The sequence below is a fragment of the Lotus japonicus genome, chromosome 2 (genome assembly GCF_012489685.1).
Source record: "Lotus japonicus ecotype B-129 chromosome 2, LjGifu_v1.2".
NCBI classification, from domain to species: domain Eukaryota; kingdom Viridiplantae; phylum Streptophyta; class Magnoliopsida; order Fabales; family Fabaceae; genus Lotus; species Lotus japonicus.
In genome coordinates this window covers 47,770,036-47,842,124 of record NC_080042.1, presented here as the reverse complement: position 1 = coordinate 47,842,124, position 72,089 = coordinate 47,770,036, and the positions used below count along the sequence as shown (strand labels likewise).

General features: G+C 38.4%; 2 protein-coding genes and 2 long non-coding RNA genes across 6 annotated transcripts; all 4 read left to right on the top strand.

Moving 5' to 3' along the window:
- The first annotated feature begins 12,903 nt into the window (after window positions 1–12,903).
- LOC130735430 (uncharacterized) lies at window positions 12,904–15,202 on the top strand. Its single transcript, XR_009018446.1, has 2 exons — window positions 12,904–13,024; window positions 14,567–15,202. It is a non-coding gene; the product is annotated as an uncharacterized LOC130735430 (long non-coding RNA).
- A 698-nt stretch (window positions 15,203–15,900) lies between these two features.
- Window positions 15,901–21,613, top strand: LOC130738170 (uncharacterized). Of its 3 annotated transcripts, none has more exons than XR_009019244.1 (7): window positions 15,901–16,401; window positions 16,496–16,711; window positions 16,865–17,807; window positions 17,924–18,150; window positions 18,816–18,864; window positions 19,111–19,143; window positions 19,814–21,613. It is a non-coding gene; the product is annotated as an uncharacterized LOC130738170 (long non-coding RNA). The 3 variants fall into 3 exon arrangements; XR_009019245.1 differs by having other exon boundaries at window positions 15,910–16,401; window positions 16,865–16,999; window positions 17,701–18,150; XR_009019243.1 differs by having other exon boundaries at window positions 15,905–16,401; window positions 16,865–18,150.
- Window positions 21,614–28,456: 6,843 nt separating this feature from the next.
- LOC130736536 (uncharacterized) lies at window positions 28,457–33,936 on the top strand. The gene is made up of 2 exons (XM_057588357.1): window positions 28,457–29,130; window positions 33,177–33,936. The coding sequence occupies exons 1-2, from the start codon at window positions 28,457–28,459 to the stop codon at window positions 33,934–33,936; spliced, it is 1,434 nt and encodes a 477-aa protein (XP_057444340.1).
- Window positions 33,937–44,666: 10,730 nt separating this feature from the next.
- Window positions 44,667–45,575, top strand: LOC130736535 (uncharacterized). Its single transcript, XM_057588356.1, has one exon. It carries the CDS (start codon window positions 44,667–44,669, stop codon window positions 45,573–45,575), a length of 909 nt encoding a protein of 302 aa, XP_057444339.1.
- The last annotated feature ends 26,514 nt before the right edge of the window (window positions 45,576–72,089 follow it).

Here is a 72,089-nt window from a genome sequence, read left to right as displayed (position 1 = left end):
ACAGAGGGATGATTGGTTCACTTCTTTATTTAACGTCCAACAGACCAGACATAATGTTTAGTGTTTGTCTATGTGCAAGGTTTCAGGTAAACCCACAGCAATCTCATCTTAGTGCTGTTAAGCGAATCTTTAGATATTTAATTGGTACTGCTAATCTTGGTCTATTATATGAGAAAGGTGAAGATTTCAGGTTGAAAGGATTTTGTGATGCGGATTATGCTGGTGATCGAGTTAAACGGAAAAGCACTAGTGGAGGATGTCACTTTCTGGGAAACTGTTTAGTATCCTGGACAAGTAAACGTCAAAGCACTATTTCCTTATCCACTGCTGAAGCTGAATATGTGGCAGCAAGTTCTTGTTGTACACAACTCCTATGGATAAAGCATCAACTTGAGGATTACAACATTCATGAAAACAATATACCTCTTTTATGTGATAACACAAGTGCCATCAATATCGCCAAGAATCCAGTTCAGCATTCAAGAACAAAGCACATTGAGATCAAACATCATTTCATTAGAGATCTTGTGGCAAAGGGAAACATTGATATATCTCATATACACACAGAAGATCAACTTGCTGACATACTCACGAAACCTCTTTTAGAAGGCAGATTCTCAGGTCTAAGAACAAGGATAAATATGCACTCTGCTCAATAAAAGGTATGGAAACAAAGGTTTCTATTTTGCAGGTTTCGCTCTTCAAAGAACATCCGCACTGTTCTGTCTCCTCACTGTTCAACCAGTAGATCAAATCGTTCAAAGGAAGATTCTCTCTGCTGAACCTGAGGAGCCCTTCTTTGATGAGGACATTGTTCTTCACACAAGGTTAGCAAACTCTCTCTTACCTTATCAAGAAATTCCTTCTGAAATGTCCAACAAAGAATTTCTGGATTCACTGTTTGTTGACAATACTCAAACACCACACTCCTCTCCAACACACTCACAACACCACACTGAACCATTGCCAAAACTCCCACCAAACACAAACCTCAATGAACCCTTGACTGAAACAACAAATGAACCATTTACATCTAAACCAAACTCTACCATGAACACTGTTTTCATCACTGACCAAACTGCCGTTGCACAAGAGAATGCCTCTGCATTCCAACTTGTTCAATCTTTGCCTAAGTCATTGATTGCCGATGAGCATATGACTTCTACTCTCAAACCGTTCACGAAAGAAAGCACTTTGAAGGCAAGCAGATCCGGTACTGTTCTCTATTTTTCTCAAGCAAGAAAGAGGCGCCTTCAGACGCTAGTGTCCTCTGCTATCCAACGCAGACGCACCTTGAGGACCACCAAGGGATCGTTCAAAAGCTACCTGAACCTTCTGGCAAGAAAGATTGACAAGTCTTCAAGCAATCAGCTCACCGCTAAATGGAAACGACAAGAGGGTGACAACTGTAACACCCCGATTTCCAGGTGTCACTTTAGTAACCAAAAATAATCTTTACGCGGAAAACAGGTAATTTTTTTCGTTTTCTTTCCTTTAAATCAAAACGATAAGGAAGTAAAGACAAAACCCAACTACTCAACTAACCGATGAACAACAAATATAAACATGTACAGCCTCAGCTGCACTTCCACGTCCCACACACTCACAGTGACTCCAAAGCAGTGTGCCCGTAGGCAAATATATACAGACCCAGAAGTGTAAGTGAGAAAATTATGATTACAAACCACTAGGAGAAAGTCGGCCTCAATATGGCCTAAGCAAAAACCCCTATGGTCCAACTGACTCACTGTGATCCCTCAGTAAGAGAACCACACGAAAAGTCATGCGTCGGAAACCTACCCGATCCCAAAAGCAAAACGAATCAGAGCTATTACAGTAACAACCAACTCCAAAAGACTCTAACCACCCATACCCCACACTACTATCATCGACCCTCCCTCGATCAGGCATGAAGTCCGGGTCCTCGTCGAAAGCTTCAGTAATAGTCGTTCCGCTCCGGGTCTTTCCCGCACAACGAATCATCACGAACCGGCTGACAGACGCCTGGCAGCAGGCCGACCGCCCAAACACAAACATACAAACAAAGCCAAGGCGCTAGGGTCAACTTACAGAATACAATAGATATACAATCAACTTGTGATAAAGGGGATATATACATATGTTGTATATTTATACATATAAGTTATGTATTGCCTACTCTAAGGTATATACATAACATGTTCTCGAATCTCCTACACAGTTCAATCATTAATACCTAACGATGTTCATCAACATCAAATCATCATAATCTCAACATATGAAGTTAGGTGATAAGGTTAGTCAAACAATGTATCGTCCTCCCAACACACACGTATCCAACTAAACCAATGTTCCCTGTCGTTGCCCTAGGGTAAACGACGATGAAATCTCACGCTTCCATGAAGTCTCACGCTTCAATGGGGTCTTACGCTTTCACGAAGTCTCACGCTTCAGTGAAATCTCACACATTCACGAAGTCTCACGCTTCAGTGAAGTTTCGCGCCTTCACGAAGTCTCACGCTTCAGTGAAGTTGCACGCCTCCGCAAAGTCTCCCGCTTCAGCGAAGGTTCCCGTCTCCACGAGGTCTCCCGCCTCAGTGAAGTTTCTGCTTTCACGAAGTCTCACGCCTCAGTGAAGCTTACTCACTTTCACGAAGTCTCACGCTTCAGTGAAGTTCCATGCTTTCACGAAGTCTCACGCCTCAGTGAAGCTTCCCGTTCTTCACTATGGATGGACCATTCCCGTTATCCATCCTGGATGAACCATTCCCGTTATTCATCCTTGGTGAACCATTCCCGTTATTCACCATATGATGAACCATTCCCGTTATTCATCATTTATGCAAGGTGAACCATTCCAGTTATTCACCCGATTGATGCAATATGATTAGCCAAACAACGAATCGTCCTTACCACGAAAGTGTGTAGCTCACAACCCAATCTCAACAAACCCATGAGTTAGTGTCGGTCAATACAACACAACTCGGAGTAAGTGTCGGTCAATACAACACAACTCCATCCACAGAATACGCAAGGGTCTAGTGTCGGTCAATACAACACCGCCCAAACAACAAGAGCACTAGGTGTCGGTCAATACAACACGGCTCCACAACACTCCCCAAGAGTACTAAAGTACTCGGTGACTTCAATCATCACCATAGCTCACCTTAGTGGCTTTCCCCAATTCCGATAACTCTCCAAACCCACAACAAAGGTCGACTTTTCCCCGTCTTTCGTAAATGTTTTCCCCTTTAGTTCTCCTATAACTATTCATTTAGTAAAAACGTTTCGAATTGAATTAGTCAGGTTATGAGTTTATTTCTCAAAGTCTAAGTCTCCCAAAGTCTCTAGTTTACAAAATTCTATTCATTCTAGGATTTCCGAAAACCAACCACCCAAAAGAAGTTTCCCGGGGAAAGTCTAAGTAAACCAACGAATCCCAACAAATGGCTAAGTCCCAAACCCCACATTCGGACTTGCCTAGGGTTGTTCATCCAACCCGAAATGTCAAAGATCACCGGATCAATGAACCTCCACTCCGAAGTTGCGTCAAAACGCTCAATTCAACACATCATCAATATCATAAGTTATGAAACAATCATAACAAGAAATCATCATCATATACAACATCAGATAAAGCATAGGTCGATTTTATCGACGCCTATCATGCAATCATAGCTAAATATAGCAAGTTGCCCTAACCTCGAGCTGTTCCAGCTTCGCAAACAAAGTTCTCCTCAAACAATTGCTCTGAGTCTTCCAAAGTTCCCTCAACTGAACCTCGGAGAAAAACAAAGCAGAATCCAAACAAAATCGATTAGTTCGATCGCAAAACAATACATAAACGATAGACAAAGCATTAAAGCTTCAGAATAGGACAATCAGGTACGAAAAGACAAGTTTTCGAAACCGAAAAACTCCCCCCTAAAGGAAATAGTCCACGGCCTCAAAGGAAAAGGGCTTCGGCTCTTTTTCTTTGATCAAATCAATTCACAAGGTAGTTTTAGGATAAAACTAAGGCAAAGAAACTGTCGGAACAATTTTCGGACAATCGGGCCGAAATACGACTATCCAGGGGCATTTTGGTCCAAAATAAAGGCTCAAAACTTCAAAGTTATCAGTTCTGAAAACAAATTTGACAGCAACGATCCTCATGACATCCGTGACAACAAATCCTAAAGGCACGAAGTCAAATTATGACTTTTCGACAATAAAGTTTCGAAATGTGAGACAAAAGAGTTTTGAGTCAATTTTTCAGATCCTGGACAACTGAATCGCAATCAGAGTTTACTGACAGAGGTTTTAGACTCAGGGGAACATAAGGAACATAACCCAAGCGAGAAATCAGAGAAATCGGACAATTTTAGAAAAAGCTCAAAACTTAGAGCACAGAAACGACTTCAGAAACTCAGCAGAAACAGAAATCAGAGACAGGATTCATGATAGTTACCTCGATACCTAGAAGTAGGGACGAACTGCACGAAGATTGGTCAAGTTTTCGCGGAAATCCCCTCCCCCCTTGCTCTCCACGAAATCAGCCACAAATGGAGGAAAATGGAAGATATTTTGCTTTTTCGCCTATTTATAGGCGGGCGAAATCGCGGGAAAATGAAAATTTCGCGATTCCGATTTTTGCAGCACGTTCACCGAGGAATTCTAAGAGAGATTCTAGCGTCAGAATTCCAGAACTCAAAACAAATATCTATGATATGGGAAAAACGATATCGAAAATCTCAAAAGCGGTGTAAGTTAAATCTGTCCCGAAAAACTACTTTTTGCTGTGATCGCCGGACGACAAAACTTCCAACAGAAGAAAGATTGGAAATGTCGAAACAAGTCTGGCTACACGGACGGAATCTTCGTTAGAAGTCCCGAATAGAAAAAGTCTTCATCCATTGCTCGAAAATAGGGTTTCGAAGCAAAGAAATTAGCGTCGGCGGACATCCGAAAAGTGAAACCTATCGTGCGTACAGTCCAGAGTTCCGAAATGAAACGCTGGTCGATGGAAAAATAAAGAGACTCTTTAAATTTTCCGAGAGTTCGAAATCTCACTCAAAACGTTGCTTTAAGAGCGAAATAGCCTATTCTGGACACGCTCGCCATAAGGCAGGTGTGCAGACAACTCGCACTAATTCCTACAGCGACTACGCAACATACCTCAAGCAATTCCTGAACTTTCTTCTTCATTGATCTTTCTCAAACAACAAACTCCTGTCACGTTTACACTGATTCTACGCGTGAGTCGGAACTTAACTGGTTCTGCAAATCCAGGTCTTACAACAACTACTTGTTCCAACTTCACGCTTGCAAAGTTCCTGATCCAGAGTTCTGGAAATTGAGTGTCTCTGAGGGATATGTTGGTACTTTGCCATATTCTCTCATGAATCGGACCTCAGCGCTCTCACTGAAATTTGGAACTTGGGTATTTGTACTCCTACCCACTCACATTCCTGAAGTTGTTTCTCATTCTGAGAAAGCCCACACTGAAAAAGGAAAGGAGAAGATGCTTGAAGAAGCAGATGATACAGAGTCACAAATGAACAGTTCTGCTGATGGAAAAGAAGAAGATGAATCTGAGGGACTTCAAGCTGATTTCAAGACTGAAGGTGGAAGCTCAAGTGCTCAAGTCTTGGCGACTCAATTTGTCACCAGAGAAGACTTTGAAGACCACCGTGACCACATCAACCAGCAGTTCATGACCCTTGCTCTGAAGATCGATCAGCTGCTGACACGCTTTGGCTAATGGCCAACTCTCTATCCTGAACAATTCGCATTTACTTTTATGTTTTCAGACAATTGTTCACTGATTACGCATATTTTATCGTTCTACCATGCTTATCGTTTTATAACTAACGTTTGCCATGTTTACAATGCATATTATACCATTCTACTAATTTCTTTTCCCTTTCTTTTTAATAATGCCAAAGGGGGAGAAAATAGGAATTATAGAAAAGTTTAAGATCAAGTTCAAGTTTGTTTCCTTAACCTAACACCAAAGTTTTATACAACTCAGGGGGAGTAATATGATTTGAATAAGTTTTTTTTTATCATACTCAATTCAGGGGGAGCATAAATTCTTTTTACTCTTGATCATTATCCTTTTCAATAAAAATTGTCATTATCAAAAAGGGGGAGATTTTGATCTTACAACGTGTTTCAATCTTATTTTGATCCTAACAATTTTTATAAATACTTTTCTCTACTAAAATCTAATTCCAGATGTTAATGACATTTTTCAGGAAATATATATTATAAGGTCACATGCTTCAACGAATATGTCTAAGCCTTATAAGGAAAAAGAAGTTTACGCAAGATATGACCGCATCGTCCAGTAAACGAGGAAGACACTTGTTCTGTATCGTTTCATGCCACGTCATACCTCAGAATTTCAGAAGAAGCCTTTGAGCGGGAAAGTCAAAATTGTATCTCAACTATTTGCCCCATGGCTTAGTCAGAAGGAAACTAATCCGGTCACGTGCAAACTGATTTACCTTTGAAGAGAGAAGTCTCGTTGACCAATGAAAAGGAAAAAGGACAACACGTCAACATCACATTTCCAAAATGTCTCTCTTCTGCAAAGTAGCCCAAAGCTATCACCACCTACTAGCTGACAAAGTACACCTTTTTGGCTAAAGGATAGCTTTGAACAGCAGCATGCATTTAATGAAGCTACCAACCGGAGATTTGAATCAACGGTTAGATGACACTCACAACGGCTACAAACAACGGCCAGATTTTGTGTCTCAACGGCTACACAACTAGCAAGATCATATATAAAGGACATATCTGAAGATTGAAGAAAGGAGAAGAGAAAAATTTATTGCAAGAAAAGAAAGAACTCAGAGCAATTACTCCAAACATTCTTCAAAGCATTAAAAGCTCACAGCAGATTTCCTAAGAGTCAAATTCGATCTCATACCTCTGCTAAATCAAGAGAGAATACCAAACCTTAAAAGAGTCAAATCTCTTCTCTTACTTCTCTCTTAGATTCTGAACTCTTGTGTGTTCCAACGTCCTTTCAGAACCCAAAACACTTGAGAGTTCCAGTGCCATAAATTGTCTACACTAACTCTTTTGAGAAGAGATTTCTTGTAGAGCCAAACAATCTTGTTGATTGTAGGAGGAGTCCTGTACAATACTTGGAGAAGTCCGTGATAATACTAGGAGGAGTCCTGTACAATACTTGGAGAAGTCCGTGATGATACTTGGAGAAGTCCTGTCTAATACTTGTATTGGAGAAGTCCTTGATACTTGCTAGTGAAAATCTTGGTGGTGGCCAAGTACTGGACGTAGCCCAATCGTTTAGGGTGAACCAGTATAAATTCCTGTGTGCTGATCGTTCTGCTTTATTTACTTACTTCCGCTGCACTAAACGGTTTTTGAAAAGTCACCAGAACAGTTTTCTTAAGAACTTATCTTCTTTTCATAAACTAAAGTATTGACAAGTAATTTTTTAAGAACACAATTCAAACCCCCCTTTCTTGTGTTAGTTATTTACATATCAACAAGATCTATCAAGATTGCGTTTTAAATTGCTGTTGCTGCAATCTGTTACTTTAGCCCATGCTAACCCTAGAGCCCATGTTACCGCTGCTGAAGTCTATAAAAGGATGAAGACCTAAAACATGAAGACCACCGAAGCTAATAGAGAGAGATCAAGTGTTTTAGGATTTGTGATTGTGCTTTGTCCTTTGTTAGTTGTGAATCCTCTTTGCTCATTGATTCTATAAAGTAAAGAAGGGTTCTGAGTGTTTGATTGCGTTCAAACTCTGATTGTTCATTGTGTTTTACCAATCACTGTGGCAGTGATTGAGAGAAAGTGAGAGGGGCTCTCAAACTTAGGTTGAGATACTAAGTAGAAATACACTGGGTAGATTAGGAAGTGAACTATGAACTGAGGTGTTCATGAGTGTCTGTAATTTCTGAATCTTGAGATAGTGGATTTCCTTTCTTTGGGTGCAAACCCTCCAGACGTAGGTGAGAGATTTTCACTGAACTGGGTTAACAATTACTGTGTTTTGTTGTTTCTGTTTTTAAGTTCTGTTTTACTGTTAAGCAATTGTCGAACCTATTGTCTCAGCATCGTGCAGGACAATCGTACTACAGGGAACCTGAATTACAAACACAATTCAAACCCCCCATTTCTTTTGTTATTTACTTACATCCCAAGAAGTGCCACATTGCCTCCACGCAGGCCAAATCCTGGCGTTGCTATTGCTGCTTCCATTGCTCGTAAGAGGAGTCTGGTTATGAAAGTGCAGCAATCCCTGAAGAAAAGAAGGACACAAGTATCCATAGTAACCACTACTCCAACATAGTCTTTTTCAGATCGTGGTGTTGCTATCTTCCCTTGTTCAAAGCCATCAACAACTGGAGCAGGCTGCTCATCTTCTCCACCTCAAGTTCCTGCACCTAGGCATTCCAGAACAATTGCTGAAGAAGTGGTTGAAGAAGATGAAGATGAAGAGAGAGAAGAGCTTATTGCTCCAATTGAAGAGGATGTTCTCGCGCCCGTGGACCCAAATGAAGCACCTCATGCTGCTGATACTGATACTGATGCTGCTGCACCTATGGAAGCTGATCCTATTGCACAACTTAATCAAGCGTTGGAAGATATAAGGGAGTTTGTAGAAGAACAGCTCCTGTCAATCAAAGAAGTGCTGATGTAGATCTTGGACCAACTTCCTTAAAGAAGCTTCTTCTTCTCAAATTTCTCAACTCAACCTTTAAAGTATGTTTCATTTTAATTACAATTTCTTTTAGAACAATTCCCTTTCTACATCTGTTGTCCATATGTATTTTGAACAATATGTTGAATACATGTCTGGATCTTATAACACTTTCCGCGGTTCGTGTTCAATAGGAAGTCGAATCGCGCATACAATGAAGATTTGTCAAGGGCTATGATGGATACCTCAACGGAGGAATATGAATCTCCATCAGAAAATGTGTTCTTTGGACGACCTTACTGCGAGCATGGTGAATTGGACACCATACACCAGCCACAGAGCATCTAGGGAGTTCGAACAGGCCAGCATATACACTGGGTTCATCTGTCACTCCAGGATGGTTCGTGCTCATTTGTCGGAGCCAATTTGGGTGGATTCAAGATGTTCCAAATCTTCCCCCCGCAGATGTACCCTGTGAGGTAGTTGATGATTTTGCTAGCCATTTCAGTAGGGGGAGGGTACCCGCCGCATACCAGGGACAAACAACTGATGGTTACAAGTTGTGGTACAAGGGGGTCTCCCACCCTATCATAGTTCCTCCAGAGACGAGAGACGATGTTGCGATGAATGTCGGGGTGCGTTAGACCTTTTGTAAGTGTTTTGTGTATGCTTGTTTACTAATTAATTTGTGTCACTAAATTGTTATACATTTTTATCAAACTGTTTTGGAGGAGCTGAGAACATTGAGATTGGTAACTATGAACCCCACATCCTCGGAATATGTTCAGGGATCGCAAGTTTGCGATGCTAACCATGACATGAACTGAATGATAGAGTGGGCAATTTTTGGTGCTCAAGCTCTTGGTGGTGGTGGTAGTGGCAGTGGCTGAGGTACGTGGATGGGAAGATGGAGAGGGAGTAGGACAAGGACAAGGAGATCAAGACAAGAAGAGAAGAAAGAGGAAGGAATTGTTGCATGTTTCTGTTTCTGTTTATGTAAAAAAACTAAGTTCGTATTTTAAGATTGTGGTTATGGTTAGGTTCCTTGTGGTTATGTAATGCACAATTATATTATTTTACCTTTAAGCATTGATATGTATTTGCTATGGTTATGCTTGTTTTTGTTTTTGTTTTTGTTTTTGTTTTTGTTTGGGGCCATGTAATGTTTATGTTTTTGTTTCTGGCCGCTTCTGTTTCTACTACTGGTTGTTAATAAGTTCATTCGCACTTTATAGTGTGTAGGAAACACACTTTATAGTGCGTAGTGAACCCTCTTGGAAGTGCGTAGTTAACGCACTTTGAATTGCGTATGTGAGGCAACACAGTTAAAAGTGCGTGGTTAACGCACTATGAAATGCGTAGTTAACGTACTTGGACGTGTGTTTTAAGTGCAACGTAAACATAAACAATTGAAACAGAAGGTAAACAGAATCAGAACAAGATATAATTACAAAACCAATTGATCATAACATTAGCAAAACTCTCGTTCATTAATCATAACAGTACTAGTACAAATCTCATTTATTAATCATAACAACACTAGTACAACTGAAACAGATTCAGTTGGGAATTCCAATTGGAATGATAGAAGCATTGGAAACCATTTGTAGAAAATGCATGTTCTTGGGAGAAAATGCTCTTTGGAGACCGTTTGTAAAGATAGAAACTTTAAGGATAGTGCTCAATTGAGCTCAAAGGTTGCTCATTAAGGTCTCTCCGTAATGCCTTTGAAATAGGTTAATTCTTAAACTGGTTAGGAATTCCAAGTTTGAATTCTCAACTAGTCAATACTTAAACTTGTTGGGAATTCCATTTCAAGTTGCAACTCCCAACCAGTTTAAGGATTTACATATTTCAAAAGCTTTACAAAGAGACCTTAATGAGCAACCTATGAGCCTAGTTGAGCACTATCCTTAATGGAGAAAGGCAGAAATGGAGAAAGAATGGATGAAGAGTTGTGTAAAAAAGTTGCCTATTTTTTTAATCTGAAATTGCCATAGGAAATAGCGGATTACCATAGGAATTAACAGTCAAATTAGTGTGTAACATGTTCTTTAATTGAGAATTGAGAGTTCGGAAAAGTGAAAGTTTCAGATTGTTGAATCAGTTGCAATCAAAGTGACCGGCATTGCAGTTTCAAAGTGCGTAGGTAACACAATTAGAAAGTGCGTAGCCTACGCAGTTACAAAGTGCGATGAATAAAAAAATTAAGGGCGTTTTGGAATTTCAAATATGTAAAGGAGGTGGAACTAGATGAGAGAGGGTGTTAATAACAATTGCCCAATTTTATAAATATTGGAAAGTTCCCTTTATTTGGAATAACAATATATATGATGACCAAACTATGAATTCATGATCCATGACTCCAAGTTGGTCGAAAATTAAGCACATTGGACTTTCAAATTCGTATGTGAAGCCTTGAAGTTAAGGTGTTCTAAATTTAATACATATGTTAATGTTATAAAGGGACAATTGTTGATATTATAATATATCAAAAGGGGCACATTGAAGATAATTCACACCAGTGAATTGCTAACGTGATTCAGGTTGGTGGTTCAAGATATATTGTTTATTAAAATTGTCTTGAGGATTGGCATGCTCTTCTTACCGAAGAATGATATCATTCATCATGGACGTCATGATTATCTGATCTCTTGAATGAAATAATATCCACTATGTTTGTTTTGTTTTTTTAAATCCACTATCTATTTTTTTTGAAAAGCACTCTGATTGTTGTCCAACAAAGAAATTTGGGACGTACTACATTATTATTTTATTTTAAATTTTTAATTTTTAATTTTTTATTTTTATGCTTTTGTGTTGATTATAGGCCACTAATATCTAGTAAAGAGTGTACATACTTTTGCAAGAAGTTGCTGTGTGAAAAGCAACGACTTCAAAAGTCGTGTGTAATCATTACTTTTGGGCTTAATTGCACTTTTGCTCCCTGATCTTTCACCTTTATGCGATTTACCTCCCTCATCTTTAAAATGAGCGAATTCCCTCCCTCTTCTATTAATATGTGCGATTTAGGCCCTTCCGTTAGTTAGCCGTCCAATTACTAACGGCGGTTGCTATTTTCACCCTCCCTTTTACTAACCACACCCCCATATCAGAAATAGAAATAAAAAAATAATAATAAAATGGAGGTAAATCGCACAAAGGTGAAAGATCAGGGGGCAAAAGTGCAATTAAACAAAAAAATAAAAAAATAAATGAAATAAATGAAATAAATTCAATACAATTAATAGAAAATAAAAAAAAACTGAAAAAAATATTTTTATAAAAATCAAAGAAAAAATAATAAAATAAATGAAATAAGTTAAATACAAATAATAGAAAATGAAAAAACATTTTTATAAAATCAAAAAAAAAAACTGAAAAAAATATTTTTATAAAAATCAAAGAAAAAAATGTTTTTATAAAATCAAAGAAAATAAAATATTTTTTTTAATTGAAGATAGAAATTTAAAAATAAAATAAAAGAATAATTATTTTTAATTTAGTGTAGGTGGTGCAAATAGAAACAAATTCTTCTTTTATTTTATTTTTAAATTTCTATCTTCAATTAAAAAAAATATGTTATTTTCTTTGATTTTATAAAAACATTTTTTTCTTTGATTTTTATAAAAAAAAATTCAGTTTTTTCTTTGATTTTATAAAAATATTTTTTCATTTTCTATTAATTGTATTTAACTTATTTCATTTATTTTATTATTTTTCTTTGATTTTTATAAAAATATTTTTTCAGTTTTTTTTAATTTATAATTTTTTTTATTTTCTATTAATTTTATTTAATTTATTTCGCTTATTTTTTATTTTTTTATTTTTATTTCTGATAAGGGGGTGTGGTTAGTAAAAGGGGGGGTGAAAATAGCAACCACCGTTAGCAATTGGACGGCTAACTAACGGAAGGGCCTAAATCACACATATTAATAGAAGAGGGAGGGAATTCGCTCATTTTAAAGATGAGGGAGGTAAATCGCACAAAGATGAAAGATCAGGGAGCAAAAGTGCAATTAGCAGGGTACTTTCAGATTGAATCTTCCTTACAAAATCCTCTTTTACATACATTAATAAACACTTGTTCTAATAATAACCTTGTACATTATTTTAAGACGACTTCAAAGGTCTGTCTGAACCTTTAATTTAATGAACAATTAAAAAACTAACACATGCATGGTAAGATAAATTGAACTTAATTATATATATTTAATATAGCAATTTGTTCTATAAGAACATGGTTTCCAGCGAGGGATCTTAAACTATGCAAGGTAGTTCATTCCTTTAAATAGGGAGGTGATGCTGTGGGCATTTCACTTCCATAAGAAGAGGCTCCAACTAGTGTCAAATTTTCAAGTGCTCGAGATTTCAAGGTTCTTCATTCTCTCATATAATTTTTTTTTTCGTAGAGTCTCTCTCTCATATCAATTTTCAAGTCCGTATTTCATTTTTATTTTTTTAACACACCATCTATTTTTTGAAACACACCATCTTTTTTATGACAAAGTTTCTTTATTTGGTATTTAACTATTTATATATAAAAGTTCTTGCCTATTTCGCTCCTGTGTTAATTTTACAGAGATATTTCTTTCGTCACATATTTCGTCTTATTTAAAAGTCATATCGATCAATTATCTTATTTTTTATATAAACTTTTGAAAAATTGACCGTAGAAAATTACTTTAAATATAATTAATTTCAAGTTAGATTCTGCGTAAAACATGCTGTTAGTGGAAGTCATTTGTGTTAATTGAGGAAATAGTGGATGCACTCTTAGTGCAAATTTCTTTAATTTTACACAAGCAACCACAATTGATTCTCAACACATTAGAAATTTAATTTAATTTTAATTAAAATTAAAAGAAAATGTAACGGTTTGATTCCATGTAGCACAATGAGATTGAATGTATGTGTAAAACTTCTTTACACCGTCAACAATGCATATATCTATTAATCTTTTATTAAATAAAGTTATTTATACTATTAAGTTTCTGGCCATTTGCTCTAAAGTTTATTATTATTGCACTAACATCCCTTTATTTTACACAATGCTTTGACCTCCCCTCATTCATATATAACTAATTAGAATAAAATAGAGATGTTGAGTGTTATAATAATAAATCTTAGAGGATGTCAATGCAATAATGTTAAATTTTAAGGGAGGTTAGTGCAATGTTCCTAATAAAATAAGAGAAGTTAATTAGTGTCTTGTTAAATAATAGAAGAAGATTATTACAATAATGATAAACTTAGGAGAGGTTAAATTAATCCTAAAGTTTTTGTTTGGCCAAAAGGGTTCACCATGGATTATGTCAAATTTCAATTGTCAAAAAAAAAACCATTGATTTTTTATTTCAATTAAAAAAAACAATATTATATAAATTTTACCATCACACCATTAATTTTTATGTGTTGAATAATTAAAAAATAAATATAAAATAGAAAAGGACAATTACGATCATGTTTTTTACAACTGATGATCATAGGATCATAAAAAAATGACATACATTGTTTCCACATAATATTAACATACTTCTTTTTTATTCATTTTTCTCTACATCTCTTCATGACATTGAGGGACTATCTAAGGTACACAACCTCTGCAGGTGATGTATCAGTACACAACTTGTAACTTATAAACATAAAATTTGTAACAATGAGAAATGAGGTTTGCAATTAGAAAAATGACAGTAAAATTGTCAACACCAAAATAAATTGCGAAATAGCTACAAATTTACTACACTCTTATCTAATTTGAGGTTATTTCCGTAGTTTACTCTAAATCATCTTATCTTACATTACTCTCACGCTTTTCTAGTTTTTAGTTATTATATGAAAATGAACAAAATTATGAGTAAGTTGAAAAAAAATTGATTAAAATTGTAAAACTCAGCTAACTACTACCCAATCAACAGCTGAAGAGGACGACAAGATGGACGCTTCAAAATCTAAAGATACGAAGATGGCTGGAGGGAAAGCTCATAAAAAGAACACATCGGAGGCTTCAAAATCTGTACATGTGGGCAATGATCAGAAGCTGAAGGGAGTTCATCCAAATCATGGAAAAAGTGGATTAACAGATATGAGAATGCAAGCTGAAAAACAAAAAAATGATGCGACACATAAACAGCCCAATCATAATTCGAACAAGATACATGCTGCACTTGCAAACAATGATGCAAAACATAAAGGCGCTTTTCATTATGTTATAGGTTAGAATCGTGAAGATGGTTGATCATTGATGCTACAATAGCTTTCCAACCTCGGTGATTTGCTTTCTATTTTGTCGTTTTGGTTTGGCAGCGTTTTATTGTGCGGGTTTTCATATTCTTTTGCGTTGGTTTCGTTTGATGTTGGAAGTTGGATTACTGAGATTACGGTTTATTTTCCGGCCTTAGTGATTTCTCTGTGGTTGTTTGAATTTGCTGGGAATTGTTATTCTGAGGGTTTTGTGGCACGAGTTGTAGGAGAGTTTTGGGTATCTCTCTCCACCTTTGGTTTATGTAAGATCCCAAATAAAATAAAGAGTTTTACTTATTTAATTTCTGTAACTTTAGTGTTGCACGCTAATTTACTGTGTTTTGTATTTGAATTATAGTATATTTTTTTTTGAAAGTAAAAGTTTATTAAATGCAAACGGAGTCGAGATATAGATTATCCTGCTGACGATGAATTTTATACAACGCAAAGCAAACAAAAGCAATGCAACAAAAACAACAAACGCAAACCTAAAACATACACAAAAACACAAAGAACGCAAACCGAAACCGCGACATGACAACGGGTATGATAATTTTATAAATTTATTTATCATATATATTATTTTCCCGGCGGCGGGAAGTAATGCGGTGATCAACGCGTCGTTTTTATTTTTATTCAAGGTTTTGCAAAATATAAATGTGTAAAATCCGGATTTATTTGCGATCTTGTGGTAATTAATTGTGGGATTAGTTTCATATGGATGATTGATTCATGGAGGGAAACTCAAAACCAAGTGATGCCAAGGTAGATTAATGTGCGAAAATGGCATGACGTACCCTACTTTGACTAGCAAAATGAAAAATGAGGAAGAGACCAAAATTATCTATCTATCTATCTATCTATAATCTATCTATCTATCTATCTATAATCTATAATCTATAATCTATAATATATATAAAAGCAGAGTTTCTGCAGCCTTAAGGGCAAAAGTGTAATTCAGTAAATCATTGAACATAAACTTGAATTTTTCCATGGACAAAACAGTAAATCTCAATTTAATTAGTAAAAGATGAAATCCTGGCCGTCCATAGCCTTCAATCTTGACCATTTGATCTTTCTTTTTTCCAGTTCAGAGTTGTGTTTGCACGTTTCGTTCGTTTGCCTCTCCACGGCTCCCTTCCGTTTTCGTTTCTTCTAAAGGCATCGTCCGTTTCCTTTTCCTTCTGTTCTCTGTCGTTGTATATTTAGCAATCACCGTTCACCATTCCAAGCGTCACACAATTGAGAGACCGAGAAAAAACAAGGGAGAAGAGAGAGCGAGATCGCGAGGAAGAGAGATAAAAAATGGTGACCAGAGCGAAGGGGAGAAATGGTTTCAGTCAACGAATACAGCCCAATTCTTCAAGCAACCGTCGCATGTTTGGCGCTTCAGTTTTCCCCTAAAACTCTCCCTAATTTCCAACATGGACCAACATCGCATTTGAAGGATTTCCGCTCTGCATACCCTACCTGATGTTAGGTTTTCATTGCTGCAATTTTGTTCTTTCCGGTGAGTAAGATCATGTCTTCCATTATGCCTTTGACATGCATCATGCCATAATAGTCTTTGACCTTTACACTGTGGTGGCTATATGATTATGCAGGTTGCTTCCATTGCATCTCCATTGACCACTTCGTGTTGTAAATCGTTGATGGTGATTTGAATATGTTGTTTTGGAAGTTCCAACTTGAAGTTGTGCAATGTTTAAATGTGGGATTGTCAATAGTTGGTCTGAATATATTGCTCTTTTTATATAGACTGAATGTGATTTCAATAACTTTTATTCTTGGCAGATTTGCTGCTTCACTAACCTGTAAAGGTTTGTTCTCGATTTTTCTCTTAACAGATTCTTTCTTTGACTTTGTGTTCTTTTTCCCCCTGTTTCTATTTGCAGCATAAAGTTTGTTCTTTTCTCACTTACTTTTCTTTTTTGCCGATATTGTCTCTTCAACCACAACTTTTCTCTTTGCAGATATTCTGTCTGCAATCACATCGCATTCATTTGCTGCTTCAGTATTCTGTAAATGCTTCTCCTGGATTTTTCTGATTGCATTGTTTTGGATTCTGTATGATTTTACATGCTTGGAAGAACAAGTAGTCAATTAAGGTGTTGAATCTTATCTTGGAGTCTTCAATTGATACCATATTTTTCAACAGTGATGCCATTAGAGTAAATGAAACTCCTATACTTTATCCTTTTTTCCTCATTATGCTTGCACGTGCTCTTGACTTGATTTATGCCATGATTCCTAAATTCGTTAATCTGCTCTCATAAAATGTTACTATACAACATACAATAAGGTCTTAGTAGAGAGTGGAATATGGAGGAACGTGCTACCATGGATTTTATGATTCGTTTCACTACCAAGAATGGTTATTTATTTTCAAGTTAGAGGGAAGAAAAATAGGAATCACATAGCAATGTTGGATTTTTATTTTGGTTTTGACATTCATATTAAGCATATGCATGATGCATCTGAATTCTAACATAGTGATAGAGCTAATGAATGAAAGATTAAGAAGTACATCATAGTAGCTTCTTGGGTTTAATTGAATATGTTTTGTTTATTTTTATTTTCACAATTCCAAGGATCAAGTCTCAAATCTAAATGCTAACCTGACAGTTGCAAAGTTTTAGATTCTATGATTCTGCATGCTTGGTAGAATGAGTAGGAAATTAAGGTGGTGAATCTTATATTGGAGTCTTAAATTGATATCACAGTTAGCCAAATTTTCAACAGTGTGATTCGAGTGTATCATCTTATGTACCAAAAAAAAAGTGTATCATCTAATCCAAACCAAAGACAGATGTTCTCAGGAACGAAAAAAGTAGGAGTAACGAAGAAGATAAATGGGAGTGAATATGAGAATTCTTACTGAATGTACAAGTTGCAGCGTTGTTGTCTCCCGCCAAGGTATGAATCATCCTTCTTTTTACTTTTTTTCACCTTTGCTATTTATTTCCTCTTTCACTCCCATTCCATGTTATGTTCTTTTCTTTTTTTGCCTTATTTGAAGTTTTGTTTTTCAGCCTATGCATTCCCAAGACTATTCACAGATACAATGATTATATATAAGGATGTTGGTTTTTCTATTTACTGATTATATGAATAAGAATTATGTGAGCAGAGAGAGAAAACTGGGACAAAAAAAATGCTAAAGTGAGTGATTTTAGACTGCAAGAACTTCAATCTTCCCACAACAAGAAAGCAAAGTGCTCAGCCAACAGAGGCAGCAATGAAGTGAAGGACAAGAAAGGTAGTAGACAGAAAGATTCATATGCTAATCAACCTTTGATCATTTGTATCGAGTGACATGATGCATTTAGAAACTATACAGTTTATTGTTGTTCTCAAGAGGATGATATTACAGATAAGAAGGGTATGAGTATAATCAACTCTGCTATTAAATAGTATTGGCTTATTTGAGGTCAACACTATAGGTTTTGGTTAAAAAAATGATGGCTAGAATGGTATATGTGGAGTGAGAAGGATTATGGAAAAATTGTATATATAAAAGAAGAGTTTCTGCAGCCTTGAGGGCAAAAAAGTCATTCAATAAGACATTACACATGATTGAATTTTGTTGCACGGTTATTTTTGTCATTGTGTTAATGAAAAGAGAATTAATCATGGCCGTCCCTTAGGCTTGATCATGGCTGTTGACATACTGACTTTCACTCTTCTATAACATCTGAAACATCTCCTTTTCACCTTCTCCCTTTTCACTTTCTCTGTAGTTATGAGCATTGATCACACCACACCTTTCTTCTTATGCCTTCATTATGCGTTTTGATTGAAGAACTTAAATCAACATCAGGAATTGGAAATTTTGTGAGATAAGCATCACTACGATTGCTGAAACCATCAGTCAATTTTCTCATTTCAGAAATTTTGTATTTGATTGGTTTGAATATGTTTCAGGGCATGTGAAGGTGATTTCTCTCTGGCCGCTAAAATAGATTATCTGAAGGTATTGTATTTTTCCTATTTGAATCAACACAGTACGAAACTACCCTTAATATGTTGTATGGCCAATTTACTAATGCATTTTACTATCTGAAATTTCAACTTATGACATCATTTCGTATTCTTTGCCTCACTCTTCCATGGTTTAATTTTTCTTATGTTTCCTTTGTTCTTCATTTCCTTCTTTGGTATTGTTTTCTTTTTCACCATCATTGAGTATGTTTTGTGTGCACTTTTTTTTGTTAAACAGGGATTTCTAGCTGCACTGGATCTTCTCCTTTCGGTGAGCATATGCAACACTTCAATTGTTTCTTCTTATGGTTTTGTTTTTGTTTCTACTTTTTTCCTTCTTTGGTTTTGTTTTACTGTTTCACCGCCATTGATTGCCTATTTTGCGGACTGGAGTTTGGTAACCATTCTTTGTTCATATGGGTTTTTTGCCTGAAGAGTCCCAGACATTGTATCATGCTATCTTCTTTTGGATTTGTGTGTTAGTTAGTTAAATCCTGTTGTCCCTTTGGTCTTGGATTGCATATCTAACTATTGCAATTGTAACTTTAGGATTTTAGACACCAATCAAAATTACTGTTTTATGATTTAGGATAAGGCCTTTGTTATAGGATTCAAGAACACTTCTACCTCTTCTTTCATGCCATCCATATCTGGCTATGCTCTTCTGACATTATATTTAGCTCCCTGCAATAAGTTTGATGACAAATATAGTTGGCTAAAGGTTATGTAGATGTACACAAACACAAACTTTTAATATAGTAGACATTTCTTTATATTTTCACATGTCACATATTGCATACTGATGTGGTCCTTTAGCCCTTCATTATAACTGCAAAGAGAAAGTTGAATGTGCTTTCAGCCTATTTATAAATTATTGACTCCTTATTTTCGTGACACCATGATTATAAATGCACTTGCATAACTAATCCACATCAATGCAGGTATCGTTCTAGAAGCAACATTTTTCCATTTAAGAAATTCTATGGAGATGTCATTTGTGCTTCATAAGGATTGGATTTTCCCAAGCAAGTACTGATCACAAATCTTCTGAGGAGGTAAACTACACATGCAATGACCATTTGATATACATATGTGCTAAGTTACCTATTTCACGCCTTCATTTTCAATTGTAGCATGTACTGTGTTGGAGTTTGTTAGTCAAAGTTGTGAATTATTTTTCTTTCTAATACTGCCAGTGATTAAATACAAAACTGATTAGAAAATCTGAGGATTCCAGCAGACCAAAAAATAGAATAGACTCTCAGTATCCCTTAATCTAGATAATTATAACTCTTCTATCTATGTAATCAATTAGACCTAGCATAACATGACGCAGACTTGAGAGATTCAACATTAGAGTTTTGAAATCTATTTCAAAATTATAAGTATATTGTCTAAAATATATAGATAATTTATAGGAGAAAATTAAAAAAAATAAGAAATTGAAGAACGGAAAAGGGAGATACTCTTGAATAAGAGGAACAAGAACCTCATTGTATAAACACCCAAAGAAGAGTGATTTTGTTGAAATCCATAAAAGAGTCCAATGGAATACTTGAGGATCAAATAAGAAATTAGAAATAGAGAAGTTCAAATTTATGTACAAAACCTGAATTGAAAGAGGCTCATCACGAGGTTTTGGCATTAAAAGTGGAACTGAATAAGATGGTTGACCAGAAAACCAACCCTTCTTTGTCGTTTTTAATTCTCAGCAAGGTTCTTAAGAGATTAATAGTATATATTAATTGTCCTTGGTCAAAACTACTAACATGAAACTTTGGAGTTCCACGTTTTGTCAATTACTGGGATATCAGGTTTATGTCATTGAGCTTATTGGAATGAGTTTGGTGCTTTTTGGTTTAAAAAAACTACATACATATATAGCAAGAGAATGATAATATCATGAGTGATTTGATAGGCTCAGTCTCTCTCAAGTTTCAGATGTAAGTGTCACTTGCAGAAGTTTGTTATTTTTTCCTCATAACTGTGGTAAAGTGTATTATTTCTGATAGCAACTTCAATCAAGTTGTGATCAAATATGGATAAAACATGTTTGGTTGTGGAAAATTGATTGAAATCAATGTTAGAGTTTTCTATCACAAAGATTATGGTAAGAATGATAAATCGATGCCTTTTAATTTTCATTTTAGTTTTCTTAGACGTTAGCATTTTAGTTTTTTTAGCTCAATCAGACTTTGATACAAAAAGCCATATCATTCGTCGATTGCAATTGGGGAAAGTAAAATTTGCTCAATCAGACTCTAATCCCTCACAAATAAAGAACTGTGACGGACACTTGCAGCGGATTTATTGTGATATTTAAGACTTATATGGCCCCCTTATGGAAGTCTTGATTTGAAGAGCTCTCCAATCTGCACGTGATTAAGAGGTTGAGCGATTAAACATAGATAAATGGAATGGAAAAATTGGACGCGTGGTTGTGTGAGTAGTGCAGCACCACAGCGTGAGTGTGTGAGAAAGAGGAGCTAAAATTGCAAGGGAGATGGGTTCTTAAAATTGCTGAACACAGACTTAGTGCTTGAATGGTTGTTCTTGCACAGCTTATGAACTTGATGATGGATTAGCATATAGCAACTTGAACTATTCGTTTTAGTCCATGACTCCATGGTGTATTTATGTTTGCTTAAGATATACTTCTGTATTTATCAAATTTTTTTACAGAAGTATTGTGCAGCAATTGTGCTTTGTCTGCAAAGTTATAGTGTACTAAAGTTTTACAACTAGCATTGAAAATTGAAAATAATTAATATCTGATACATATTAGGACTAATATCGGTTACATAACTGCACACAATGTAATTAAATACAATTTCAGTGAGTTTTGAAGTTATAGAATATGAATCCTATAACATGGAATTTGAGCAAGGCTTGCAAGTGGATAATAATAATGCACAAGTTACCAAATTAAAGTGCTTCAATGAATAGATAACGATATACCTATGACTCATTTTCTTTTATTGATGGGTCAAAAGTTACTGAAATATTGTGTCATAAATAAGTATGAATAAATAGCGGTTATAATGTTATATAATATAAATCATCTTAGATCAAATAGTAGTTATAATGTTATATACTACCTCTGTTTCTATTTAACTGTCCAGAGAGAGAATAAACACATATATATTAAGGAGTGCAATTAATTTGTTTACTTTTTATAGAAGTATTATTTGATTTTATATTTCACCCTTTAAAATGTATTTTATCTTTCCTCATTTAATATTCCTGCAAGGGCATTTCTTGGAAAAACATTATTTAATGCTCTTTTGAAACTCTAAGTGGAAAGATATATATGAACAAAAAAATTTCTTCAAAGTGGACGGTTAATAAGGAACGAAAATAGTAATATAAAGGCTTAAATGCATTTGTTGCCCCTGATGTATCGCCAATGTGCAAAAGACAACCCGACTCTTTTTTTGTCGACGTTTGTACCCTCGATGTTTTGAGAAAGTATAGCGAATGCCCCTCCGTCAGATTGACGTTAAAAAAGTAACGGAGGGGCTGACGTGGATTTTCTTTTTTTATTTTTCTTTTATTTCCTCAGATGCCACGTCATTAAATGAAAATAAAAACCTTGAAAATTTGTTGAAGAGGTTCGAACCCAGGACCTCATAGTGGCAAAACACAGACATTACCAATTGAGCTACATGGACAATTGATATATTTGACAACTGAATTTTATTTATTTCATATATCTTCTTCATCTTCTTCCTCATCATTCATCTTCTTCCCTTACCAATCCTTAACCCCAACGGCCCAACCCAGATTGAACCTCCTTCCTCCGCAGCCCCACCAGCCACCGTCGTCGCCACTATCACGGCACGGCGACACCATGGTGGCGAACACCCTTCACGCCCCAGCGATTTCCCTAACATCAAACAACAACAACACCACCACTTCTCCCCAATTTTCCAGAACACCCAATTTTCCCAACAACAACACCCAAGAACATCATCCACACCATCATCATCATCCAGAACCCAGAACACGAATTTGAACTGCAAAATTGAAGGGGGAAGAACAAAAATTGATGGATTTGTGGTTTTCCTTCATATCTGCATGTTTATCCCTTTCTTCCCCCTTCAAATTTGGGTTTCTTAATGTTGGATTTGTGGGTTGTGGGTTTTGGGGTTATGGTGGGTCGTGGGTGGCTGGGTTTGATGGTCGTGGGTGGCTGGGTTTGATGGTGGGTTGTGGTGGTCATGGGTGGCTGGGTTTGATGGTCGTGGGTAGCTGGGTTTGATGGTGGGTCGTGGGTAGCTGGGATTTATGATCGTGGCGGTGGTGTTGGGTGAGAGGGGGATTTGGTGGTGGTGGTGGTGGGTTTCAATGGTGATGATGAGAAGATGGTTTGGTCCATGAATTATTATTTTCTTTAGTTTGTTTGGTCCGTGAAATAAATAAAATTCGGTTGTTAAATTAAACAATTCTCCATGTAGCTCAACTGGTAATATGTGTGTTTTGCCACTATGAGGTCTTGGGCTCGAACCTCTCCAACCAATTTTCAAGGTTTTTATTTTCATTTAATGACGTGACATCTGAAGAAATAAAAGAAAAATAAAAAAAGAAAATCCACGTCAGCCCCTCCGTTAGTTTTTTAACGTCAATCTAACGGAGGGGCATTCGTTATACTTTCTCAAAACATTGAGGGTACAAACGTCGACAAAAAAAGAGTCGGGTTTTCATAATGATTTCCTCTTGATTTCATCCTACTTTATATTGGACAGTTTCCATGTATAATTAAGTCTTTCTAATTTTTCATGGTTTACAAATAGGGTTTTTTCACGGTAAAAAAACTTTTAGATTTATGATTTCTTATATCTAAATTTAATTATATGCTTTTAATTCATAAAATTCTTTTGATAAACATAAAAAAATAACATAGATTTTGAGAAATTATAGGCTATAAAAAAAATATTATTATCTGAGGTTATTGCTAAATTTTACAAAGGGGCTCATTCATTTTCAAACACAAGAAAAATACTACAAGGATGAAGTTACAACACACATTCAAGAACGTGAGCTATTTGATGGGCTTACTTGAAGATGATAAGGAATATATTGATGAAATAATAGAAGCTTTGCATTAGGGTACTGGAAACAAGATTTTTTGCTACTTTATTATTATTATCATATCAACTTTTAAGAGTAGAATTGGTTTGGAAAGAAACCTGAGAGTATATAAGTAATGATATTTTGCATATATGAAGACTTCTTAGGAAACGTAGTGGTGAATACATTTTTAATCAAAACTCATACAAAAAAGTAAGGATAAAAACCAAAAAAATATAAAAAATAATTGCGCTTCTGCAAAATAAAAACAAATACATTCATCGCGTGCAAAAAATACAAATTCATGTTTGCTTATATCTAAAATTAATTTTGTTCCTTTAATTCATAACAAATTTTCTTTCAGTAAACATAACAAAATGAACACAAATTTAGAAAGAAAAAACACACGATAAACAAAAAATGATAAACCCCCGTGCATCGCACGGGGCCTATTGAGGTTATCCAAAGGCCTAAGTCACTTGATTTAGGAGTACTGCAATTCTCTAGCAGGATGAGCCAGTTACTGAGTGAGCTAGGATCAAGTTTTCAAGAATTGGTGCTGTTGAGAAGCATACTAAAACTGCGCCAGCTAGGAGGAAGTCTTCAAGAATTGGTGCTTTGGAAAACATACCAAAGATTTTGAGTGTTGTTAGGCTACCAAAGTCATGAGGACTAAGGCTCCAAAAGTTAATTTAGATTTAATTAGTTTTTGTGCTCCTTTCTAATTGTACATTGGCCTAACTAAGATTATGATTCACCTTTGTAGTTTAGCTTTACCACGCATTTCCTAACAATGGAATTCACTTTGTTAAAGTTAGACACATTCGTCACAACAAAAGACTAGAAATGTATAATTAATGTTTTCTTATATCTAAAGTTATTTTTATCCTTTTAATTCATTAACTTTCTTTTAATAATTGTAACAAAAATAACACACTTAAAAAAAAAGTTCAAACAAAATTAATATCTTCGTGCAACGTACCGGTCACAATCAGTTTTTTACCACTTCGCTATTTAAGTTTTAATTAATTATATTTAAGATTAATAACTTCTAAATTATTTAATAAAAATAAATAAACAGTAATGAGAAGCGAATAAAGTGCTCAATGAGTGTCGGTCGCAGTGGTAATTAAGAAGTGACTTTTTGAACCCATGGGTTAAAAGTTCAATTTTTAGTAGCCGCACTCTTCGAGAGACCTTTGGCCTTCACCGTACCCGGGTCGAAATTGGAAGATAATTCAGAATATTACCCAAGAATATCGGCTCGCATTTTATTATGGTATTTAAGAAAGTTTAGTGAATTAATATCAGTTATATAATAGGAATTGATAGGAATTTGGTAGTACATAGAGCAAAGATGTCATTTGTTTTTTCATGATTCTTTCATGGTATTTTCCCCTTCCTTCCAATAATTAACAATTTATGATAGAAACCATATCACATACATATTCATCCTCACAATGCCAATGAATAAAACCCCTTTGTAACCACCTCGATCGAAGTGGGGACATAATTGTCAATTATTTTGCATTTTTGAAATTTAAGTTGATAAAATCTAACTTATGTTTGTAACTACCTCAAAAAAAAAAAATTTGACCTCAATTTCTTTTTAAAATACTGCAATTTATTTTTCATTGTAAAAGATGTTTTCACAGGGAAGACAAGATAAAAGTGTGTGATGTGTTATCTCAGGGAAGACAAGACACCACAAACACACTAAATTCATCACCATGCCACGACTAAACAAAAAAAAGCACATTTATCACAAAAAAAATCTTAAAAAATTCTAATATATTAATACAAAAATATCTTATAAAAATAACGCAAAAATCATAAAAACACACAAAATAAATAAAAATGAATATCCCCGTGCATCGCACGGGTAAAAAGTACTAGTTATCCATAATAGAGGAGACATGTGCACATCATCATCTTTTTAAGGGATGAATTAACTCTTCTACTAATGCTTAAGCAACTTAGACCCTGTTAGCTTTCCTTGTCGCATAAGTTCATGCTGGTAAGACCCCGAATAAAATAAATGTTTTATTTATTTAATTTTCATACTGTTAGCGTCACGCGCTGTTTTTAATTGAATATTTATGTTTGAATTATTATTCGCGCCATTAGAGTTGGAAATATTACATGGCTTTTATGACATATATATATATATATATATATATATATATGTTATGATTTTAATTGGGTAAATTTAATTTTTTCGTTTCTATAATTTTCCCGACGACGGAAAATAATGTTGATGTCGAAGCGTCGTTTGTGCAATGTGCGTGTGAACTGGCGAAATACATGTGTGTAGTTCGCAACCCGATTTTAATTATAATCTTTTGATATTTATGCGTGTGATTACTTGTATGAGAATGCTTATGTTTGGAGAAAAAACTCAGAGTGAAGAAGTCATTGGTGATTATGTCGTGAAAGTGACATAAAAACTACTTTTTGACTAATTTACATGACAAAATAGTGACAAAGACAGGAGAATTACCCCTTTAAGTGAGGCATATGAATTAATCAAACCTTGATGAGGGGAGATTAACTCTTTTAGTTATGTATTAAGAGAGTGTTAGTTTAAGCTAAACATGTTTTATTTCTTAAGTAAAGTGGTCAAAACTCTCCTAATGAGACAAATCTTAAGTCACCTTACATCTTTTACAAGGTAAATGAGTTTAACCTCATCCACTCTCTCTCTCGCACTATGCGCACAACACACACACAATATACAAGAGTTTTGCTTCATCTTTTCTCATTCACACACCTTTCATGATAGAGCAAGAGAGAGAAACTAGAGAGAGGTTGAGAGCTACAAAGAAAACACTTCTCTTCTTCCTCTTTTTGCATTAAATTGCCACCCTCATCACCATTTCTCACTATCAAGACTCAAGCTTTTCCTCTTAAATGCTTCTACAAAGAGGTAACTTTCTTTCTCCTCTATCTAGTGACGTGCCACTACTAAAGATTTGGCATTTTACCACGCCTCTGTTACAACAGTTCAACACGGAACTGTGGTTAAAGTGGGTCTTTAGCTCAATTACCACGGTTCTGTCTCCAACCGTGGTAATTGAGGCACTCTAATGTTAAGTTCAAACGCATCATAACGTTTTTAAAATCTTATTTTGATTATAACAATTTTATAGAAGAAGTTTCGCTGGAAATTAAACTCATCATAACATTTTTAATTTCAGGAGAAACTTAAGAAAATGTCATATGCTTCAACGTTCCATCACTTCAAAAAGGAAAAAGCTTCAGAAGTTGCAAAACAGTTCTGTGAGGGAAACAAACTCTTATTCAAGCTCCAAGTCTCTGACCGTTCAATGTCATGTCATCAGTCAGATTTATTGAAGACAAACTTTGAGCGCCTAAGTTAAAAATTGATTGCAACCAGTTGCCCAACACTCAAATCAAAAGGCAACCAATTGAATTATATTCAAACCAGATCACGTGAAGACAATTTACTTCAGCTAAAGGCACGCTGACCAACGAGGAAAAGTACAAGCCGTCATTATCAAATTTCCAAATTGTCTCATTTCTGAAAAGTAGCCCAAAGTCTATCACCACCTACTAGCTGAAAAACATCACCTTTATAGCTAAAGGATAGACTTGCTACTAAATCCGCACTAAATGAAGCTACCAACCAAAGCCATTTGAATCAACGGTTTGATCTCACCTCACAACGGCTACAACAACGGTTGGATCTTGTCTCACAACGGCTACAACACTAGCAAGCGAGTATTTAAGGCACTCTTGAAGATTTGAAGAAGAAGAAGAGAATTAATTCTTAGAAAACAAGTATTCAAGCATTCATTCCAAACTTCTCAAAAGCATTCAAAGCTCAAGCAGAAATTCCTAAGAGTCAAACACAAGCTTTTATTTGTGCAATTGAAAGAGAGAACCTCGTACCTTAAAAGAGTCAAATCTCTTTATTCTCTTCTCACTTAGTTTCAGAACTCTTAAGTGATCGATCCAAAGTCAGATCTGAACCCAAACACTTAGAGTTTCAGTACCATAAATTCTCTACCACTACTCTTGAACGAAGAGAAATTCTGTAGAGTCATTTAATCTTTGTAAGATTATTGGAGAAGTCCTGACCAATACTTGTAGGAGGAGTCCTGTAGAATACTTGGAGGAGTCCGTGATAAAAGTTGGAGAAGTCCTGTCGAATACTTGTATTGGAGAAGTCCTTGATACTTGCTAGTGAAAATCTTGGTGGTCGCCAAGTACTGGACGTAGCCCAATCGTTTAGGGTGAACCGGCATAAATCTCTGTGTGCTGATCGTTCTGCTTTGCTAACTTATTTCCGCTGCACTAAACAGTTTACGAAAAGTCATACTTAACGTTTTCTTAAAAGAACTTATATTCTTTTCATAAACCAAAGTTTTAAAACGTAAATTTCAAGTACACAATTCAAACCCCCCTTTCTTGTGTTACTTATTTGCATCTCAATTGGCATCAGAGCATAGTCTCTAGAAGTAACATCTTAAACAGGTGTAGAGTAAAGATCCATGGCAGAAGATCTAGCAATAGCTACGAGCTCATCCACCAACAAGCCTCCATTCTTTGATGGGACCGAATATCCCTACTGGAAGACCCACATGCAACTATTCATTGAGTCCTCAAACTACAAACTGTGGGACATCATTGAAAATGGCAACATCGTTCACAAAGATGATGCTGGAGAACCTATCAAGAAAGATCAACTGATAGAAGCACAACGCAAAGACTATCAACTTAACTCAAAAGCAAAGTTATTTCTTCTATGTGCACTGAGCAAATCTCAGCTGGACAAAGTTGATGGACTAGCGACAGCCAAAGAAGTCTGGGAAGCTCTAGGGCTTGCCTATGAAGGTACAGCGAACGTCAGACAAGATAAAGTAAGTTTACTTGTGGGTGAATATGAGACCTTCAAGATGAAAGAGAATGAAAGAATTGATGACATGTTTGGAAGATTCCAAATCATCGTTAATGGCCTTAGGAATCTTGATCGCAAATATGAAAGTGTTGATCAAATCACAAAGATTCTAAGATGCCTTCCTAGGCGATGGAGACCCGAAGTCACTGCTATTCAAGAAGCTAAGGACCTTAGCACATTGAGACTGGAAGATCTCCTCGGATCTCTGAAGGTTCATGAAATAGAACTTGCCCATGACGAAGGACTGAAGAAGCAGAAGAACATTGCGTTCAAAGCCAACAGTTCCTGTAACACCCCGATTTCGGTGGCGTCACTTTAGTAACCAAAAGTAAACTTAATGCGGAAAAACGTGAAATATTTTTTTTTTCGATAATAACTAAGACAAGACTGAATTAAATAAAACCCAAAAGCGAAAAGCAATAGAACTAATATACAATATATAAACAGCCCCCACTGTAGTAGTAACCTCGTCATGAGTAAACCTCCAGTGACGGAAAGAAAAGTGTAACGCCCGAAGGCAATATATACAAACCAAAAGAAAAGGGTGAAGTGCCCGCAACACCATCCCTCAAAACTGAGAATCAGCTGACCCACTGGCCTGAGAATAAGACTTCCTAAGTCCAACCAACTCTCTGTGATTCCCGTAAGGAAACCACACAAAAAGCTATAGGCGGATCTACCCTGTCCCCTAAGTAACAAATGAAGCAAGACTGTCAGAGCTAAAACTCTACTCCTACACTAATCCTAACTCGAGGAGCTCATACCAACACTCAAAACTATGTGCTAGCATGATCGTCGTCTGAATCAGAATCCAGAACGACCAAGTCTACTAACCCTATCCGTCCTCCCCTCGCAACCGCAGTGCGCTCCGATGCTGGACTCACGGGCTTAGGGCCCGAACCCTGATCATCGATGATCGCAACGGTGGGTGCACTAGACCCTGCCGAAAGCACTCCCACTGGAATCTCCTCTGAGGGATCCTCCTCGTCTGAAGACAATGGTGGTGGTGGTGGTCCTCCAAGTCCTGGTCCACAATGAACGCCCGGTGGCAAGTTGAAGCTGATAGAGCATGGCCTCAACACTCCTGACCTCAGAAGTCCTCCGCTATCCACGTGATCCTCCATGATGCGCCCCGAATACGTCGCTCGATGGCTCGCGGGGTCAACCACCCACGACCCGGGGTCGTCTTGATCGATCATCTCATACCTAATCCCCCCCGAAGGGTGGACCAATACGCAATATTCATCTGACAAAAGGCGTTGTCCGCCAAAACACACACAAAAGACGCGAGGGTCAACTCTAAAGAACTATGTAGATAATAAACCCAATAGGTACAAATAATAGATAGCCACTTAGGCTTATAACTAGAGATATCATTCCTAGGGTTGCATGTTCCACAAAATCATAACGACAATAATAACAATTAGCATGTTCCAAGTAAGTTTATCAAATAGCAACCACACTCATCAACTAAGTCAGTATGCATGTTGCGTGATATGTATGCAGGTTAACCCAGTCAACCAATATGCAATCCGGAACGGATGGGCATCAACGGATCAGCCCTTCACCAGCCACGGTGGTGCCATTTCGGCCCGCGTGCCTCTTACTCCAACAGGGGTAGTCAGATCAGCAGTAAACCCGTAGGTCTGCCATTTCGGTCTGCTACAAGAGACGTCTACAAACGCTCTTTCACGGCATTCCGGGTCTTATGACCATTTTGGAAACCGACGAGGTCCAGAGTACGTCCTATGTTAATACCTCATTAATGTTGCATGTATGCAAAATGATTAGTCAAACAACGTCTCCGTCCTCACTCGACACGTCGCCACGTGTTCTAGGGAAGTTAAAGTCTCTAAAAGCTTACCCTAAGGTAAAGTCGATTCTGCGACCAAAAGACACACTTCACGACAACACATAGCTGCTCCAACAGCACAAGAGTATCACATACTCGGGAACTATCAATTCCCCGGACTTATCCCCAGGATAGCCCAACAACATAGCTGCTCCAACAGCACAACAACCAACGCTGCTCCAACAGCACGACATCAAACGCTGCTCCAACAGCACAACAACGACATACTCAACACTTGGATCCGACGACACTCCTCGTTTTCCAGAATTAAGATTCCACTTCCAATGCCTTCCTTCGAGGTTGTTATCATTACTTAAAGATTTAGAGGTTATTTAAGGTCTTATGAATTTTCTTTATAAAATAGATTCCATTTTGTCTTATCGCAAGTCTTATACATTTGCAGGATCTACCAATCCCAAGTCGCTTCCAGAGGATGTCTCGATCCACTAAACAAAAATCAAGGCCCGAACCTCGTTCGTCCTATCAAACTTTCTCAAAACTCTCAAAATAAAATCGGCATGACCTGCCCGCTATTCTCACCATTCAGAATCTCAGATTCCAGTACAGAGCATATTTAAATCATCACAATCAACAACATGTCATATATCAATAAATCGCATCATAAACACTTAGCACTTAGCATATAAAGCATGCACCACACATCCTAGATTACCCACATAGCACATAGCATGTAAGACAATCTCAAAAACATTCAGTAGATGAATCATCTACATTGTCAGCCGAAGCCTCAGAAAACATTTTCCAATCACACACAATTCCAGTGCATAAACAGTAAACAATGTCGAAACATCGACCCTAAGCATTAACTAGAGATTCAGTGAGAAGCCCTCACCTGAAAGTTCTCCAGAATGATCAACTAGTGCTTCCTCGCACTCAAAGTGTTGGTCCTCGGGGAAATCCTCAAAAGCACCTTTACAATAAAATCACAGAATACTGTCAGAATCTATCGGAAACTAAGCTATCGATACTTACTAAGGTTACTCGAAGTAATCTATACCCTAAGGTACGATAAACTAGCGCGAAAGGACAAGTTTTCGGAAAAGGAAATTTCCTCCTCCCCCTCTAATAGGCTCGGCCACTTTTCACAATTAAGGGGCTCGATTTTTCTTCGATCAAACTTGGTTCCTATGCTTTCATAAGCCGTAACTAAGGGTATTCTGAACTCAGAAAAATTATCGGATCAAAAACTGTCGCAGGGGTATTTTGGTCATGATTTTTAACATAGGATTTTCAAAACTGAAATCCCAAAAATAAAATTTTGCAGGGACGTCACCAACGACGTTTATGACAACTAATCCTACTAGCACTAAGCTAAGGCGATAGTTTTCAGCCTAAAGGTTGGAACTTTACTCAAAAACTACATAAATGGGTATTTTAGGCTAGAATTGATTCCGGCGGAATTCCGGCGGCATAACGGAAAATCTAATCCGGCAGAAGTGATCTTGGGCACATATAGAAGAGGTTTAGAATCAGAAATGAAAGATTCAGGATAGTTTTTCAAAAACCCATAAACTATCCACTCAGAAAACTCTACAGAAAAGCTATGGAAAAAGCGATCGGAGGTAAGGATTAGCGACTATACCTCGAAGCCTTGAAGCAGCAACTGATTGATCGACGATCAAGCAAGGTTTGAACAAAAACTCTTCTTCCTTCTTCCTTGTTCTTGGCCGCGGGTTTGAAGAGAGAAAATGGAGGAGAATTTGAGTTTTTCTTCCTTTCTTTGCTATATATAGAAGGTGGAAATTCGCGGGAAAATGAAAGTTTCGCGAATCTGATTTTTCCGGCGTCATTCTCCGTGAATTAATAGATATGTTTTGGCAAAAGAATTCCAAAACTATAAAGAGGTCTCCTTGTATTTTTGGCAACTAATGCATAGTCGGTATAAAACTATTTTACCCGATAAGTTGCTTTTTGCATCGAATGTCGGAATATAAAACTTCCTTCGGAAGAAAGATTGAAATCATCAAGAGAAATGGGTGTACGCGTGTAGAATATTCATTTGAAGCTCTGAATAGATAAAGTCTTCATTGTCGAGAAATTCTAGGGTTTTGAAATACCAGGGTTTCGGTTTCGGCAAACTTCCGATGATTGGAATCGGACGTTCGTAGATCCTAGAGTTTCGCCTCGAAACGATTTTGATATATGGAAAAAGAGAAGTTCTAACATTTCTCTGAAGATTTTTGGAATTAACTTCCGTCGTGCCTAAAAGTGAAAATTAGCTATATACTAGGGTTTCTGACCTAGGTTTAAGCGTAAAACGTTCGTGCTATAACTTTTATCGATCATAATGAAATCCTTGAACTTTTCCTGAACTTTCTCCTTCATAAATATATTTCATTTAATAAACTTTCGTTCAGGTTTCCCTTCACATTACATCAACCCTAATCGTGAATAAGAAGTTTATTCACTTAGCATGAACTTAAAAACTCGGGCCTTACAGTTCCAAAGCTATTCAAGTAAAGGAACAATCTGAAGAAGAAGAATCCTTAGAAGAACTGTCAGAGGATGAACAAGCTCTCTTCAACAGAAAGTTCAAGAGGATGTGGATCAAACAACAAAGAGGAAAATGTACATCAAAGAAAGACAACAAACGAGAATCAAGTCTGAAAAAGAAACCCTTCACACACAAAGGTGAAAGCGGCTTAAGTGCAGACAAAAGCAACATTACGTGTTTTGAATGCAAAAAGCCGAGTCACATCAAGCCAGATTGTCCAAGACAAGCTAAAAAGTCTATCAAGAAACCATACTACAAGAAAAAGAAAGCTTTAGCAGCTGGATGGGATGATTCTGAGGACGGATCAGAAGACGACGATGAAGACGATCATGAAGATGCACACTTCGCACTCATGGAATCTGCAGACAGTTCAGACGATGATGCGGACGATGAGGTAAAACCCGAAAACCTTAAAGAAGAATTCAATGAACTACTTGAACACTCGTATGCATTATCTGAAAAATACAAAGTTTTGAAGAAACAGTTTGCTAAGTTACAACTAGAACATGAAAAGGTTTTGACTGAAAGGAACAACATAGCTAAAGAAAATACTGCTTTAAAGGAACAAGATCTTGCTAAGGAAGTAACTGCTTTAAAGAAAAAAGTTAAAGTCTTAATTGATGATTTATCTACTTTCACCATTGGTCACGATAATCTAGTTAAACTGTGTGGTAACAATCACGAACGATATGTAAAAGTGGATTAGGTTTTGATAGTGAATCAGCCTCACCTAATGGAACCATGTCTGATATATCCTTTACATCATCTGATTCTGGTCAAACCAAGTTTGCTGTGAACTGCATAATTGACCGAGATGAAAGGAAAACCTCTTATGAAAAGAAGGTTCCTCCTAAGTATGCTACTAACCCTTCAGAACCCAAGAAAACCTGGGTACCTAAAAAGTTAATCATCTCTGTTGCAAAGTTATTTAACAGAACGAAGGAAACACCAACAATGGTACATGGACAATGGATGCTCGCGTCACATGACGGGAGAAAAGTTTATGTTCCCAAAGATCCAAACTAAAAAGGATTGTGGATCAGTCACCTTTGGAGGGAACCAGAAATGACTCATGGTTGGAGAAGGTAATGTTGGTAAGGAACCACTCCCTGTAATTAATAATGTTCTGCTAGTTAAAGGGTTAAAACATAATCTACTCAGCATAAGTCAATTATGTGATAGTGGGTTCACTGTTTCCTTTAATAAAGTGAAGTGTAGTGTCACTGATACCGATGACAAGATCATCTTTGAAGCTCAAAGAAAAGGAAATCTATATAAGACGAACTTGGAAAATCTGGCAAATCAAAATGTAACTTGTCTAGTATCATCAGAAGACAATACTTGGCTTTGGAATAGGAAGCTAGGGCATGATTCCTTAAGGTCCATCACTAAAATCATAAGTAATGACTTAGTACGTGGTCTGCCAAAACTAACTTTCATATCTGATGTTACATGTTCTGCTTGTGTTCAAAGCAAACAGCATCGTACCTCCTATCGTGCTAAAAACTTTGTCAGCACTAGCAAACCTCTGGACCTTTTACATATGGATTTGTTTGGACCTACTAGAGTAGCTAGTATCTTGGAAGAAGATATTGTTTTGCCATAATCGATGACTACACAAGATTTTGTTGGGTTTTCTTCCTAAGAAGCAAAGATGAAACCTTCCAAGCATTCAAAGTTTTCAGCAAGAGAGTTCAGAACGAAAAGGGCTATTGCATCACAACCATTCGCAGTGATAGAGGAGGAGAATTTGTAAACGATGAATTCGAAAAATTATGTGAACAAGAAGGCATTACCCATCAGTTCTCAGCTCCCATAACTCCTCAGCAAAACGGTGTTGCTGAACAGAAGAACAAGTCACTTCAAGAAATGGCAAGAACGATGCTAAGAGAAACTTCTCTACCAAAATACTTTTGGGCTGAAGCTATTGAAACTGCATGCTACATCCAAAACAGAATATCTATGCGACCCATGCTAAAGAAGACACCTTATGAATTATGGCGAGGAAGACGTCCAACCGTATCGTACTTTCATCCCTTTGGTGGCAAATGTTTCATCCTCAACACAAAGGACAATGTTGGAAAGTTTGACAACAAATCTGATCAAGGTATTCTTCTTCGATACTCCTCTCCCTCCAAAGCATATAGAGTTTTTAACTCTAGGAAAAAAGCAGTCGAAGAATCCATCAATGTCAAGTTTGACGATCACTCTTCTGAATCTACTGATCGTTTGGAAAGAGATTTTTTAAATCTTGATCTATCTAATCGAGAAGATGAAGAGATCTCCAAGGAAGCTCAACCATCTAACGCCACACCTGAAGAACTGTCAACTCCATCTCAACCAGCATCTCCAAAACTGTCTGACCAAGTAATGACTTCAAGTAGTATTTCTCTACCAAAGGAGTGGAAATACAAGTCTGATCATCCACCGAAACAGATTATTGGAAGTGTCTCAGAAAAAGTGAAAACAAGATCAGCTTTCAGAGAAGAATCCAACATCGCATTCATTTCAGAAACTGAACCTAAAACTGTGGATGAAGCTCTACAAGATGAAGGTTGGATCCTAGCCATGCAAGAAGAATTGAATCAGTTTGAGAGAAGTGAAGTCTGGTCACTTGTGCCAAAACCCAAAGGAAAATTAATCATCGGTACCAAATGGGTTTTCAGAAACAAGATGGATGGAAATGGTAAAGTTACAAGGAACAAGGCAAGACTAGTAGCTCAAGGGTACAATCAACAAGTAGGAATTAACTACACTGAAACTTTTGCTCTCGTGGCAAGAATTGAAGCCATTCGCATTCTTCTAGCATTTGCATGTCAACACTCCATCAAACTATATCAGATGGATGCCAAAAGTGCATTTTTGAATGGAGTAATTGAAGAAGAAGTCAATGTGAAGCAACCTCTAGGATTTGAGTAACCATCAGCCTCGGAATATGTATTCAAACTCAAGAAAGCTCTCTACGGTTTAAAGCAAGCTCCAAGAGCATGGTACGATCGGCTAAGCAGCTTTCTTATGAAGAACAGTTTCTCAAGAGGAAAGATCGACAACACACTATCAGAAAACATCTGAAAGATGATTACATCCTTGTACAACTGTACGTTGATGACATCATCTTTGGAGCTACCAGTGATAAATTGTGCAAAGAATTTTCCACACTCATGCAAAGCGAATTCGAGATGAGTATGATGAGAGAACTGGAATTATTCCTTGGTCTACAAATCAAGTAAGAGAAAGACAAGATCTACATACATCAGACCAAATACATCAAGGATATGCTCAAGAAGTACAATATGCACAACTCAAATGAAATGAGCACACCAATGTATCCAAACACCGTTCTGGACAAGAATGATGAGAGTTCACCAGTTGATCCAACATCGTACAGAGGAATGATAGGATCTCTCCTGTATCTAACATCAATCAGACCCGACATCATGTTCAGTGTTTGCCTATGTGCAAGATTCCAGGTAAATCCTCAACAATCACACCTTAGTGCAGTTAAGCGAATATTCAGATATTTAATAGGTACTGCTAATCTTGGTCTCTTGTATGAGAGAGGTAGTGATTTCAAGTTAAAAGGATTCTGTTGAAGGTATGAAAAACGATAGAAAGGGGGGTTTGAATAGCGTTTTACAACTAAAAACTCAATCCACTGGAGATTTAAATAAATCTCTTCAAATACCAATGATAAAAATGCAGAGATAAGAGATAAGAAACACAAATGATTTTATCCTGGTTCACTTGATAAATCCCTCAAGCTAATCCAGTCCACCCGTTAAGGTGATTTCTTCCTTCTTAGAATGAAGGCAATCCACTAATCAGAGTTTTGTTACAACTGCACTTGCTACCTGCAAAGTGACTAACAATACAATGACTTAGCTATCACTAAGATTCACTCTCTTAGTCTTCTCTAGGATCCGATCAACCTTGATCTCCTAAAGGTAAATCAAACAACTGTTTGAATGTATTGGGTTTACAAATAAGTGCTTTTTCAAAAGCTGATAGTAAACACACTTAGTTCTATTTGAAGAAAGATTGCTAAGAAGATTTGAAATATTTCTTGCGCGTGAATAAGTTTCTTAGGCAGCATCTTTCAATCTTCAGCCTCTTTATATACTCCAAGGATTAGGGTTTGAACGTTGCATGGAGATGCTACCGTTGGAGGGCAGTTCTGGAATTTCCAGGTTCTGCTATGGCTGAATCAGTTAGGTAAGGTCATCAGGAATGGTACAATTGCTTTTGTACTTTGGATAGCAACATGACCTTCAACCTTGTTGACTTCTGATCAGAGTGATGCTTGATCTTGGAACTTGTGAAGCTCGATGATCAGAGTCAGAGGGAAGCTTGGATCCTCTGACCTTTGTACCTTCTGCTTCTGGACTCAGAGGAGAAGTACTTGGTCTTCAGAGCCAGCTTACTCTTGGACTTCAGAGTCTTCACTACTCAACTTCTGATGCTTCAGAGCTTCTGATCCTTCAGAGCTTCTAATCCTTCAGAGCGTCTGATCCTTCAGAACGTCTGATCCTTCAGAGCTTCTAGTGAGCTGAATCCATATCAGAGCTTTGTAATCTTCAGATCTTCTGAAGCTTGATCTACTGTTCAGATTGAACATAGTACGTGCGAAAGCGTTGCAGAGGTTTTTCTTTGAGCATTGTTCTTTTGATTCTTGTGAGATAGGTCCAGAGTCTTGGCCTGTCATTTGAACACTCAGAAAACAACGTTAGAGTACCATAATTGTTCATACTTAATAGTTAACTTGTAATCATCAAAACATACAGTTGTACTACTAGATCAAAACTTGATCTTACATCTGTGACGCTGATTATGCCGGAGATAGAGTTGAACGAAAGAGCACCAGTGGAGGATGTCACTTTCTAGGAAACTGTTTGGTTTCTTGGTCTAGCAAAAGACAAAGTACCATATCTCTATCTACTACTGAAGCTGAATACGTTGCAGCTAGTTCATGTTGTACTCAACTTCTATGGATAAAGCATCAACTTGAAGACTATAATATCCATGAGAGCAACATACCTTTGCTTTGAGACAACACAAGTGCCATCAACATAGCAAAGAATCCAGTTCAACATTCAAGAACAAAGCATATTGAAATCAAACATCACTTCATTAGAGATCTAGTGGCAAAAGGACATATTGAAATATCTCATGTGCACACTAAAGATCAACTTGCTAACATTCTCACAAAACCATTACTGGAAAGCAGATTTACTGATTTGAGAAGAAGAATTAATATGCAAACTGCATATTAAAGTAACCTGGAATTCTCTACTGTTCAGTCACATCTGGCAGAGTATTTGTCAAGTTCAACGTCATCATATCTATGGCACGTGATTCAACAGTACTTTTCTGAAAAGTCACATCGTATTCATTGTGGAACAGTTATTCAATCAGCTTTAACCACGTGTGTAACCACAACCCATTATTTAATGATTTCTCTATCCAAAAGAAACCGTCATTGCACATACTTCCAAAACCGTCATTCCATAATCTCAATCAACCATATCCCTAAGATATTTTGGAAATAACTCCACACGCTATCTCATTTGCAATTTACACTCTCTCTCTTCCAAGAAAAGCAACCCTATTTTCTCTGCAAGTTTCCCTTCATCTTCCAAAAACCCAAATGGCCGGAATCCTGGCAACCTCCTCCAAAGCTCCTTCAAAGAAGGGTGGCAAGTCTCCTTACACTACCGTTGAAATGGAAATCATTCAACGTCGGACGGAAAGAATCAACCATCAACGATCCGTTCAACTCCAAGAGGAGAGTCAAAACTAAGAAACTGGGTGAGAATGGTCTTGTGTCACCAAGGTATGGATATGAAGGTCTTTCCCTTCGTGAAGATGGCAGGACTCGCTGATCTCCTGTATCAAGACTGGGAGACTGTGTACAACAAGGCACAGCGTGAGGTTTATGTGCCTCTTGTCAAGGAGTTCTATGGTTGTGTTGTGGTGAAAGACCGGCAAACGATCAAGTCCAAGGCCAAAAACAAGATCATCAACGTCACTCTAAAGGACGTTGTTGAGGCTCTCAATGTGAGCCTTGATGAAGGAGAAAGGTACTCTCCTGTTTGGCTGACAAAGGTAGAGGACTCTCGGTGCATATGGAAAAACCCAGAAGACCCTCTGCTGGTGGAAGTTAGCAACCTCAAGGATGAGGTAAAATTCAACAATGCTCTGATTAGCAAAGTTGTCCTTCCAAAGGATGACGCCAGAGGCCATGTCAATGCAAATGCAAGGTATGCATTGTACAAAATTATCAAAAGAGTGAAAATCAACCCATCTTATTTGATGTGGAGCTACATGCTCAACTTTCTAGAAACTAGAAAAGGATACCTTCCTTTTGGTTCCTTGCTGATCGTGATCTTTGAGAAGAAAGGAATCACCACTGAGTTCTTGGCATGCAAGTCTGAACAGTTGGATGAAGATATCATTTGGCCTACGCCAATCAAGTTGGGAGATGTGAGCAAAATGAATATCTCCTATGATGATACAGAAGTTCCTGAGGAATATCTGACAAAGAAGAAAAGAGCAGTTAGAGGAAAAGAGAAGGGCAATGCCACTGCTAAACTTGGCAAAAGTAAGAAGAAGAATATGAAAGAACTGTCTGATCAAGTTGAGAAGGAACCAACTAAGAGAGTTGTTCCTGCTGCCTTGAGGATTGCATCGTATCCTGAGGACGAGATTGAACAGTCCAGGATCGTACCCAAGGCACCTACCAAGGAACGGTCCATCAGAATCACCAAAGGTTGAGCACCAGTACAGTTGGAGTCTCATCCTGTTGCTTCAAGAACTCGATCTGGAAAAGGGTCCCCTGCAAACAAGCTTGCAGAACCCAAGAAAAAGCTTAAACGCTTGAGGAAGCAATTTGAAGATGAACCTGCTGAAAAGGCTCAACAGCCTCTGTACCGTAAGAGAAAGATCTTGTCAAATGAACCTGATGAGCCAATTGGTGAAGAAGACATAACTTTTCACACCAAACTGACCAACTCCATGGCAACCACTTTTCCTCAAACTCAAACACCGGAAAGAATCCAGCAAAGTCAGTCAAAGCCTAGTACCGTTCGCACCCTTTCTCAAGTGAGAAAGAGGCATCTTTAGACGCTTGTGTCCTCCGCTATCAAGCGTAGGCGCATTGCAAGAACCACCAAGGCTGGTTTTATGGATTTTCAAGAGAAGCTGATTAAACGAATTGAGAAGGCTCCAAATCATCACATTTTCAGATGTAGGCTACAAGTTCCAACTGCAAGCAAGTAAGGTCCCAGATTGGGAACAATGGAAGATTTGCGCCACTGAAGGCTATGTTGGCACTATGCCATTCTCTTTGCTGAACATAATCTCTTCTCTAATTGTTCCCTTGGGAAATTGGATATTTATACTACTTCCAACCAATATTCCGGAGATCGTTTTGCACCCAGAAAGGCTTCATGTGGTCAAGGGGAAGGCTAAGCTTCAGGAAGAAGGTGAATGTTCAGTTCCACTGAACAAAGATTCTGCTGCTGAACAACCTATTATCTTCTTTGATAATGATGATGAAGATGAAGATCCGGGCAATGAAGACGAGACTGATCATGAAGAACAACCTATGGCAAACCAATTTGTCAGCAGAGAGGATTTCGAAAATCATCGGAATCACATCAACAACCTCTTTTACGATCTCACCTCCAAGATTGATCAGGTCCTGAATCGTTTTGGCTAATGGCCACTCCCTATCTTTCTCTCTTTACGCAGTTTAATTATTGAACAATTGCACTATGTTACTTCCTGCTTTGAATAGTCATGTTTAATGTACAAGCTGTTATCTATGATATGCATGTCTTGTTTTACATGATTAGCTTAGGCTCTAATATCGTTTCTAAATATTTATTAGACCGCTTTTTAATAATGCCAAAGGGGGAGAAACGGTATAGAAGAGTAAAGGGGAGAACCGCATATATTTACAAACCGTACAAATTATTTATTCAAATATCTTTAACTAAGGATATTTCATTCAGGGGGAGCAAAGAAAAGAAAGTCAATTACAACATAAGCTTCAAACTCTATCTTTTTGAAAACGTTGCTTAACTTAGGGGGAGTTTAAAATTTCCACAAAGAACCATAGTCTACTATCCTCTAGTCTTTTCTATAAAACTTGTCATTATCAAAAAGGGGGAGATTGTTAAGTTCAAACACATCATAACGTTTTTAAAATCTTATTTTGATTATAACAATTTTATAGAAGAAGTTTCGCTGGAAATTAAACTCATCATAACATTTTTAATTTCAGGTGAAACTCAAGAAAATGTTATATGCTTCAACGTTCCATCACTTCAAAAAGGAAAAAGCTTCAGAAGTTACAAAACAGTTATGTGAGAGAAACAGACTCTTACTCAAGCTCCAAGTCTCTGACCGTTCAATGTCATGTCATCAGTCAGATTTATTGAAGACAAACTTTGAGTGCCAAAGTTAAAAATTGATTGCAACCAGTTGCCCAACACTCAAATCAAAAGGCAACCAATTGACTTATATTCAAACCAGATCATGTGAAGACAATTTACTTCAGCTAAAGGCACGCTGACCAACGAGGAAAAGTACAAGCCGTCAACATCAAATTTCCAAATTGTCTCATGTCTGAAAAGTAGCCCAAAGTCTATCACTACCTACTAGCTGACAAACATCACCTTTATAGCTAAAGGATAGACTTGCTTCTGAATCCGCATTAGATGAAGCTACCAACCAAAGCCATTTGAATCAACAGTTTGATCTCACCTCACAACGGCTACAACAACGGTTGGATCTTGTTGGACAATCTGCAAGTGTACAGATATCTCTGGGTTTTAATATCAAATCCACAGGGATTGTGAGAGTTGTAGGTTTAAGCACAAAGTTTGTAGTTGCAAAAGCAATAAAATATTCAATTGTTTGGTTTGGTTGTTGTGACAAATTGTCAAGAATGTAATTGTTAAAATGATGAAAATATCAATTGATAAAAGTGCCTTGGGTTATTGATCATCTAATCCACTCTGGCCAACCTATCCTATGCAAATGAGACCTTGATTCATTCCTTGTTGTTCTAGCCTAGTTAACTACTTGTTGATGCCTCATACAAGCAATTCACTCAAACTGAAAGTTAGGCCCAATTCCTTGTGTACCTAATCATGCATTTGAGGCTCTAAGTTCTTTATGTTCATGCCAACAAAACCCAACCCTTCCTCTATTCCTAGTAGCAAGCATAGAAGGGTCAATCTCAATTCATGTCCCCAAACTACAACAATCTTCCGATATGATTATAGTCTAGTCTATAGCAAGATGTACATTCAAGCTAAGCATGCAAATGGAATTGAAAATGAAGGTAGAACCAAGAACAAAGGCATAGAAATAGGAATTAAGATAAAACTTCCAGCTAGGTAATACAAAGTGTAAACTAGCCAAATCGAAAGCAAAATGTAAACTAGCCACTCATGGCTAGTAGATCCATACAAAGAAATATAGATAAAACCTAGGTAATACAAAGTGGAAGCTTCCCACAAGCCCCAAAAGAACTTCCTGAGCTTCAATACTTCCCACGAACAGGGGCGCTCAAGCGCTGCCCTAGGGCGCTTGAGCACCCACACGACAGATGGAAACTTCCAGCTACTGGAAGGCTAGCGCTTGAGCGCCAGGCTTGGGCGCTGGAGCGCCAGACTCACGATCTGATGGCCTTTTAAGCTTCTTGTAACCCCCCTTTGAATGTTTCCATCAATTCTTCATGCTTTTTGGTCTTCCCTCTTCACAAGTTATCAACTGAAAGATTAAGGACCAAGACAAGAAGAAAAATCAAGAAATTCAAAGGGCTTTTAATCACCATGGTCCCCATAATTCCATAGAAAATAAATGCAAGTCCTAAACTTTATGAAAATGCAAGAAAGACCCTTGTAAAACTACATAATTACTAAAACTAAACAAAATCCCAAATAAAGATAAAAATGCATGAGAACACATGAAACACTACATGAGACAAAAAGAAAAGACTCAAAACTCACTACAAAATGACCCTAAAATCCCTACTAAACGAGGGTCATCAGATCTTGTCTCACAACGGCTACAACACTAGCAAGCGAGTATTTAAGACACTCTTGAAGATTTGAAGAAGAAGAGAATTAATTCTGAGAAAACAAGTATTCAAGCATTCATTCCAAACTTCTCAAAAGGATTCAAAGCTCAAGCAGAAATTCCTAAGAGTCAAACACAAGCTTTTATTTCTGCAAGTGAAAGAGAGAACCTCGTAGCTTAAAAGAGTCAAATCTCTTTATTCTCTTCTCACTTAGTTTCAGAACTCTTAAGTGATCCAAAGTCAGATCTGAACCCAAACACTTAGAGTTTCAGTACCATAAATTCTCTACCACTACTCTTGAACGAAGAGAAATTCTGTAGAGTCATTTAATCTTTGTAAGATTATTGGAGAAGTCCTGACCAATACTTGTAGGAGGAGTCCTGTAGAATACTTGGAGGAGTTCGTGATAATACTTGTTGGAGAAGTCCTGTCGAATACTTGTAATTGAGAAGTCCTTGATACTTGCTAGTGAAAATCTTGGTGGTGGCCAAGTATTGGACGTAGCCCAATCGTTTAGGGTGAACCAATATAAATCTATGTGTGCTGATCGTTCTACTTTGCTAACTTATTTCCGCTGCACTAAACAGTTTACGAAAAGTCATACTTAACTAGACAGGTCACGCCAGGCATGACCTAGGCGAGACCTTATAGTCAGAGAACCTCGGTTTGGCGAGTGTACTTACGGATATGCATGTATCGGGTTTCGACTTAAATAGGTTTTGGACTATGAGTCAGGCCCATAGAGCATAGGTAAGGCCCATTTGTAATAGATTAGGGTTGATGTAACAACCCCACTATAAAAGGCTAAAGACTTCATTGAATAGAAAAGTTCTCATTTCTACTTACATTTATTGTGTCTGTGGCTCAGAACCCTAGACCATAAACCCTTCGATTTGGGGGCTCTTGGCCGTGTAAGAACACTTTTTGGCACCCACCGTGGGGCCGACGGACACAATAGAGCATAGGTAAGGCCCATTTGTAATAGATTAGGGTTCATGTAACAGCCCCACTATAAAAGGCTAAAGACTTCATTGAATAGAAAGGTTCTCATTTCTACTTACATTTATTGTGTCTGTGGTTCAGAACCCTAGACCATAAACCCTTCGATTTGGGGGCTCTTGGCCGTGTAAGAACACTTTTTGGCACCCACCGTGGGGCCGACGACAACACCATCAGTCCCACTACAGTGAGAGCTGGCTGGATTTACCAGAAGAGCGGTTGCGGCGAGATTGACGGAGATTCATTTCGAAGCAACACCATTGCCGACTGCTACTGGACAACCGAGCATGGCGGCGAATGGGGGTGAAAACCTAGATCTTTGAGAGATCTTGGATAGGCTTGACACGATGCAAAGAGCGAATGAAGCTTTGCAAACTCAGGTGACGGAGTTGACGCATGGCAAGACGGATCATCAAGGATCTGACCGTCACACGACGACTACGGTGGTCAACTTCCAACCCTTCTCACAGGAAATCGCAGAGGAGGAGATCCCGGAGCACGTAAAGACGCTCGCTCTAGATTCCTACTCCGGATCTTCAGATCCAAAGGAACATCTGGTTTACTTCAACACAAGGATGGTAATCGCTGGAGTGAACGACGCAGTGAAGTGTAAACTACTTCCGTCCACCTTCAGGAAGTCTGCAATGACTTGGTTCACAACTCTTCCTCCTGGCTCAAATGCCGATTTTACGGAGTTCTCGACGCGTTTCTTGTCTCACTTTTCTACGAGCAGATCTGTGCAGGCCACAATAACGGCTTTTCTAACGGTTATTCAGCGAGAGAACGAATCGATTAAAAGTTACATGACGCGGTTCAATGAGTTGTCAGTGTACTTGGAGGATTCAGTGCCATCGGTATGTGTCGCAGCCTTCAAGAATGGACTCAGGGAGGGGCGATTGAACGGGAATCTGAAGAGGCACCAAGAAACCTCCATGGTAGAAATCAGGGCGAGAGCACGAAGTTACATCCTAGAGGAGGAAGATAACCGTCAGAAGCAAAAGCGGGATGGGACTACATCCCTCAAAGGGGCGACACATCTAGGTCCCGCTTCCAAATTTAATCAGGCGAAAACGAATCGTCCAGGTCCGTATCAGGCGCGACTTTCGACAAGGCCATCCGCCCCGAAGCCTTTAAAGGTGGTGAATGCGGCGGAAGCATCGAAAGAAACTGGAACGGCCGGCATGAACGCGACATGTGGCGGAACAATGCTGAACGCGCCAGTTTCGGACATCTTAAAGGAGGCTACGTGTCTGTAACTGATATCATTCCCGAGGGAGCGGTCCAGACCACCAGTGAATGATGATTCGAACAAGTGGTGCGAGTGCCACAGGATGAACGGGCATGTGACGGTCGAGTTTTGGACCTTGAGGCATGAGCTGGAGCGTCTAATCAAGAAGGGTTACTTGTTGGAATTTGTGGCGGACACTGGAATCAACAACGAAGTGGCGCCAGTGGAAGAGGCGGACTTGGATCTAGATGAGCCACTGGGGCGCGTCTGCAGTATTTCAGGGGCTTCAGCGGTGGAGGCGAGACCGTATCCGTCCGGAAGAGATACTCGCGCATGGTCAACTCGGTCCATGCTGGGCAGCATGGCTTTGTTCACCCACCAATCACATTCACACCAAACCTTTTTGAAGGAATAGCCCCGCATGAGGACGATCCAATAGTGGTCCTGCTCAGGATAGGGGCGTATGACACTGAGCGAGTGTTGCTGGATCAGGGGAGCTCAGCGGATGTCATTTATTTATGGAGATGCTTTCGAAAAGTTAAAGCTGGATCCCGCAGTCTCAAGCCCTATAGCGGAAGCCTGGTAGGTTTCGTTGGTGAGAAGGTGGCTGCCCGAGGATGGTTGGAGCTGGAAACCATTTATGAGCGGGGTGAGAACGTGAAAAGGGTTCAAGTAAAGTACTTAGTCATTTCATGTGTCTCGTCCTATAATGTCATCATAGGGCGGAGGACTCTGAACAAGATAACAACGTGCATTTCAACAGCACACTTGACAGTAAAATACCCCCTTAGTGCCGGAAAGGTGGGAGTGATAAAGGTAGATCAAGCCGCAGCAAGAAGGTGTTATGAAAAAAGTCTTGCGCTTTATAGCATTTTCGGGGACAAGGGGGCCAAAGAAGGACATCGAATCTTTGAAGTTGGTCCTGACATTGACCCGTTCTTGGATCCCAGAGACGACTTGAGAGACGAGGTGGCACAGCCTGTGGAGTCACTCAAGGACTTAAAGGTGGCGGGGCGCGTGCTTAAGATTGGGACTGCTTTGAATCAGGACCAGGAGACTCGTCTAGAGAAGCTCCTTAGCGAGAACCTGGACCTGTTCGCTTGGTCTATCAAGGATGTACCTGGAATCGACCCAAGTTTCATTTGCCACCAACTCGCCGTCATCTAAGGTGCGAAGGCGGTAACACAAAAGAAAAGAAAAATTGGTGAGGAAAAGATAAAGGGAATCCGCCAGGAAACAAACAAGCTTCTGGAGGCGGGATTCATAAGAGAAATTAAGTATCCAACATGGTCGGCTAACGTTGTGATGGTGAAGAAGGTGAATGGTAAGTGGAGAATGTGCACGAATTACACCGACTTAAACAAGAACTGCCCCAAAGACCCCTACCCGCTCCCGAGTATAGATATGCTTGTCGATGGAGCTTCAGGTCACGCCCTGCTAAGTTTGATGGATGCATACTCAAGATACAATCATATCAGAATGCATACTGATGATGAATCCAAGATGGCTTTTTACGGCGAGAAGGCCAATTTCTGCTATAAAACCATGCCTTTAGGCCTTAAGAATGCGGGCACGACTTATCAACGGCTGATGGATATGATTTTTAATAAACAAATGGGGCGGAACATGGAAGTATATGTCGATGACATGGTGGTAAAAAAAATGTTCGGTGGAGCACATGAAGTTGATCTTGTAGAGGCATTCGGAGAGCTGCAGAAGCACAATGTCCGTTTGAACCCAGAAAAATGTACCTTCGGCATTCAGAGCTGAAATTTTTTAGGTTTTATGATCTCGCAAAGTGGAATTGAGGCTAATCCTGATAAGTGCAAGGCTATCAAGGAAATGCGAAGTCCATCGAATGTAAAAGAGGTCCAAAAACTAGCAGGACGAATCGCAGCTTTATCGCGGTTCCTCCCTCATTCAAGCGAGAGGTCCGCACCTTTCTTCAAGTGTCTTACGAAGAGCGCGACCTTCCAGTGGACTGACGAGTGTGAGGAGGCTTTCGCACGCTTAAAGTGTCTCCTGTCAACACCACCTGTGTTGTCAAAGCCAGATATCAAGCTTCCCCTGATTCTCTACCTGGCGGTGACTGATATGGCAGTGAGCACGGTTTTGGTTCAAGAGGTGGAGGGGCGGCAAAACATAATTTACTTTGTCAGCAGAGCGTAACTGAGGTATCAAAAAATTGAGAAAGCAGCGTTCGCTTTAATCACTACGGCGAGACGTCTCTGCGCTTACTTTCAATCTTGCCAAGAGGTGGTGCACACTAACTTGCCTTTAAAGCAAGTTCTGCGAAAACCGGATCTCGCAGGACGTCTTGTGTCTTGGTCAGTCGAGTTGACAGAGTACTCGGTGACATATGAGCCTAGGGGGGCGGTTAAGGGACATGTTTTGGAGGATTTTGTTGCGGAATTGACACCCGCCGTGACCCCAGCAGAGGAGGTGCCCTGGATTTTGTCAGTTGACGGGTCTTCGAATTTGGCTGGAAGTGGGGCGGGTGTTGTATTGGATGGGCTTGGAGAAATTCAAATTGAGCAATTGCTGAGGTTCGAATTCAAAGGGATGAACAACCAAGCTGAGTATGAGGCCCTGATCGAAGGTTTGAAATTAGCTCTGGATGTTGGAGTAAAGTCTTTATCGATAAGAAGTGATTCTCAGGTGGTGGTCAAGCAAGTGTTGGGAACCTACCAAGTGCGGGACGAGCAGCTCGGAAGATATTTGACAACTGTTAAGCAATTGATGACCCGCTTTGTTAAGGTGGACATCAAACACGTCCCTCGGGAGCAAAACACTAGGGCGTGTGTTGGCCAAATTGGCAAGTACCAGAAGGACGGGAAACAACAAGTCCATCATTCAAGAAACTCTGTCGGGACCCAGCGTTGATGTTTTGTCTATCATGCTTATCGATGACCCGATCGATTCATGGATGTATCCAATTCTGAGGTCGATGCGGGCGCCATTAGCAGGAAGCTGTTGCGAGATTCACGAAGGTGTTTGCGCGACGCATGTCGGAGCGAGATCCTTGGCCATAAAGGTTCTAAGGGAGGGATTCTTTTGGCCAACTTTGAGGTGTGATTGCAAAAAGTATGCTAAAAGGTGCGCAAAGTGTCAGCTCTTTGCGGATTTTCACAAGACTCCTCCTGAGGACTTAACCACTATGGCGGCCCCTTGGCCTTTCGCTATGTGGGGAGTTGACTTGGTAAGGCCTTTTCCGGAGGCGAGAAGCCAGACAAGGTTCATTCTTGTTGCGGTTGACTACTTCACAAAGTGGATTGAGGCTGAGGTCTTGACAAGCATTGGAGCTCCTAAAATCAAATCTTTTTACTGGAGAAAATTGGTGTGCAGATTTGGAGTCCCATCCGGCATCATCTCGGACAATGGCACGCAATTTGCGAGTCGCCTTGTCAAGCAAATCTATGAGGAACTAGGGATTCAACAAAGATTCTCGTATGTGGAGCACCCTCAGACTAATGGCCAGGTGGAGTCTACAAACAAGGTTATCTTAAAGGGCCTTTTCAAGAGATGTGGCAAGTCTAAGGGGGCATGGAAAGATGAATTGCCAGTGCTTCTGTGGTCCTACAACACGACTCCTCAGTCTGCTACCGGCGAGACCCCATATAGGCTAGTCTATGGGGAGGATGCCATGATCCCCGTATAACTAAGTGAAAGGACCTGGCCGGTTGCAATTTTCAATGAAGAGGAAAATGAAGCTTACTTGAAGGCAAGTCTAGACCTATTGCCAGAAGTCCGAGAAGACGCAAAGGTTGTTGTGAAACAACGGGCAGCCACAAAATACAATGCAAAGGTTGTTCCACGACAAATTGAAGAGGGTGATCAGGTTCTACGGCGAAAAACGAGGTCGAGTGATGACAACAAGCTCACCCCAAACTGGGAAGGACCCTTTAGAGTTCTGAAGATGATTGGCAAAGGAGCTTATCACTTGAAAACTCTGGAAAGGAGGCGCGTCCCGCGTTCGTCGAATGCCGCCAATCTCCGCTTTTATTATAGTTGATAAAGTACGACGAGGGGCGAAAATAAGTGACGTACTCTTTTTCCTTCCCGACTGGGGAGTTTTTAATGAGGCGTCCAAACCATGAAAAACAAAGCAACCACCCCCTAGTTTCACTTTGTTATGTTTATGATGAGTTTGTAAAGATTTTAATGACAAATGGATGATTTGAATGACTAGTATAAATGAATGATATTGCAAATCGATATCTCGAACACGACCAATATTATGTGGCCAACAATAAGGCAAAGAACATATGAACACGTCATTAAAGACGAATTTCGTGCAGCGTAAGTTGTACTGCCAAACCCGGGCTGGTCCCGTCAACTATATGTTGGATAGTGGCCACACGGTTCAGCGAGCTAGGAGCCACTTCATGTGACTTGGTTGTCACATCTTCAAACCTGGGCGGGTCACGCCAGCTATATGTTGGATTATGGCCACACGGTTCAGCATGCTAGGAGCCGTTTTATGTGACTTGGTTGTTCGCATCTCCAAACCTGGGTTGGTCCCGCCAACTATATGTTGGATAGTGGCTGCACAGTTTGCGCTTTAGAGTTGCGACACGAATCGAGGCATGAACGAAAGAGCCTCAAAGGATTGCAAAATACGTCAAGTTTTAAAGATATTATGTGCATCCCAAAATGTTTTGATTTTTTTTTCCTTTTCAGTTTACCTTAAGGAGCTAATTACAAATGCTTGTTTTATCTAAGTTCGAAATCTAAGTTTTCAGAAAAGAACAAAAGATTTGTACTAAAAATTAATCATGGCATGCAAACACTATTGAAACAATTGTTTTGAAAATGGTAAACATTAGCAGGATGCAGGAAAATATACGACAGAACTTCAAATGGTCAGAATTACAAAGCTTCGAATGTTCAAATTACAAAACAGTACGTTAAAAATAGAAAACAGAAATTAGTCGGCGAGCTCATCCCCGAGCGCCTCTTGAACTACGGGCGACTGCTCTACCGCATGTGTCGGGCCATCATGTTTGGCGAGATCTTCAACAGCCATTTCTTCGATAATATCTGCCTGACCGCCACATGGGTTAGTCCCTGCGGGATCAGACGCAATGGTTTCCTCGTCATCAGTCTCGCTATCAGATTTGTCGGAGTCCGAATCATCGGACCCGACTAATTCTCCATCAACAAATCGTTTGTAAGCCCCCAGGGCTTTCGCATTGAAATCAGGATCAAGAAACCGAAGCTGACGTTTGGCATACTTAAAGCCTTCCTCATACTTTTCAATAGCTTGACCGGTCAAGACCTCATTCTCAGCATGGGACTGGGTAAGATCGTCTTGAAGTTTTACCACCTCAGTCTGGTGGCGAGATCTAGTATCGGCAAGTTCTTTCTCCTTCTGCTTCAGTTTCTCCTCCAAGGTGGAGCGCGTGGCTTCCAACTCTTCTTGTAAGGTTGAAACACGCCTCTCAAGACCGGATATCTTCTCCTCAGCATCCTCTTGAGCCTTTTTGGAAACAACTAGCTCTGACTTAGCTTTCTCGACAGGATCCTTCAATCGGGCAACATCAGACTCTAAACACTCCCGCCTCACGTCCTGAGACTTATACACTTGGGCCAGCGATGGGGCGAGGGACGCGACCTTCAGGCCATGATTGGCGAGTGCCTCGCAAGTCTCATTCATCCCCAAGCGCCGGATTGTTGGAGTAAGATGATCCAGCAGCAGGTTCGTAGCCACAAACTAGCGGGACCCCAGCCGGGGATCCCAAGGTGAGGAAGCTTTTTCAATAGATAAATCTTCAAAATCTTTAAGGAGATCCCACCAACTATCGTTCACGGGCTGTTGGTTTGGGGTTCTTGAAGAAGCGGTCGCGCCGGATACCACCGTTTAGGCTTCAACACCCTTCTTCAGGGTCCCGTCAAGGAACTTTTTCAGAGGAGGAGCGCTGGGTTCAGAGGAGGCCCCTCTTTTCCGTTTCACAGCGACGGGTTCCGGGGAGGGGACTTTCGCCGTGGTTTTGTTTTCCTTCTTCTTCTCGGTTTTTGGTCTCTGGCGGGTTCCCGACTCTGCCGGTTTTCGTAGTTTTTGCTCTTTCTCAAGAGCGCGCTGGCACTTTCAGAAAGCGTCCATCGCGTCAAGGGAGAGACTGGCACAACCAACTGCACAACGGACAGAAGCATATTAATAAAATATAAGGAAGGTGAAGAGTATAAACAATAACAAGAAATCAGGTACTCGCCACTTGTCAAATACTTGTCCAATTGATTACTAGCGACAACTTTAATCATGTGGGCACAATGAAGGATGGGTAGTTTCCAAAAACTCAGCAGCATGAACTTGGTCGGGGGTGAGCATCCCATCAACAATTTTGATGGAAGTCTGCGGCTTTTCAGTCCAGTAAAAGGGGAATTTGTAGGAGCAGTCGGCGTAAGTCGTCAACTGCGCGAAGTCAGGGTTATCAAAGACTTTGAACCAACGTCCATGAAAGTGTTTGTGGTAGTTATTCTTGAAGGCGTGAAAGCGATCCAAGTTATTATAAGAGGTGAAGGAGATAAGATTTGAGGCGAGTGATGCCACACCTTTGACCCAGTAGAAGGAAAAGAAAATCTCATACGATGGCGTGATCCCCAGACGATCGCACAAGACTTCAAAACAGCGAAGAAAGCCCCATCTATTGGGATGAAGTTGAGTCGGTGCGACATTCACCACACTGAGGGTCTTGCATACAAAATTGGAGAAGGGAAGTTTGAAGCCGAGGTGCACAAACAGCGTGTCATACAAATAGAAGTAGTGGGATGTGGGCACGCCTTTGGGTTTGTGGGAAGTCACAACTTCGTTAGGTCCTGGAACGCCTAGAAGAAGAAAAGGATCGTAGCCGTCGTGACAAAGGCCACCGCAAGCATTCACAATCGCCTCAAGATCTTCGATTGAGGTGTAAATAGAAGGCGTCCAGAAGTCTTTTTTCATTCGCCAAAGCGGGTCTAGAGTAGGGATGTCAAAATTACCCACACTCGTGAATACTTGCGGATGAAAATCCGCTATGGGTAAAATTACCCGCACCTACGGGTATCCACGGATTTATTTCATGGATATTTCCACTATCCATTTATTAGTGGGGCGGGTACGGATATAGATGTATCCATACCCATGGATACCTACCCGATATATAAAATGCTAAAATATCTTTTTATATATACATAGATGTATATTAAGTCTAATATCTAGTGAATTTGCGTTTGAGTTATAATTATCCTTTAAGTAAAATTTGTAAGGTTCAAACTCATCATATCGTTTATCATGTTTTGAATGATAACAATTTCAAGGGTATAAATGAAATACTAAAACTTTCAAATATTGTGTATTTCAGGAAATATCATGTCTTATCATCCATACCCGTTATGTGTACTGTCCAAGCAAAAATGCAAAATCTGCAAGACAGTTCAAACCCTGAAGAGTTGGTCAAAGTCAATTGTCTAGTCACAAGACCGTCTGAGGAAAGAAGACCATCTAAGGAAAGAAGACAATCTAAAGCAAGAGGACCTTCTAAAGGATCAAAGAAAGTTTATCCAACGGAGCAAGCTGCGAAGTCTACAGATTAAGCGTAATCTTCATATTTGGAAATATCTTAGACAACTTGGTGAAGAAGAGATCAAGGATCAAGAAAAACAATACAAGCTAAAGCATGGAAGAAATTTCAGTGCATCATCTGAAGCCACTGTGAAATGAGGAAGAAGAAGAAAGGGTGATAAAGCTTGAGCTAGACAGTTCAAGTCATAAGCATGGAAGCAATTCCATGGGATCATCATCGTTAACTGGTCAAGCTAGTAGAAACGAAGCTAAAGACAAGTCTCGCCGAACAGTTCAAGTTAAAGCGTGAAAGGTTTTTCACAGCCTCATCATTAAACTGTTCAAACAAGGAGAAGGAAAGTCAAAGCTTAAGCCAAACAGTCAAAGCAAAGGCGTGAAAGATATTTCATGGCATCATCACAAACTATCCGAGGAAAGAGCTAGGCTGTTCAGACTACATTATGCAAAGTTTCATTCGTTCGATGACTACCGTTCGATGGGTATTGTCATCATCCTACCGTTCAGGACAACGAACCGGGAAAATTCAAATTGAAAATATCTTCTGATAAAAAAAGGGACTTGTCAAATCAGCTTAGAGAAGAAGCAAAGAAGCTCACGTGATTTCTATCTCTACACACTCTCCAATGCACGAATTACAATGTTGTCATAAAAGTGAAGGTATGAAAAACGTTAGAAAGGGGCGTTTTCAGAATAAAACTTCCACCTTAAGATTTTAACAAATCTTTCGAGACACAAGTAAAGTGCTTAAGATAAGAGATGAGAAAAGCACACAAGGATTTTATCCTGGTTCACTTGATGAATCATTCAAGCTAGTTCAGTCCACCCGTGAAGGTGATTTCTTCCTTCTTAGAATGAAGGCAATCCACTAATCAGAGAATTGTTACAACTGCACTTGAAACCTACAAGTGACTAACAATACACTGACTTAGCTCACACTAAGATTCACTCTCTTAGTCTTCTCTAGGATGTGATCAACCTTGATCTCCTAAAGGTAAACTAAACAATTGTTTAAGAAATATTGTTTACAAAGAAATTGCTTCTTAAAAGCTTGTAGTAAACACAATGAATTCAATGAAGAAAGAATGCTTAGAAGATTTGAATATAGCTTGCGCGTGTAAGTTTCTTCCAACCGCATCTTTCAGTCTTCAGCCTCTATATATACTCCAAGGATTAGGGTTTGAACATTGCATGGGAATGCTACCGTTGGAGGGCAGATCTGGGATTTCCAGCTTCTGCTGTGACGAACGCACTGTCGCGGGTGCGTGTCAAAGTATTTTTGCTTTGAATGCAGTACAAGGTGTTAACACCAGGATCGTTCTCACAAGAACTTGATAAATTATTAATTGATATTAGAGTAAAACAAAAAACCTAAAAGGGGGTTGATTGATTGGATTGAAAAGTAACAAAGCAATAACTAAATAGACTAGACAGAAGAGAGAAAGTGTTAGTCATCGGATTATCACATTCAAGTGCAACAAACCTTCATTAGTTACAAAAGATTAATTCTTCCTTATTGTTTCCCTAATTCGTGAGAGTTGATTAACTAAGCGAAAATCAATTCACAGTTTCCTAAACTAAGCGATTAAGAAACAGTGACGAACTAACATGAACTAAGCGAACATGCATCAACTCTCATTTCTAAAACTACATCACCTGAAGCCAAACAGTACAAGCTAAAGCATGGAAGAAATTTCAGTGCATCACCTGAAGCCACTATGAAATGAGGAAGAAAAAGAAAGGGTGATAAAGCTTGAGCTAGACAGTTCAAGCCCTAAGCATGGAAGCACTTCCATGGGATCATCATCGTTAACTGGTCAAGCTAGTAGAAACGAAGCTAAAGACAAGTCTCGCCAAACAGTTCAAGTTAAAGCGTGAAAGGATTTTCACGGCCTCATCATTAAACTGTTCAAACAAGGAAAGGAAAGTCAAAGCTTAAGCCAGACAGTCAAAGAAAAGGCGTGAAAGATATTTCATGGCATCATCACAAACTGTCCGAAGAAAGAGCTAGGCTGTTCAGACTACACTATGCAAAGTTTCATTTGTTCGATGACTACCGTTCGATGGGTACTGTCATCATCCTACCGTTCAGGACAACGAACCGGGAAAATTCAAATTGAAAATATCTTCTGATAAAAAAAGGGACTTGTCAAATCAGCTTAGAGAAGAAGCAAAGAAGCTCACGTGATTTCTATATCTACACACTCTCCAATGCACGAATTACAATGTTGTCATAAAAGTACAAAAAGGAAGAGAGAGAAAGTACCACTTTGAGCAAAAAGTCAAGGGGAGCAGGTACAAGATATTTAATTCTCAAGAAAAGAGCTGTTGGAGCAACGGTTAGAAAATTGAAAGGCTCTCAATGTGCCAACGCATCACTATCCACTAGAAGCCTTGAAGATATAAAAGGAAGACTTGAAGACTTGTAAGAGAGAGAGAGAGTGCAGCACAATGTAGATGAAGAGAAGAAAAGAATGGAGAAATCACTTAGCATTCCAGCCATCCTTCATTTCAAGTGATCTTCATCCTTTGAAGAAAAGCTAAGAGTCAAACACTTATTCTTCTCAACCATGTACTAGAGAACCAAACTTTGAATCCTCTCCAAGTACATAGCACTCAAAGTATTGAGCTTAAGAGTCATATCTTAGAAAGAGAGCACAGACCCAAAAGAGTCAAATACTCTCTCAAGCCTCTCTAGATCTAGAACACAAAGTTTCCTAAGAGTCAAATCTGTCCAAAACACTTTGTAGCTCATTTGTGTCGAACTGTCTACCTCACTCTTGTAAGAAGAGATCATGTAGAAGAAAAACAGCTTGCAAAAGATTGTTTTAGGAGAAGTCCTGATAATACTTGTAAGGAGGCGTCCTGATAATACGTTGGAGGAGATGTCCTTAGAATACATGGTGGGAGAAGTCCCTGAGAATACTTGTTGTGGGAGAAGTCCCTGAGAATACTTGTATTGGAGAAGTCCGTGAAACTTGCTAGTAAAAATCTTGGTGGTGGCCAAGTACTGGACGTAGCCCAATCGTTTAGGGTGAACCATTATAAATCCCTGTGTCCTGATCGTTCTGTCTTACTTACTGTTTAACTTCCGCTGCACCGAATAGTTTACGAAAAGTCATACTTAAACGTTTTCTTAAAAGAACTAATATTCTTTTCATAAAACAAAGTTTTTAAAACGTAAATTTCAAGTACATAATTCAAACCCCCCTTTCTTGTGTTACTTATTTGCATCTCAATTAGTATCAGAGCTTAGTCTCTGGTAAACTAACACTTTAACAAGTGTAGAGAAAAGATCCATGGCGGGGTAATCTGTTCAAACAAGAGCAGCCACGCACAAGCAACCATCCTTGATGGCACAAGACTACATGCTCTGATTTGTGGCCTTAGGAGGATTTGAAAAATTCTCAGTAAATGGACTTGAGCATCGGCCTCAAAATTGAAGATCTGATGGGGTCTCTAAAAGTTCATGAAGTGGAACTTGCCTAAGATGAGGAAGGAAGCAAAAAGCGAAAATATGTGGCCATCAAATCCAAAAGCTCCAAAGCTGTAAATAGCAGATGCATCATCGGATGAGTTAAAGATGTTAGAGGGAGAATTTGATGAAGAACAATCTTTCCTTGCACTAAAGGCTTCAGTAGATGGCTCAGAATCAAAAGAGGATGAGGTAAACCTGAAACTCTTAAAGAAGAATATCTTGTATTATTTTCTCATTCTTATGTTTTATCTGCCAAACTTTTGTGTCCAAAGTAACAGATTTCAAAACTTCAAAAAGAGCATGATTTATGTTTTACAAGATAAAGTTGCTTTAGTTCAAGATTTTGAAACTTTATGAAAACAAGTCTCTTTGAAAGAAGTTGGTTCGTTGAAGAAAAGGGTCAAGCTTATTAAAAGAAGATTATTCATAATTTTTACCTGGTTGTGATAACTTTGTGAATCTTTGTGGCTATAACTTAGAAGTGTATGACAAGAGTGGATTAGACTTTGATTGTTACTGAACGTCTGAGACCTCATTGTCTGACATATCCTTTACATTATCTGATGCTAGTTTTGTAGGATTCTGTCTCGTTTATTATTTGTCATAATTTTGAACAAGTAGGAATGAAGGCTTCTTATGAAAAGAAGATACCTTCTAACGGTACCACTAACCCTTCAGGACCCAAGAAAGTCTGGGTACCCAAGCACAAAATTTTGCATGTTGCAGATCTGTTTAATTGGTCAAAAGAAACACCAACAATAGTACCCGAACAGTGGGTGCTCTTGACAAAGGAGAAGAATTTGTAAATGAAGAGCTTGATAGCTTATGTGAAGAAGGAATAACTCATCAACACTTTATTCTTAGAACACTTCAACAGAACCGTGTTGCTGAACAGAAGAACAGATCTCTCCAAAAGATTGCTAGAACAATGCTAAGTTAAAATTCTCTCCCAAAGTACTTCTAGGGTTGAAGCCATACACATCGCCAATTATATTCAGAACATAATCCTTATGCGGCCAATCTTAATGAAGACATCATATGAGCTATGGAGAGGAAGATGACCAAGCATTCGTATTCTCATCCTTTCGATTGTCACTGCAATATTCTCCACACTAAGGATGTTCTTGGAAAGTCTGAATCCAAATCAGATAAGGGAATATCTCTTGGTTATTCCATTCAATTTAAAGTGTATAGAGCTCACAACTCTAGAACTCTTATGGTGAAGAAACTGTCGATTGGTGATAAATATTTACATGAAGATACTGGCGATTTTGATGAAGATTGTAATATGCAATATCTGTATAGAAGAGTTGAGTGGAACCATCCAACAGAGCTCAACCGTCTAATGATCCATCATCGTCCAGCAAAGATGCATTGTCTGACGAAGATGAACCGTCCAAAAGTATCTTACTTCCATCCCCTTGGTTGTAAATGGTTCATACTCAATACAAAGGACAATGTTGGGAAGTTTGACAACAAGTCTGATAAAGGAATTCTTCTTGGATATTCCTCTCACTCCAAAGCTTATATAATTTTCAGCTCTAGAACACAAGTGGTTGAAAAATCTATCAATGCCAAATTTGATGACCAATCAACTGAAGTTGCTGATCATTTAGAAAGAGACTTTCTAAATCTTGATCTATCTGATCGAGATGAAGAAGAGATTTCAAAAGAGGTTCAACCATCAGAAACCTCACATGAAGAACCGTCCACTCTACCTCAAACGTCAACTCCTGAACAGTCCGATCAAGTAATGACATCTAGTGGAATTTCCCTTCCCAAAGTGTGGAAATACAAGTCAGATCATCCACCAGAGCAGATCATTGGCAGTGTATCAGAAAAAGTCAGAACCAGATCAGCCTTCAGAGAAGAATCCAACAGTGCATTCATTTCAGAAATTGAACCAAAGTCAGTAGAAAAAGTTGTACAAGACGAAGGATGGATTCTAGTTATGCAAGAAGAACTGAATCAGTTTGAAAGAGGCCAGGTCTGGACACTGTACCAAAACCCAAAGGAAAATCTATCATTGGTACTAAGTGGGTATTCAGAAACAAGATGGATGAAAATGGAAAGGTTACTAGAAACAAAGCAAGACTAGTAGCTCAAGGGTACAATCAACAAGAAGGAATTGACTACACAGAAACCTTTGCTCCTGTGGCAAGAATTGAAGCCATTCGCATTCTTCCAGCTTTTGCATGCCAACACTCCATCAAACTATATCAAATGGATGTCAAAAGTGCATTTCTAAATGGAGTAATTGAAGAAGAAGTATATGTGAAGCAGCCTCCAGGATTTGAAGAACCGTCTGCTTCAGATCATGTGTTTTAACTCAGAAAAGCTCTGTACGGTTTAAAGCAAGCCCCAAGAGCATGGTACGATCGACTATGCAGTTTTCTTATGAAGAACAGTTTCTCAAAAGGGAAGATCGACAACACACTGTTCAGAAAACAACTGAAAGATGATTACATCCTTGTACAACTGTACGTTGATGACATTATCTTTGGAGCAACAGGTGATAAACTGTGCAAAGAATTTACCGCTCTCATGCAAAGTGAAACTGAAATGAGTATGATGGGAGAACTGAAATTCTTTCTGGGTCTACAAATCAAGCAAAAGAAAGACAAGATCTATATTCATCATACGAAGTACATCAAAGATATGCTCAAGAAATACAACATGCACAAATCAAATGAAATGAGAACTCCCATGTATCCAAAATACAGTCCTGGACAAGAATGATGAAGGTTCACCAGTTGATCCAACACCGTACAGAGGAATGATAGGATCACTTATGTATCTAACGTCCAGCAGACCAGACATAATGTTCAATGTTTGCTTATGTGCAAGATTCCAGGTAAATCCTCAACAATCACACCTTAGTGCTGTTAAACGAATATTTAGATATTTAATAGGTATCGCTAATCTTGGTCTCTTGTATGAGAAATGTAGTGATTTCAGGCTAAAGGGATTTTGTGACGCTGACTATGTTGGAGATAGAGTTGAACGAAAGAGCACCAGTGGAGGATGTCACTTTCTAGGAAACTGTCTAAAGCTGAATACGTTGCAGCTAGCTCATGTTGTACATAACTTCTATGGATAAAGCATCAACTTGAAGATTATAATATCCATGAGAGCAGTATACCTCTACTTTGTGACAACACAAGCGCCATCAACATAGCTAAGAATCCTGTTCAGCATTCCAGGACTAAGCATATTGAAATCAAGCATCACTTCATTAGAGATCTTGTGGCAAAAGGACATATTGATATATCTCATCTATCATTCTCTAAATCCAACGTTCAGCAGAAATTATGCATCGTTCAACATTTCTATCGTCTGGAAACATCTGTGAATCATTCAACATCTCACCGTTCTATGAAGTAGCAATCTGGAATTCTCTATCGTTCATTCACAGCTAGAAGAGCTATTGCAAAGTTCAACGTCATCATATCTATGGCACGTGCTTCAACAGTTAAATTATGAAAAGACATATCACATTCAGTGAGGAACAATTATTCATGCAGCTTGAATGGCGTGTGGAGCCACTGCCCATGGCTTATTGTTTTCTCTCTCTACAAAGAAACCGCCAATGCATAGTTTTCCAAAACTGTCACCTCAAATCGTTAATTGACGCATATCGCCATTACTCAAAATTGACTATGATGCATCTGAAGTTCCTGGGAGTTTTTGCCAGATCATGAAGTACTCAACTTCTCTGGATTACACATCAATATGAAGATCACAAAATCCAGAAGTACAACACTCTCTTGTTGTGTGACTATTCATGTGCTACCAATATCCCAAAGAATCCAGCTCATAATTCTAAGGCAAAGCACATTGAGATCAAAGCTTATTTCTTTAGGCCTATGTCTCTAAAGGTCACTTGGATCTCTCATTTGTGGATTCAGATGATCAGCATGTTGATATCCTTACAAAGTCTCACACTTGAAAACATATCTGCGTATCTGAGAAAATGTATTGGCTTGCATCCTGCAAGTTGGAGGAACAGTTCAGGGGACATAGACGATGCAATCGTCCAGTGAAGCACAGTTCAGCAAAGTGAACTCAACCGTCCACCAACACCGTCCACAACATGAACTGTCTCATAAAGTATTGTCCAGATCAAGCTTACACTGTCTGCACGATATCGTCCATATCTACTGATTGGCAACCTCTGGATAAGCTCAAACCCTGGAATTATCATCATTTATCAGTTCATGTGATAAGAAGAGGACTGGCCTTGGCGCATTTAATGCAGAATAGTTATCATACCTAGCATTAATGACACTTGGGTTTTTAAAGCATTTATTCCATTCCCTACCTTGGAACCAATCAACCTTCTTGATGTTTAGAGAATGATTTTTGAAGTTGATGATTCCAAAGCTCCTGAAGAATTTCAGTCTAAGTCGGAGAGGAAGACGATAGCAGGAAAGGCAAGGAAAAGGAATACATTGTGCCTAAACGATCACTACCTCAAGCGCTTAAAATAACATTTTATGAGGAGAAAAGTGAAGCACATCACAAGATCGTTTAGGAAAAGTGATGCATGGTGCATATATGCTGACTGCATGTGCATATTAGTTCATTCTTTTTGAAAATGCCAAAGGGGGAGAGAAAAGAGAAAAAGTGAGAGAAGAATAAAAAGAGAAAAATGACCTAGTTTAAAAAAAAAAGCTTAGGAAGAGAGTGAACCATGTGAAATTTTTATCTCTTGAAAATCTAAGGCTTTTCTTATCAAACTCAGGGGGAGCATTCTATAGTTTTCCTATATGAAATCTCCTGTTTTCTCTTAAAATTGTCATCTTCAAAAAGGGGGAGATTGTAAGGTTCAAACTCATCATATCGTTTATCATGTTTTGAATGATAACAATTTCAAGGGTATAAATGAAATACTAAAACTTTCAAATATTGTGTATTTCAGGAAATATCATGTCTTATCATCCATACCCGTTATGTGTACTGTCCAAGCAAAAATGCAAAATCTGCAAGACAGTTCAAACCCTGAAGAGTTGGTCAAAGTCAATTGTCTAGTCACAAGACCGTCTGAGGAAAGAAGACCATCTAAGGAAAGAAGACAATCTAAAGCAAGAGGACCTTCTAAAGGATCAAAGAAAGTTTATCCAACGGAGCAAGCTGCGAAGTCTACAGATTAAGCGTAATCTTCATATTTGGAAATATCTTAGACAACTTGGTGAAGAAGAGATCAAGGATCAAGAAAAACAATACAAGCTAAAGCATGGAAGAAATTTCAGTGCATCATCTGAAGCCACTGTGAAATGAGGAAGAAGAAGAAAGGGTGATAAAGCTTGTGCTAGACAGTTCAAGTCATAAGCATGGAAGCAATTCCATGGGATCATCATCGTTAACTGGTCAAGCTAGTAGAAACGAAGCTAAAGACAAGTCTCGCCAAACAGTTCAAGTTAAAGCGTGAAAGGTTTTTCACAGCCTCATCATTAAACTGTTCAAACAAGGAGAAGGAAAGTCAAAGCTTAAGCCAAACAGTCAAAGCAAAGGCGTGAAAGATATTTCATGGCATCATCACAAACTATCCGAGGAAAGAGCTAGGCTGTTCAGACTACATTATGCAAAGTTTCATTCGTTCGATGACTACCGTTCGATGGGTACTGTCATCATCCTACCGTTCAGGACAACGAACCGGGAAAATTCAAATTGAAAATATCTTCTGATAAAAAAAGGGACTTGTCAAATCAGCTTAGAGAAGAAGCAAAGAAGCTCACGTTATTTCTATCTCTACACACTCTCCAATGCACGAATTACAATGTTGTCATAAAAGTGAAGGTATGAAAAACGGTAGAAAGGGGGGGTTTGAATAACGTTTTCAGAATAAAACTTCCACCTTAAGATTTTAACAAATCTTTCGAGACACAAGTAAAGTGCTTAAGATAAGAGATGAGAAAAGCACACAAGGATTTTATCCTGGTTCACTTGATGAATCATTCAAGCTAGTTCAGTCCACCCGTGAAGGTGATTTCTTCCTTCTTAGAATGAAGGCAATCCACTAATCAGAGAATTGTTACAACTGCACTTGAAACCTACAAGTGACTAACAATACACTGACTTAGCTCACACTAAGATTCACTCTCTTAGTCTTCTCTAGGATGTGATCAACCTTGATCTCCTAAAGGTAAACTAAACAATTGTTTAAGAAATATTTTTTACAAAGAAATTGCTTCTTAAAAGCTTGTAGTAAACACAATGAATTCAATGAAGAAAGAATGCTTAGAAGATTTGAATATAGCTTGCGCGTGTAAGTTTCTTCCAACCGCATCTTTCAGTCTTCAGCCTCTATATATACTCCAAGGATTAGGGTTTGAACATTGCATGGGAATGCTACCGTTGGAGGGCAGATCTGGGATTTCCAGCTTCTGCTGTGACGAACGCACTGTCGCGGGTGCGTGTCAAAGTATTTTTGCTTTGAATGCAGTACAAGGTGTTAACACTAGGATCGTTCTCACAAGAACTTGATAAATTATTAATTGATATTAGAGTAAAACAAAAAACCTAAAAGGGGGTTGATTGATTGGATTGAAAAGTAACAAAGCAATAACTAAATAGACTAGACAGAAGAGAGAAAGTGTTAGTCATCGGATTATCACATTCAAGTGCAACAAACCTTCATTAGTTACAAAAGATTAATTCTTCCTTATTGTTTCCCTAATTCGTGAGAGTTGATTAACTAAGCGAAAATCAATTCACAGTTTCCTAAACTAAGCGATTAAGAAACAATTACGAACTAACATGAACTAAGCGAACATGCATCAACTCTCATTTCTAAAACTACGGAATTAAGCAAACCCTAGATCAGAAATAGAGATGAAGGGAATTAATAAAGAAGAAATTTGCATTAAGAACAGAACCTCAAGTTTGCAAACACAAGAATATTAAAAATCCTAAGACTAACTATGGAGTTTAGCAACTCATACTAGAAAAGATGGAGAGAGATATTAGGAGAAGGTGGAGGAGGTGATGGTGAGATGTGGTGAGGTGGTGGTGAGGTGGTGTGGTGGTCTAACAAAAGCCTAAACTCACTTATTTATACTAATAAATAAACTTGTTCATCAAGTAACAATCTTTGTTATCTAAATCTTTTCTAAATCTTCACAAAATCGGGCCCACATAAAGGAGTAAGCTGCTGAACAATCAGGCATTCGCGGGTCCCACACGAATTCTGAATCTTCAATTGAGGTAAACATGAGAGTTGTAGCTCTTTAAGTCAGCTTCGCGGGCCTTCAATCGGATCCTAATTCGAAGTTCTATAGCCCAAGATATGATCATTTTAGTGCAGACTATTCCAGACTCGCAGGATTAGCGAAAACAACTTTGCAAGGATATTTTGACCATGTTAGAGGCTTGTTCTTCAATTGTGCTGAACATAAAAGTTGTAGAGCATCGAGTTAGCTTTCCAACGACATATTATTCGCCCAATTTGGATATTTGTAGCTCCAGATTCAACCTGTTCTAGCAAAACAGTCACAGAAACTAAAAGTGTAGAATTAAGCACTTTTCCATGAATAATCCAAATAAGCACTAATGGTCAAAATATGGCTAAGTCATAACAATTAAGCAGAAAAATGTATATAATGAAGCTTAGAGAGACATACGTAAAGTGCATCAATTATGCGCTTATCAAATACCCACACACTTAACCTTTTGCACTCCTGGGCAAAACTTAACTTCAAAGAAGATTCAGAAATCCAATTATGATAACAAGTACTTCCTAAAACATAAAAACTCAGCTCACACTTATCTTTGAGAGGTAGAAATTCAGATTTATGAGCAAGAAAACAACCACTTCATTTTCCACAAAGATTAGACAAATTAGATTCCATCACCTACATTCCAAGCCAACAAGAAATTGCAAATTGAACATCAAAGTTGGATGCAAGTGTTATGCTCTCTACTCTCAAGTGTTTAGGCTTGTGTTTAATCATGCTTAAGCAACTCTCATCATCTCATGAAAACATGCATCTATCATAGGCTTGACAAGATTCTAACACACAAATTAAATTGAACAAATGCATACAAAGATCAAAGGACTTTTGAAGGTTGTAATGAGGCTAAGGTCAAGGAAGGATTTATGAAAGATATTCAAAGTTAAAACCTTCGGAAAAATAAGAGCAATGGGGAAAAATTCAAATTAAACTTACTCACAACCCCAAGAATTAACACATTCTTCCTTTTACAACTTCATTTTTTCAACTTCCACTTCCTTTTCTTTCTTTAGTACCTTCCTTCACTTTGTAACTTCTCTTTTTTTCTTTCTTTTTCTTTTTTGACATTTGCATTTTTTTCTTTTTTTTTCTTTCAACTTCTTTTCAGCTTGCTTACAATTTATCCTCAAGGAAGGCACCTCTTTTGAGCAACTTAGACCATTCATTCAAATAAATCACCCCCGCACTTGTTGAATACTCATTCCCAAGTCAATTCCAAAGCTCTTACATTTCCTAAGGTAAGGTATCATCATTGTTTTTCACTTAGGCTTGTAATGAGCTACAAAAGAATAGAGATATTAGGCTCAAAGGGGTTAAAACAAAGGTTAAAACATGCAAGGTAAGCTTTTTAGGCCAATAGCTTATTGAAAAAGAATGCCTTATCACATCAAAGTATGAAAATGAACAACAATTTGAGTCAGAATCAAGTCAAGTTCTGCAGTGCATATAAACATGAGGAAATCACACAAGAAAGAAGAGAATCATGGCAAAGACATTACCATTCAAGTGTTTGGTCCAAAATCTCACAAGGTAGTCTCACATGGCAAGCATATAACACAATGAATCCAACAAATCAGTTCTCAATGCAAATCATGATGAACTCAAAATGCAAGTAACTTCATCCAAAAAAGACATGAAACTTAACATAAAAGTGGTTACATTGCTCACAAACTCAGCATCTCTAAAACTCATTGAAAAAGTGTGAACTCTTTTATTGAAAACAATAAAAACAAAGCAAACAAATTGAAATTGCAAACTATCCTAACTGAGGTTCTACTACTCCTAAATAAGATTTCCACCCCCACACTTAAATCACACACATTGTCCTCAATGTGAGGCACAAATCATCAAATAAATTAGACAAGTGTAATAAAAGAGAAAGGTTAAGAAAAACCAGGGATCAAGGGAGCTGGCGAGGCATGAAACCTGGTAATGCTCTGAATCTGCTATCACCTGGGTCCGGTGGAGGCCTTGCATTAAGCGGAAGCTCATAGTCTTGAGGCACAGCAGCAACAATCCACAAGTCAGGTGGCTTTGGAGGGATCTCATCTGCAACAATCTTAACAAACTCAAACTGTTCTCTAGCACCTTCAGCATGACTCATGACAATGTTCAGTTTGAGTGAAAACTTTTTCCAAGCATGTGTACCACCTGAAATAAGAGTAAATGAAAAATCAGTACATTCAACAATCAACTCTTTGTCTGGAGGCTTCGGTAGAGGTTTCAAAACATATTCCTCCATGGAAATTGATTGCTTGCAATCAACAGAGTCTTCAATAAGCACGACTTTTTCAAAAATGTCTAGATTAATTAAAAGCGGCTTATGTGGAAAAATTGTAAATTTAGAACCACATTCTACATCCATCTTCTTAACTTCATCCTCTGCAAAACACTTCTTGAAATCATCCAACAACTTATTTTCTTCTTCACTAGGATAAATCTTCTCACTCTCATAAGTTCTATGTGGAAGAGGGAGATATATTTCTTGTTTGTTGTCCTCATCATTAGAATTAGCATCAGAAGCAACATCGACTTCAAACTCATTAACATCACCAGAACCATCAATGCTAGCATCAAGATGAGTATCAACACAAGAATTAACTTCATCATCAATCTCTGCATCAGCTTCATGTTGCAATGTGGGAGCGTGTGCAACTAGCTCGTTAACTGGAGCTTGTAAATTCGCAGTATCTTGCAGGTGTTGATTAGCATTTGCATTGAGATTTGCAGACATTTGGTTCAACATGTCTTGAATTTCTTGCAATATGGAAGGTTCCTCGTGTCGAGGTTGTTGAAACTGGGCTTGGTTTGCTTCATATTGCTCTGAAAGGTCTTCCAAAAATTGGGGAGGATCATTCCAAGGTTGATGGAATTCCTCTTGTGAATGATGTGGATCATGAAAAGGATATTAAAATTCCTCTTGCAGGTAGTAGCATGGTGGTGCATAAATAGGCTGTTGGAATTGCCCTTGTGGATGATAGCAAGGTGGGTCACACCAAATATTTTCAAAATTCTCTTGTGGATAACATTGAGGTGACTCAAACTGTTGTTGATAGCTCTTGAGCAACATTTGTGTAACAGAAAATTGTATCTCGTCGAGTTTGGCTTCTAGCTTATCAAGTTTAGCTTCCATCACTGCAAAAACTCCACAAACTAACACTTGTGATCCAATATTATCTTTTTTTTTTTTCACCACAAAAAAAAAGAAAGAAAAAAAAACACGTTAGTAAAAAAACAAGAAAAAGAGTTCAACGTTAGTAAAATAAAACAAGAAAAAAATAAAGAAAAAAAAAAAAATTAAACGAGACCTTAAACAATAAAAGGAAAAAAAAAAGGTTAGTAAAAAAAAAACAAATCTAGTAATAATAATAAGAATAATAATAATGAAGGGAAAGAAGATAGAAAAGATAGCAAAATAAAATAATAGAGAGAAAAGATAGAGAAATAAGAAAGAGATAGTGATATAAAAATAAAAGATAAGAAAGAGAATTAAAAGATATGAAATTGAGATAAAAGATATGAGATAGATATAGAAGATATAAACAAAAAATAAACTACAATCTAATAATAGTAAAAATCAAAAGGTGTATAATGATGTTACGTTGGTTCCACTTTTTTTTTTCTTTTTCTGTTTTTTTTAAATAAAAACGAAAATTGAAATAAAAATAGTAAAATAATACAAAAAACAAAAAAATACTCTAAAAACAATTAATAATCACCGAAGTCCCCGGCAACGGCGCCAATTTTGACGAACGCACTGTCGCGGGTGCGTGTCAAAGTATTTTTGCTTTGAATGCAGTACAAGGTGTTAACACCAGGATCGTTCTTACAAGGACTTGATAAATTATTAATTGATATTAGAGTAAAACAAAAAACCTAAAAGGGGGTTGATTGATTGGATTGAAAAGTAACAAAGCAATAACTAAATAGACTAGACAGAAGAGAGAAAGTGTTAGTCATCGGATTATAACATTCAAGTGCAACAAACCTTCATTAGTTACAAAAGATTAATTCTTCCTTATTGTTTCCCTAATTCGTGAGAGTTGATTAACTAAGCGAAAATCAATTCACAGTTTCCTAAACTAAGCGATTAAGAAACAGTTACGAACTAACATGAACTTAGCGAACATGCATCAACTCTCATTTCTAAAACTACGGAATTAAGCAAACCCTAGATCAGAAATAGAGATGAAGAGAATTAATAAAGAAGAAATTTGCATTAAGAACAGAACCTCAAGTTTGCAAACACAAGAATATTAAAAATCCTAAGACTAACTATGGAGTTTAGCAACTCATACTAGAAAAGATGGAGAGAGATATTAGGAGAAGGTGGAGGAGGTGATGGTGAGATGTGGTGAGGTGGTGGTGAGGTGGTGTGGTGGTCTAACAAAAGCCTAAACTCACTTATTTATATTAATAAATAAACTTGTTCATCAAGTAACAATCTTTGTTATCTAAATCTTTTCTAAATCTTCACAAAATCGGGCCCACATAAAGAAGTAAGCTGCTGAACAATCAGGCATTCGCGGGTCCCACACGAATTCTGAATCTTCAATTGAGGTAAACATGAGAGTTGTAGCTCTTTAAGTCAGCTTTGCGGGCCTTCAATCGGATCCTAATTCGAAGTTCTGTAGCCCAAGATATGATCATTTTAGTGCAGACTATTCCAGACTCGCAGGATTAGCGACAACAACTTTGCAAGGACATTTTGACCATGTTAGAGGCTTGTTCTTCAATTGTGCTGAACATAAACGTTGTAGAGCTTCGAGTTAGCTTTCCAACGACATATTATTCGCCCAATTTGGATATTTGTAGCTCCAGATTCAACCTGTTCTAGCAAAACAGTCACAGAAACTAAAAGTGTAGAATTAAGCACTTTTCCATGAATAATCCAAATAAGCACTAATGGTCAAAATATGGCTAAGTCATAACAATTAAGCACAAAAATGTATATAATGAAGCTTAGAGAGACACACGTAAAGTGCATCAATTATGCGCTTATCATGCTGTGGCTGAGAATATTAGGTTAGGTCGTCAGGATAGTACATTTGCTTTTGTACTTTGGATAGTGACTTGACCTTTAACCTTGTAGACTTCTGATCAGAGGAATGCTTCGTGTTGGAACTTGTGAAGCTTGTTGATCTGAGTCAGAGGGAAGCATGGATCCTCTGACCGTTGTACCTTCTGATTCTGAACTCAGAGGAGAAGTACTTGGTCTTCAGAGCCAGTTTGCTTCAAAACTTCAGAGTCTTCACTCTTCCGCTACTGGATCTTCAGAGTCTTCTATACCATCAGAACATCTGAACCTTCAGAGTGTCTGGGTTATCAGAACGTCTGGATCTTCAGAACTTCAAGTGAGATGAGTCCATATCAGAGCTTGATTGACTTCAGATCTTCTAAAGCTTTTCTACTGTTCAGATTGAACATAGATATTGCGAAAGCGTTGCTAGGGTCACTCTTTAAGCATAGTGCTTCTGATTTGTGTGAGATTGAATTAAGGTCAGAGCCTGTTAAGAGCACACTCAGAAAACACGTTAGAGTACCATAATTGTTCATACTAAAATGTTAACTTGTAATCATCAAAACATAGAGTTGTACTACACGATCAAAACTTGATCTTACAAAAAGTACAAAAAGGAAGAGAGAGAAAGTACCACGAATATTTTAAAATCCGGTTAAAACTCACTTAATGGATATCCATGTGGGTATGGTGCGGATACGAGCATAAATTTTTACATGTGGAGCGGCTGATGGATATATGCTATCCATGCGCACCCGTACCCATTGACATTCCTAGTCTAGAGGTACCGGGAGAGACATGTCAAGAAGTTGGGACCTCTCGAGGGGAGAAAGGGTTTTTAGAAAAATGGGCGAGTCGTCACAATCTGAGTCTAATTCCTTGGCTGATCCTCTAAGCGTCACTTCTACAAGCGTCATCTCAAGAGTCTCACCAGAATCTAGAAAAATGGGGTTTTTGAGAGTCAAGAGTGGTGGCCGGAGAAAAGCCTTTCCGACCGTTACAAATGAAAAGATGAGGTCTTTAAACGATCGGCCGGAGAACCAATGAAAGAAGAAAGGAGGAGGAAAAGTAGAAAGGAAAAATAACAGGAAAAAGAAAAATGGGAAAGAGAAGATGAAGTTTGAAAACTCACCGGGAAGGGAAGCAGGCACGGAGGTTTGGCCCTCGGGCATCGGACCAGTACCGAGTGCGGCAGTGGTGGAGGAGCTCTGGCAGCGCCGGAGGCAGCGTTGGATTTCTCTGAGGCCATTGTGTGATTGACTGAGAAGAAAAGGAGAAAAGTTTCAAACTTTGCTCTTAGAAGTTCAGGGAATGGAGAACTTTGAAACCTTTCGGTTAGAGCCCTTTTTATAGGGGGAAAAGGGAACAGTTGAAAGGCCACGCGCCGTTTACACGCGCTTTTCTGATTGGCTCACCACGCGGTGCATTGATTGAGGCAGCATTCTCAAGGGACGCAATGATTACGTGGGTAATGGAGCTTGGGAACACCTTTCGTATCTGGAGAAAGAGAGCGTGAAGGAGAAGCGAGACCACAAGCTTCGGTGAGGCAGATATAAAGTTGTCAGATGATGTGATGGATCAAAGATGAAAGGACAAGTTTTGATTTTTGAAATTTTGACAGTTGTTCACAGCTGTCGCGCACGACTGATGAGTTGGGCATGGATAGGTCACGCGGGCAAACGTGACCGACTTTAAGGTGGGTCGGTTATTAGAATGTGGGCATGTGGAGGAGACTAGCGAGAACACAACATCAGAAGATGCGCTTCACCTTTCGGAAGAAAGTCTCGACATCTTGTGGGCATGTGGACAGGTCACACCAGGCATGCCCTAGGCGAGACCTTATAGTCAGAGATCCTCGGTTTGGCGAGTGTACTTACGGATATGCATGTATCAGGCCCATAGAGCATAGGTAAGGCCCATTTGTAATAGATTAGGGTTCATGTAACAACCCCACTATAAAAGGCTAAAGACTTCATTGAATAAACAGGTTCTCATTTCTACTTACATTTATTGTGTCTGCGGCTCGGAACCCTAGACCATAAACCCTCCGATTTGGGGGCTCTTGGCCGTGTAAGAACATTAATGTTTTCTTAAAAGAACTCATATTCTTTTCATAAACCAAAGTCTTAAAATGTAAATTTCAAGTACACAATTCAAACCCCCCTTTCTTGTGTTACTTATTTGCATCTCATCTAATACCACTGTTCACTTTTCACCGTGATAAATAAGCAAAATTATTATTTTTTTAAGGAAAATAATTATGTGTTACTCGGGTTGTATCATAGATCTGAAATCCTATTCCCCAAAATAATCCTTCGACCCACCCTATCATTTTCCATAAGTAGGGTCTTTTACGCCCATAGGGAGAATGACCTTCCAAACCAAGTCACCTTCACTAAACGCTTTAGCTTTTACGTGCTTGTTGTGTGTTTTAGCCACTAAATCTAGCTTCAACGACTGATTCTAGCTCCATGAGCACGGCTTTGTAAAAATCACCCTCTTGAAAGTGATTTTTCTTGGCCATAAGCAAAGACGACACACTTATCTCGAGTGGCAAAATTACATCTTGACCATAGGTTGGTCGATACAGGGTGCTTCTTGTTGCTTTGTTTCTTGAATTTTTGTAAGCGCATAGGACTTCATGCAAAGTTTCATGCCACCTTCTTGGCTAATCCTCTATGTTTTCTTTGATCAATTCAGTGCTGATCTTGTTTGACGCTTCGACCATATCTGTGTATTAACCATCTCATATTTATCCCTAACTAGTTTGCTCCACAAATTCCTTCATGAGCTTCTCCCATGGCTTTCATCGATTCTTTAGGACCTAGACACTTTAATAGCACCCCCTTGACTGAACTTTTATACACATATTGATCGAGAAGAAGGTACTTCAAATATTGATCTTTTATACAAATATTAATCTTCCAGTACGTGTAGACGATGATGCCTATTTGAGTTCTTCTGTTGTGTCGTCTGTCCTTGTAGCTTTGCTCTTGCTTGCACTTGACGAAATTAACTCCATGCATAGTATTGAATAATTCAGCCAATCTTCTTCTTCTTTGGATACCTTCTTCTCGTCATCTTCTTGCGTTGCTTCTTTAGACAATATAACGTAAGGGTATAAGTGTGATTTTCTAAAATGCAATGCATATGATATATTTAATTAGTTCACTTATACTCTTGAAAATTGTTATCATTCAAAACATGATGAACGGTGTGTTCAATGTTTGAACTTAAAACATATAACATGATGA

Excerpts from the sequence above, each read along its gene's own strand:
- LOC130736535 (XM_057588356.1), top strand. The coding sequence starts at position 44,667 with ATGCAAAGAGCGAATGAAGCTTTGCAAACTCAGGTGACGGAGTTGACG.
- LOC130736536 (XM_057588357.1), top strand. The coding sequence starts at position 28,457 with ATGGCAGAAGATCTAGCAATAGCTACGAGCTCATCCACCAACAAGCCT. Across the intron at positions 29,131-33,176 it reads AAGAAGCAGAAGAACATTGC|TTCCAAAGCTATTCAAGTAA; the intron begins GTTCAAAGCCAA and ends CGGGCCTTACAG.